At 39.1% G+C, this 50866-nt stretch overlaps 3 protein-coding genes across 3 annotated transcripts; 2 read left to right on the top strand and 1 right to left on the bottom strand.

Annotated features, from left to right (window-relative positions):
• Positions 1 to 11237: 11237 nt before the first annotated feature.
• LOC128743076 (ovarian-specific serine/threonine-protein kinase Lok) lies at positions 11238 to 19744 on the bottom strand. Its single transcript, XM_053839594.1, has 5 exons — positions 19423 to 19744; positions 18854 to 19011; positions 16369 to 16734; positions 16120 to 16300; positions 11238 to 12218 (listed from the first exon to the last, which is right to left on the bottom strand). The coding sequence occupies exons 1-5, from the start codon at positions 19550 to 19552 to the stop codon at positions 11632 to 11634; spliced, it is 1422 nt and encodes a 473-aa protein (XP_053695569.1). The 5' UTR covers positions 19553 to 19744; the 3' UTR covers positions 11238 to 11631.
• A 3625-nt stretch (positions 19745 to 23369) lies between these two features.
• Positions 23370 to 26653, top strand: LOC128743214 (ell-associated factor Eaf). Its single transcript, XM_053839744.1, has 3 exons — positions 23370 to 23554; positions 23893 to 24242; positions 25849 to 26653. Exons 1-3 carry the CDS (start codon positions 23498 to 23500, stop codon positions 26318 to 26320), a joined length of 879 nt encoding a protein of 292 aa, XP_053695719.1. The 5' UTR covers positions 23370 to 23497; the 3' UTR covers positions 26321 to 26653.
• A 12411-nt stretch (positions 26654 to 39064) lies between these two features.
• LOC128739175 (trifunctional purine biosynthetic protein adenosine-3) lies at positions 39065 to 46740 on the top strand. Its single transcript, XM_053834604.1, has 7 exons — positions 39065 to 39354; positions 40258 to 40505; positions 40637 to 41031; positions 41285 to 41539; positions 41598 to 41820; positions 42041 to 42188; positions 43894 to 46740. The coding sequence occupies exons 1-7, from the start codon at positions 39175 to 39177 to the stop codon at positions 46561 to 46563; spliced, it is 4119 nt and encodes a 1372-aa protein (XP_053690579.1). The 5' UTR covers positions 39065 to 39174; the 3' UTR covers positions 46564 to 46740.
• Positions 46741 to 50866: the final 4126 nt, after the last annotated feature.

The raw sequence follows: 50866 nt of genomic DNA, 5'->3' as shown, positions 1-50866 counted from the left end.
GTGAAAACTTTGGTCGTGACTTTGGAAGTTTGAATAATGCACATGGATATCACAATGAAAAATTAAATGATTGGATATTAGATGCACTGATGGAAACTCAAATGACGCAATTATATTTCATTCTACGGATTGCTGGTGAGATTGTTCTATTTTTGCTCATTTGTGCTCCATTTCATTTTATTTTTACGCTTATATATTTATATTATATTCATATCGTATATTATTGGGTACATGAACATCTATGAAGATTGCGTAAGTTTTTGCGCGTCCTCTTGCAATAGATGTTCGACTAACGTACCCATTTCTACAATCGTAAGGACATGACCAGGTGTATGGTGTACTTACGGGTACACCATATCAACCACCCATGGTGTGTACGGTTGTCTATGCTATGCTATGCTATGCTATGCTATGCTATGCTATGCTATGTTATGCTATAACACAGCCTTATTCTATACTAGTTCCAGTACTCAATGAATTGCAACAGACATGGAATCGGATCTAGCGACTCCTTTGGAATGTTTTAATGACAATCATATTTCTCTGAATCTTTCTAAACCGAAGTACAGCATCGATTCGTGTTTGGCAACACGCTAGAAAAATGTTTGTTGCCAAAATGGAACCGTACAAAAAACGAACGATTTTTAAATTTTTATTATCACTATTGACTGTTTAATACAAAATTCAAGTATTACAATCTATGTATATAAAAGTGGCGTGAGTGTGATTTTATGTTCCGCCAGAACACCTTGACCGTTCTTCACCAAACTTGGTACGCATGTTCCTTGACATACGGGAATCAGCACTTGGGAGTTGACAAAAGGGGTGAACGGGGGGTGAGGGTCCCCGGCAAGAGGGGAAGTCCAAATAGGAGGTTGGGTTTCGCGTGCATTTACCGATTGCAGCTGTGCAAATGACTACGAAAAGAGGGGGGGGGGGTTCCATCGACCGAGGGAATATGAAAGAAACCTTTGTTTCGTTTCCATTATAGAAATTTTCATAGAGTAAACTGATGCATAATTAATAACGTGGCAGAAGGGGGAGCTGACTGGGAAGGAACTGACACTTGGGGGGACGAGGAAGGTGAGTATGAATGTATGTGCCGGCATAGCTCCGGAACTGCTGCACTGTTCTTCATCAAACGTCGTTTGTCAAACACATGTTTTTTGGCAAAAAAGAAGTAGTCCAAGGGGGTTGACAAAAGAGGGAGACGGTCTCTTACAAGGGGAGAGAAAGGCTCAAATGGGTAAAGAGGTGCGTTTCTCTTGCATTTGGAAAGATAACAATAGTACAAGTTGCTGGATTTCCGAAATGGGGAATAAGATTACCATTAGCAAGGGGTTCAAAAAGGTAACAAAGTCTCTGTGTCGATTAATAGGGATTACCGAGAAAAAGGCAGATTTACAAGTGGCTGGGGAACAACATGAGGGGAATTGACAAAGGGAGTAGACAGTTTCAAATAAAACAAAAAGGGCTTTGTTTCTGCATCATGACAATTTTTTTTACTATAAACAGATGTACAAGTGACTGAGAGACAAAGGGGCCCCGAGTAAGATCGGGTAATCAGCTAGTCTACAGTATTGCTGAAATAAATAAAGTGACAGTTAACCTGTCACGTTGCAATGGTTTGGTTCAGGTATCAGGTATCAGCATCTTTGGCTCGAGCAGCACGTTCCTCACAATCATGTGGAAGATTTGTGCCTTGCCCATGTCATCATTTACCTGATGAGGACGGGAAGGAAAACAGGAGGAATAGGAAGGCGTGGATGAGGAATTTGGACAAAACACAAACACATACATACCGAGAGATTTTTGTACCCCCGAGGGTTTGGTTACTCCCTGACTTGCGAATTATATTAGATGAGTATATAAGAAGGAAACCTTATGTAACTTATTTGCATATTAACAAATGTTTAGTTTATTCTTAAAAAATAACGTAGGCATAACGAAACTTTAATCTAATATAACAAAACATACCTGCATTCATTTTTGTTCGTACAAAAAAATTCAAAAAGCGTTCTCTCTTCTTGTGCTTTCTAAACATATTTGATACATGCATTTTTATGTTTAACTTTAATCAAGCACTCTTTCACATTAGTTTATCCACCATTCCGTATAATCAAATAATCTTTTATTTTGGCTCAGTTCCTGTCGATGGCTTATACGATTTATTTCTATCTAGTTATTGTGAATGGAGATTTTCTTGACGGTAACAATGTGTAATTATGGTATAGGCGCGCATTGTAGTTTCAACATATTATGTATAGTGAGTCATGACAGTGGAATGCTTTCGTCGGCAAGAGCTAGAATTATTCGACATATTCAATATAAAATCCTTACTTTGGTGTACATACCATGCCATGTTAATGTTTAGTTAATGTAATGTTTAGTGCATTTTTAAACTACTGTTAACTAGTCATTTGTTCCGTGGCCGTTTTTCCGGTGGTTCAGTAAAAATATGGTTGTTATTGGTATCAGACAAAGATGTTGTAGGATTTTTATTATTTGTCGCCTCTATATTCATAAGGCGTTTTGCTCGTTTAATTACTGCGGGATCACGCATCCAAGTACTATTTAAAATTCGTTTTATGGACGGTCGGTCACTTGGGTCAACCGTTAAGATTTGACGAATTAAGCATTTAGCGTCAGGTGATACAGACTTCCACGAAGGGTCTCGAAACTTGAATTGCCCCTTTTTGATTTGATCTATCGCACGAGAGCCATAGTCGTCAGAAAATGGAACAGTACCGCTAAGCATCACGAAGAGCACAACGCCCAAACTCCAGATATCCACATTTTGTGTGTACGGCATGTTACCCGTAGAAATAAACATTTCCGGTGCCCAATATGTGAGCGTTCCGCATAAAGTTTTCATTATGGTATCTTTATGGACAAATTTACTCACACCGAAATCGGATACTTTCAGCAAAGTCATCCCATCTTCGTTTGCCAGAAGTATATTGTCTGGTTTAAGATCACGGTGCGTAATGCCTGAAAACAAATGTTTATATCACACTAAGAAACGAGCTTAATATTTAGGTGCAACTGAAAAACACTTTAAAACGATTATATTACAATTTTCTAAAAATAAATTTCACGCAAAGATATTTTTTCAAGTGAAAATCGTTTTCTCGAACTACTTTGCAGAAATATGTTTCCCCGAATATACATGGTCTAGCATTATCTGCCACAGTTCATTTCGTTCGACTGAATCGTACGCCGCCTTAAAGTCCACAAATAAATCAGTTTTTTGTTGTTTTCCTACAATTATTTCAAAAGCACAAGTGGGGTTTCTCAAACAAACGATTTAATTCACCTTTGAAATCTCACTGAAAAATAAACCTTTGACATTTATTCACAAGGTATGTGTCTTGTCTTTATTGAGTATTTTAAATGATGTTTCAAGGAAAAATATCAAAATGCATCAATTATTTATCGAAAGTAACAAAAAATTAATCGAAGGATGTGTCAGTGCACCTACCTCTGGTCATCAATATTAATTAAGGGTGATTAAGGGGACATAAACGACTAAAAACTTTGAAAAAGTTATAATTTTTTTATTTCATATTTGGATTCTGCAGTCTTTTTCGCTTATTTTGATACTAAATTTGTAATGATCCGACACCGGGAAGTGGCTGAAAGACGATCATACACATAAGCATTCCAGTGCGGCGTGGAACAACTTCGGCGAAATAAAACGCCGCTCGTGGAAAACCATGGTTTTCAAGCTTTATGTACTTTTTTCTCAGAAACTACACAACACATTGGAACAAACTTTTGTTTGTTTTGTTGGTAGTAGCTTGGCAAAGACTTAGGGAAGATTCAAATATGACGTCAGCCAAATCTCTGCTTTTTTAGACCTCCGCCACTCCCCTCTGTCCGATTGTGTCACAAAACTCAACTCCCCCCCCCCTCACCTTTGGACGTCACACAAACGCAAAATAAAAATGAAATGCGTGTTGAAAGTAAAAAGTGGTTTAACATTGACAAGTTGTGCCTGACTTTCAAGCGCCGTCAGCTCGAACAATAAGTTCGAAAATCGAAATAAATCAATGAGTGATGAATGACTGAGAAACATATTTTTGCTGCCTTTTGATGAAAATGCATTTTTTTCACAGATGTCACATTTGCCTAGACTCCCTCCCACCTTTGTCACAACCTGTCACAAAATTGACACCCACCTCCCCCCCACCCATAAGCAACGGACGTCATTATCGAATGACGCGTCTCGGCGGGACCCCCTGGCAAAGCTTGAGTTTAATTATGCCAGCAATTCCTATAGGACGTATAATAGGTTTCTTTATTCAAGATTTTTGCTGCATACCCAATCAAAGCTTAAACAAAATCCTAAAGGTTTCTGGTCATTCGTAAAAGGAAAACGAAAAGAGAACGGACTCCCAGTTAACATGTTTCTTGATAACGAACAATCAAGTACAAGAAGCGATATCTGCAACCTATTCGCGAAACACTTCTCCAGTGTGTTCAAAGTTACTTCTGCTAGCTCGTCAGACGTCGAGATCGCTCTCCGTAATGTTCCATGCGATGTACTGAACATTGGTAACATTACTTTTTCCGATGATGATATTATTGCCGCGATCGGTAAGCTGAAGTCATCAGCCTCATATGGACCTGACGGAATTCCCGCAGTAGTATTAAAAAATGCGCGACTGCCCTCTGCACTCCGTTGAGAATGATTTTCAATAAATCGTTATCGCAAGCTGTATTCCCGACATGTTGGAAATAAACTGTAATGTTTCCAGTCATCAAAAAGGGCGATAAGCAGAACATTGCAAACTACCGAGGTATAACTTCCCTGTGTGCTATCTCCAAGCTTTTCGGAATATTAGTAGGAAAAATTATGTTACATGAAGCTAAATCCTACATATCCATCGATCAACATGGCTTCTTCCCTGGTAGATCAACAACTACTAATTTGGCTCAGTTTACCTCACACTGTATTAAACATATGGAAGACGGCGCGCAAGTAGATACCATCTATACAGATATTAAAGCTGCATTTGACCGAGTCGATCATTCCATTCTGGTGGCGAAGATTGCTCGGCTGGGCGCTTCGTTTAGCTCCGTAGAATGGCTTAAATCATACCTGACTAGCCGTTCACTTACTGTAAAGATCGGAAACAATGAATCGTATAGCTTCGCCAGCACATCAGGGGTACCTAAAGGAAGCAATCTCGGGCCACTGCTATTTTCTATATTTTTCAACGATGTCTGTTTTGTCATCCCGCAAGGATGCAGGCTACTATATGCGGACGACCTCAAGTTGTTTCTTGCGATACGATCCATAGGAGACTGTATTGAACTGCAAGGATATCTCGACGATTTATTTGGATGGTGCTCTTATAATCAGCTGATCCTCAGTATAAGTAAATGCCACGTAATCTCCTTCACACGCAAAAAAACATCCATTCTATGGGACTACACTATTTCTGGTCACCCGCTAGTAAGAGTGTCAACTTTTAAAGATCTTGGGGTTCTGTTGGACTCTTGCATGTCCTTCAGAGATCATTACTCATCAATCATTGCACAGGCAAATAGAAACCTTGGTTTTATCACCAGAATTAGCAAAGAGTTCACTGACCCATATTGTTTGAGGGCACTGTATTACTCCCTTGTTCGCCCTGTTTTGGAAACTTCAGCAGTAGTTTGGAGCCCCTATGCAGATGTTTGGATTAGCAGAATTGAGGCTGTACAGTCCAGATTTTTACGTAGTGCTCTTAGATCTCTACCTTGGCGTGACCCAATGCAATTACCCCCATACGAGCAGCGTTGTCGACTACTTAACATGGATACACTTGCGCAAAGGCGTGATATTTCCAGAGCCGTTTTTATTGGAAAGCTTCTAACTAGTAAAATTGATGCTCCTCATCTTCTTGCACAAATCAATATTAATGCCCCTACTAGAAGCTTGAGATCATGGGACTTTATGAGGCTTGACTTTCAGCGCACTGAATACGGCCAAAACGAACCCGTCCGGGCGATGTGTAACGCTTTTAATAGATTTTATGTGCTTTTTGACTTTACTATTTCAATAGATGTTTTTAAAAATCGCATAAGAAGATTTATTAGTTAAATGTTTCTTGTTTAGTTGTATTACTTAGATTATAAGACCGACAATGTATGTAAATAATATTAGTGTGTAAGCAGTGATATTTATTATTATATGTAATTATTGTATGTTATGATTGTAATCCAAAGTCAAAAGATGATGGGGTTTTTACGCCCTCTTGAAGAGGCTTCACCTCAAGGGGGCTTTTCCCCATCCTACCATAAATTCATGGAGACCAGATGGTCAGATGAATCAAATAAATAAATGATAAATGATAAATAAATGATAAATGATCCCTTATTTAACTTTTGAGGTTTATAAATGAAACGCTGCCAGAGAAAAAAGAAAAAGAAGACAAAATTTTATTTTTTCAGCTATCTTTTATTCTTCTTTTACGTTTTTCTCGGGTTGTGCTTCGTTTACAAACCTCAAAAGTTATATAAGTCTTTGCCAAACTACTTCCAACAAAACAAAAAAAGTTTGTTTTAATACGTTGTGTAGTTTCTGAGAAAAAGGTACATAAAGTTTGAAAACCATGGTTTTCAAGGAGCGGCGTTTTATTCCGCCGAAGTTGTTCCACGCCGCACTGGAATGCTTATGTGTATGATCGTTTTTCGGCCACTTCCCGGAGTCCGATCATTACAAATTTAGTATCAAATCAAGCGAAAAAGACTGCAGAACCAAAATCTGAAATAAAAAAAAATATGCTTTTTTCAAAGTTTTTAGTTGTTCATGTCCCCTTAAGGGGTGATCCTAATGGCGATCACAGGTGTACCTGTGATGATGAGCTGTCAAAGCATACAACTATGGGCCCTATTATGTCAGGTCGAGTGGCGTTTTACTCCCGCATCCATCGTTGCGATCACTTAGTTTGGACGCATTGATCGGTATTAGAAATATGGAACAAGTTTGGTGTTTTTAATTCCGTCAGTTCGTTAGAATAAATACCGCATGCGAGTAAATATGCAGCAGGTGTTGATATGAAATGTTAAAACCACCCCATCGGCAGGCAACCATGTTTTCGCTGCCAACATCTCGTGTGTGCGAAAATGACATAGCATGTCAGCACTGCGTTTCACTCAACTGCCAGTAGTCTGATTTGGGCCCGCTGTCAAATTTTCAGCCCAGGACATGCTGTCGCTGACGTTCACTGCAGCTCGTTATAGAGAAGTCAATGGGGTGGTTAAAACACACTTGCATTTATTTATTATCATAAAATTTAGAAGGAATAAATGTAGTTAGTATATAATATATAGGTACAGGGATTAGATAAAATGATCGGGACAGGCAAAATTTTGACGAAATTCAAACGGTCTTAACTTCTACAAACTTTTTTAGATGAAACCTATAAGACATAAGAAATTTTTAAAAGGAAAATTTAATAATATTCATATTTTATCCCAAAACTTAATTTCATTGCCAGTCGATTGGTGTTAAGAGAAAGGAGATCCGTCGAGAAACAACCGAGATATGACCATTTCAGTGAAATCAGTTCTGGAAATGTTGCCAGTAACGTCTTACCTTTATGGCCATTTTAAAACACAAGTTAAAACATGACCGAAATCCTACCAATATGTATGTCAAATTTCAAAAATTTACGATGGTGGAAAATCCTGAAGTTTGAATTTGACCCATCATATTGACATGGTTTCGGATGTTCCCTAAAACTACCACTTCCGCCGGGGTACTTAGAACCTGCTACAAGGTTGCCATGGCAAGTTGCGAACCTGGAAATGCTTCCCAATGTCAGTGGGTCATAAAACCTTAACCCTTAAATGCGCACGCTGAAAAAAATCATTTAAAAATAAAACTTACTTATCTAAAGGCGGTAAACATAATTTACTTTAGGGATGTTTTCCACTATGTTGTTTTGAAACAACATAGCGTAAGGGTTAAAGTTTGATGCCCATATTGATATGGTTTGCGTCATGTCCTAAAATGGTCAGAGCAATAGATGTTCCAGGGTTGCCACATGCGCAGATTATTCTGTATTTAACAGATATCTGAAAGAAATCGCCTGTACAGAATCTGTATGCATAGAATACAGATTTTCGCCAAATTACACAGATTAACCCTCTATCGGGTAAGACCGTCTGTAGACGGCCTTCGCTTTTGGAGCTCCAGACGCGCATACAAAATTTGTTTTTAATTGACAATACGCAAAATGTGTTCAGAACAGATTTCTTGACATTTTGATACTAATATCATAACATTCTGACCATGCATTCAAAAGTTATCATCTTTCAAAAACAAAAATTCCGAAAAATTCGGAAAATAATTAATGCGCGAATATTCCCTTTTTTACTTTTGAAGGAAAAGGACATCTAGAACAAAATGATTGGCCTAAAAAAATTTCTATGAGTAAAGTTCATGCATTATTTTAATTTTGTAATATATCTGAATTGAAAAAACATCTGGGCGACATGAAAAAAGAAAAAGAGAAATTGAACTTTTTCTTACCTGGCGCTCCTCCAGATAATTTTTTGCATGAAAATCAGAACTTAAGGTTTTTTTGTGTGTACTCTCATGATAAAATAGTCATTAGCTTGATCGCATCGTTTTTACGGTGTTGCCCGTTAGAGGGTTAACCAGATTTTTGAGCCTATACATGAGAGTGAAAGAGACAGAAATAGTTAGCAAAATGACTATCTATCTCTTTCACTCTCATTGTTTTGCATTGGGCAGATTTTTGCACAGATATTTTTCCTCGCTGTACAGATTGTCAGATTTTTCCAACAAAAAACACAGAATTATATGTGGCATCCCTGGATGTTACTGGCACTGATTTCACGGAAATGGCCGTAACTTGGTTGTTTCTCGACGGATTTTCGTCTTCTTTTCACTAATCTACTAGAAATGAAGTCTAGTTTTGGGATAAAATATGAATATTCGCTTCAATCAGAATACAGCATATGTTATAACACACGTCAATCAAGATGTTTCTGACCCGAACGGACTCGATCGAAATGTAGAAGCGGAGCGGTTATTAAATTTTCATGACAGAAAAAGATACAAGCGATGAAAAAATCAGTTTTTGACATACCGCCGGACAATTCGGAATATATCCGATGTCCATTTGCTACTGCGAGTCTTGAAATTATTTAGAAAAAAAATTCTGTCGAATGCAGCTGGTTTCGCCTTAAAATGTCTTATTTTGTAGAAGTTATGGCCGTTTGTATTTCGTCATTCCCTTTTGCCTTTCCCGATCTGTCTAACCCTTGTTTATATAGTATAGCATATATTCAGTATAGCAGTATTCATAAAATTAAGAAGTTAGAAAATATAATGAATGATCTAAATAAATTTGGTTTATCTGCTTAGCACTTTGGCTAAGAAAATACACTTTGATGGTCATGAAACACGTAAATTCTACAAAAAAAAAATTGAGCGTATCCCGCAAAGGCTTTGTGCCGCGAGCCGAAATTTTTCGGAATAAAGACGGAGGTATCTTGTCGGATGAACGTGAGGTGATCGAAAGATGGAAGCAGCACTAAAATGAGCACCTGAATGGCGCGGCGCGGAGACGAAATAGCAACACAGCAGGAGTAATGACCACATCAGTACGGCGGATGATGCTGATGTGCCGAAGTGGTCGAAGCCATCAAGCAGCTTAAGAAGAACAAGGCAGCTGGCAAAGATGGCATCGCAGCGGAGCTTATCAAGATGGGCCCGGATAGGTTGACTTGGCTACCTGTCTGTACCGGCTGATAGTCAGGATCTGGGAAACAAAGAAGCTACTGGAAAAATGTAAGGAGAAGGTAACATGCCCAATATACAAGAAGGGCGAGAAATTGGAATATGATAACTATCGAGCGATCACCATTCTCAACGCCGCCTATAAAGTGCTTTATCTAAGGCCCTATTCTTATAATGACCTTACCTAAATTTTTTAGGTGAGAGCACAATACTGTACTATCGACCGTGAAGGAAAATTATGGACGAAAACGGCTTTCCCGGGAAGCAGACAAGACTGATTATGGCCACGATGAATGTTGTACTGTGCTGTATAAGAATCTCTGGCGCGCCCATTTGAAACACCTTGGAGACTTTGACAAGGCGATGGTATTTCGTGTCTCCTGCTCAACATTGCGTTAGAAGGTATTATGAAACGTGCGGGCTTTAATATGCGTGGCACGATCTTCAATAAATCTCTAGCCGTTTTTGAACAGCTTGTGCTTATGACCATCTTTGGCGGGGTTTGTGAGCATGGCATATGAAGCAGAAGGACGAACCACGAGCTGGCGCAACTTTTCGGCAACTCCAATATCCAAAAAAATGCTAAAGTTGGAGGGATACAATAGGCGGGACATGATATGGGAACGCCGGACAACCACCCCGCAAAAATGGTCGCCTCAAATCCGGTTGGTACCAGATGCAGAGGTGCGCAGCGTGTTAGATGATTAGACCAAATGAAGCAAGACATGGAAAGTGTGGTCATTTGAGAAATTGGAAACATCAATGTCATGCAGGTGAAATCCTAAAGGATATCGTATCGCATAAGTAAGCAAGTAGGTATCCACAAGTGAAAATTATTTATTAGTGGTTAAGGGAAATTTCACGATAGCATTATTTTTTCTTCTTGAATTATGACCGATTTTTTTTAAATTTTCCATGATTTAGAAAGGTTTTTCCGACTTTTCCATAAGGTTTCCACCACTGTAGTTAATGGCAGAAATTGTGTTCATCAGGCTATATCTTAGAACGGAAAGCCTATTGAATAAAATAATAACTTTTCTTAAGTCAAGCGCTACGTTATAATAATGGCTGTGATAATTCACTCCAGCTGAAAGAGACAGCCTCGCACTGTACAGCAACATTTTTCTGCAGTCGATCACATGTGACAAAGTTTAATTTTATTTTACGGATATACTATATCTATCGTTATAGAACAATGCCATTAGACACTGTAGCTTATGACCATTGTTCTATGTGCAGTGGGTGTTTTGTTTTGAAAGTTATTTCCCAATAAATTGTTAGACAAGCCATCTCACTGTCAATCATACTTGATCTTGCGTGAGAGTAAATTATATTTCACTGTGACCGTGAATCTCGTAATATGTATCATCAACAAATGTTTAGTTTATTCTTAAAAAATAACGCATGTATAACGAGTCTTACATCTAGAATAACAAAACATACCAGCACTATGAAATAGAAAACATTCGACACATTCTTCCTTGTATTTAATTTTAATAAAGCACTCTTCATAGTTGGTTGTCCACCTTTTTGAATATTATCAAAAATAACAAATCCATTTTTATAACTGCATTCCTGTCCTATGTCTCGTTTGATTAATTTAATCCAATAGAGATTTCCATGTCAGCAATAATGTGTGGTAATGGTAAGGGGCACTTATTGCAGTCTCAACATATTAGGTAGTGTACCATAAAAACCAAATGCAAAAATGGAATGTTTTGTTCGCAAGATTTAGAATAATATCGACAGATAGGATACAAAGCCTTATTTACTAGCAATTAAAGAATGATTTGATGTACATTCCATGTCATGTTAATTTTCTTACGTATTTTTACATTACTTCTAACTACGACCAGTTCCTCTCCTAGTCATTTATTTCGCGGCCGTTTTCTCGGTGGTTCAGTAAAAACATGGTCGTTATTGTTTTCGATATCTGACGTACTTGAACTTGGTATAGGATTCTTAACACCTGTCGAGTTTATGTTCATAAGACGCTTCGCTTGTTGAACTACTGTGGGATCACGCAACCAAGTACTACTCAAAATTTCGTTTATTGTAGGTCGGTCTTTTGGATTAACGGTTAAGATTTTTCGAATTAGACTTTTAGCATCAGGCGAAACTGACTTCCATGAAGAGTGCCGAAAAGCGAACTTGGCCTTTTTGATTTGATCTAGCGCCGGAGACCCATAGTCGTCAGAAAACGGAACTGTACCGCTGAGCATCGTGAACAGCACAACACCCAAACTCCATATGTCCACTTTCTGTGTATACGGATTTTTTTCCGCAGAAACAAACATCTCCGGTGCTAGATATATAAAAGTTCCGCATAAGGTTCGCATTATGGTATCCTTATGAACAAATTTGCTGACACCGAAATCCGTTACTTTCACCAAAGTCATCTCATCTTCGTTCGCCAGAAGAATATTGTCCGGTTTAAGGTCACGGTGCGTGATGCCTGAAAACAAACGCTATCAATTCTAAATTCTAAAAACTGGTTTTCCACGTGTATGTTTACGTGCATGTGTTGTTAACTATTCTATAAATCCTTGTGTCTACCTATATTACACTAGGTACATTCGCTTATTTGTACACAAATTATCAGGCTTCATGGCTCTAATAAGTGGTTAACGTTAAAGTCGAAACTGAAACGAAGGCGGTTGAAGCGTTGATCCTTGCCGCACTTTTTGCTACGTATCAACGACTCTGAGATTACTTGTCGCGACATGTTACCACTATGCCAGAGTCAAGTTACTGTTTGAAACGACGAAGCACATCGAGATAGTGACATTTTAGATATGGTTCAGATATAGTGGAACAAAACCCTAGCCCTTTGGGTTTGAGAGTATGGAATTGCTAAAGATATCGAATTCGACAAAAAGTATTTTCAATTACGGGCAAGGTTCGAGTTTAGTGAAAAAATCTGCCTCGGGTCAGCTTCGGGTTTAGAAAGTATAAAACTCGATTGACTAAGGTTTGAACGATTTTCTTATAAGATAATACAATGGGACGACTGATAAGATTTGTATCGAGTAAGTTTTAAAGAAATTACAGAACCGTAAGATAGTTTAGTCTTGTAATTAACTCTATCAAAACTGAATTAACGGAGAATGCCAATAAGTGAAAGAAAAGTGTTTGGAAAAACTATCTGAGCATTGCCAGCGGGTAGAATTTGTCCAAGCATCAACGACCGTAGAACGAGTTGACCATAATTCTGAGGAGGAAATGCGCCAGAAGGACATAGATTGTGACAACTATTCCGGGCTAATGACCTGCGCAAATTCTACAAGGAGAAAATCCGGCGAGCAATCAGGCAGCTAAACTGCCGAAAAGGACCGAGTACCGTGAACGTACCATATTCTGCGCAGTTAAGACATTTTTATGATTCTTCCGCTATTCTAAGTATTCTAGATTTAAATTAACAACGTGGATAGCAGCAACGTGTAGTGCTACGGTCCATCATATCTGGTAAAAAATATGAAAATATGGGAACTATAAGTCGACCAACAATTGAGTATATTTTTCGTTTTGTAAACTTATCCACGGTGCCTAATTCTGCGCACTTTCTTACCCATGTTCCTAATTCTGCGCGTGTTTGCTCCTAATTTTGCGCACCCAAAAAGTGAAAATAAATACTCCTGCCATGCTGTTTATGTCTTTATACGCTGAAAGCACACCAAAAAATCCGACATTAACCATTACCATAATTAAATCCATGATCCGGCCTCCTTGTGCTGTCTAGGTGGTAAAGGAATATTGTTATCATTTTGATTGCCTCATTTTAAATATTTTATTCTCGATAACGTGAAGGGTGAATTGATTTGGGGTTTCTGCATACTGAACATTACACTGTAAACTAATACTAAAAATTGTGTTTTCATTTAGAAACCACTTCCCCACTCTCTGACAGCTCCATGAGGTTGGACATTAAAAAACATAGAGCACATGGTTTCATGAATGGGGGCTCGTAGATCCGGACCCCGGACACAGCACAGGATTCCAATCAATGCAAGTTAAAGATTCTACTTGAATTTTCATGCCTATATACCTCAGACATTTGGGTGAGGTTGCGTATTCTTTCGCGATTTCTTCGTTGGAAACATTACTGCGCAGAATTTGGAACATGAATAAAAAATCTGTGCCTAAATCTGCGCATTATTGCATCGCATTTTTCTAAGGAAAGCAATGCATGCAATCACTCTTTTTGTCTAAAACATGATTAAAACTAATTGTTCTTTCTAATTATGCTGGCTAATTTGATCATTGCAAAGAATTTAGATCATAAATTTGTTTTTTTTTCTAGAAGGACAATCTTAGCGTTGGTGCTAACGACGATGTTTTCTGTCATATAAAATACTTTCAGTTTCACGTTAAATTATTTCGCTCTCAAATATTATGGCCCATTTGTGAATAATGGCGTAATTTTCAACAGACATTTATAAAAAATAACGCAATGATCATAGTTATGCACAATGTTAAAAAATACTTATATAAAGAAAAATGCGCAGAATTAGGAGCGGTCACGGTACCAGCGGAATTCTATAAATACGGCATTCCCTATAGCAAGAAAATTTGTAAGACAATACCCGGCAGGACTCATGGGCATCCGTGCCACTACGGATCGAATATTCATTCCGAAAAATTCTAACGTGCCCGTGTATCATATTTTCGTAAATTTCAAGGCTGCTTACGATACAGTCGAACGAATGGATCGCAACTGATCAAAACTACTCTAGAACCAGTGCGGGTTTCGGCGACACTCTCGAGTATCGTCGAATCGGGCCGAGGGTTGCCACCAACTGCATGCAATCACATCGTGCGCGATTTTGTCGTTATCAGTAGAATCTTAGTGACGATGAAAGCAGTCCACGCCAAACTAAAAGCGATGATCCTCTTCGGGCTTGAGACTGTAACTATGCTTATGGAACACATCATAGAAAAGAGAGCGGTGAGTGGCGCAGGTATATAAGCCACGAGCGAAGAGATTCAGATCATACGCACCTGGCGAAAGTTAGTGGGCCTACGGTCGGCCGGCTACGTATGAGGGCTCGCCTAGATCGAAGTCGACTTGCGAGCAGCCCAGGGCCGAGTGGAGTAAAGAGTGGTTGGAGTAGTTTTTAAGGTTCAAACACGAATCGCTGATTTATGGTATTTCAAAAGCAGTTTTTATGCTCAAAACAAAAGATATCTTCACGAAATTTTTTTATTGTGTTCTTTGCGTCTGTCAGAACACAATGATAAATTTTCGTGAACATATGTGCTGTTCTGAGCATAAAAATCGCATTTGAAATTCCAGAAATCGGCGATTCGTGTTTGAACCTTAATACAGCATAAGCCATCCCAGTTCTAAGCAGTGTAACAAAGAAGTAGTAATTTTAGAGGGAGAGAGCGAGAGAGAGAGAGAGAGAGAGATAGATAGATAGAGAGAGAGAGAGATAGAGAGAGAGAGAGAGAGAGAGAGAGAGAGAGAGAGAGAGAGAGAGAGAGAGAGAGAGAGAGAGAGAGAGAGAGAGAGAGATTAGTTAACGAACAACACACCATTTACAGTAACCTCATTCAGAACTTTAAAATAGGAACATGTCTCCCTGCTTGAGCTGGCTGCGTTTCAAATTGCGGAGAGAAAGAGATTTAGCGGGGACGGTTCAGCTTTTTTTTTTGAGATGGGATACACAGTTAGGTTAGCCAGCTACCCAATACTTAAACTTTTCGATGGCAGTTTCAATTTACTCCTCAGCAACATGAGACACATTTACACCCTGATTAGTGTGAAAAATACATCAGTTTATATCCTCTGAAGACACCACCCTTGTAGAAATACTCAATATTGCTATGGCTAACAATTTTAAAGGGCCGGTTTCATTAATAATACAAAGTTTTTTTTAACGAATCTGTGTATCGCAAACAGATTTATGCAAAATCTTCTCAAAGATTCTTTTTATAGCAGCCTGAACCACTGCGACCATTAGTTAGATCTATTGTGGTAATCTCAAAGATTAAGAATAATAATAACTGAGTACTCCCGCCGATTAGCGACTAAATTAATTAGACAATCACACAATAACAACTTTTATCATTTTTGTAGCGACTTATACTGATATTTTGTACTTTCTTATGAGGAAATAAATGTGTTTTTGTGAAGAACGGCATTTACTCCATTTACTCCCTCCTAAGAAAATACACAATAACACTTTTCTTATCATAATTTGAAAGTGATTGAATTTTTATTGCAGTTCATAGATCTAATTTGGTAAGACAAAAAGCTGTCTGACGATGTCTTCTCGGATAGGTGATTCAAGGTGATTGTTCTCAGCAATCATGAGTCTTGTGTCATTTATAAATACTGTATAAAACTTGCTTACCTTTTGCATGTAGATATCCGACCGCATAGCACATTTGTAAGAAAAACAGTTTTGCGATTTTGTCCGGTAAAAACTTGTTCCTCATAATTCTGGATAGTAAATCACCGCCCTTCATATATTCCAACACCATAAAGACAGAGTTGGGTGTGTCCACAATATCATGCATTTTGATCACACAGGGCTATTGAAGAAAAAAGTAGATAGTTTGCTATTGCAAGTTATTTTGTCTCCTATTTCAAGGCTACTTACATGCTGCAGACTTTTAATTATATTAACCTCGTTCATAACACGTTCGGGATCATTAAGCCTTGGTTTGCTACATTCATTTAGCAAATGCTTTTGAACGTGCTTCATAGCAAATGTTTGCAAGGTTTGGGCGTTGTGAACCAGATGCACAACGCCATATGCTCCGTTTCCCAGTTTTTTACCTACATAGTATGTATTGCGTATCTCCTTCGGGAATTCTCTAACGGTTTGCCCCAATACTTCATCTTTATATACAACAGCTTTATAACTAGGATGGGATAAGGAAATGACGTCATCGTGCTTGAGAATAAATTTGTTTCCTTTCCCAATCAGGGTACCATTTACGTATGTGCCATTTCGGGAATAATCCTGCGGACGGATAAAATGTCAAATAATTTACACTACTCATGTAAATATGACGACAAAACAAAGCGAATCATAGGTGCTACATTGCGATTTTGAAGCATGACCCTCTGTATTTCATTCGATAAACTTCGCAGCCTGTGGTAGGTATAGGACAATTACAGTACAGTATAAGCCTAGTGCTACAATCTTGTTGATTCTAACAGTTATCCCCAGTTAGGGGTACCCGGGGCAAGTTGAGCACCCGAGGCAAGATGGGCACCCCTCCATTTCACAGCTGCTAAAAAAAGCTTTTGGCTTAAAAATTTCCACAAACTTTTAAATTGTGCCGAAACGAAGTAGGGTATGGGAGGATATCTTCAGCGCATTAAGCGGTAGCCTGAACAATATTCAGGAATTGCGTTGAAACCATATTTATTCGAGACTAGATTTGTATACCAGTTGATAGAATAATATTTACTGAATTTACTACTACAGCCCGGACTCGATTATCCGGGTGTTCATTTTTATTTTCAGCCCGGATAATCGAATCATTATTTTTGGAACAAAATTTTTTTGGTATGTCCAGTATTTTGACTTTTAGATATCATAAATGTTTTATTTATTATTGATCCATCTTCCCAAAAGTCAGAAAATTCCTTTCTAACGGTTTTTTCCACTGATGATTTTTTTTATACAAAATTATTTTTTGTGTGTCATGATTTTCAATATTTAGGTATTATAGATGATTTTTTTATTATTGATCAATCTTCCCTAAAGTCATAAGATACCTTTTTTGCAATTTTTTATTAATGATTACGATGATGATGATGATGATGATGATGATTTTTAAGTAAAAAAAAAATTGATTTCACTATCACAGGATTTATTTTTGTTTTGTTCGCCGATAAAAGGGATATAAGAAAGGAATTTTGTAGCTTTAGGCAGGTGAATCAATACTTGTCAAGTAAGAATCATCATGTAGCATGAAAACTATAACAATAAGGTTTAAAATAAATCATCGAAAAAAAAATAATTTTTTTCACCCGGATAATCGAGTCTAAAAACCCGGATAATCGAATCCCCGGATAATCGAATCCCCGGCTAACCGAATCCCCGGATAATCGAGTCCGGCCTGTACTACTACTGCTACTGCTTCTACTACTAAAGAGCATATTCAGCAAAAAACGAGAGAAAGGGATAATCCATCACATCCTAGAAATTAAAAATGTAAGTATGGAGTGACCCTCTTGGAGCTTTGGCATTCAAGCTAGCAAAATTTAAAAATAATCCCATTCATTCAATAACAATGCAACGGTTTGCAAATAGAACAGGCTCAGCAAATTTCATAAGCAGCCATGCAACTTTAGTCCCAATCCTTTAACAAACTTCAATCCCTAAAGCCCGAGACTTAAAAGTGACTGTTGGTAAACTACTCGAGTTGCTTAAAAATATCCCACCACTGGCTTTTTTACTAACACGACGCTTTTGGAACTTATGTTTGGTAATTAAGGTTTTTCTAAAAACAAGAAATGTAACTTTAAGCAAATAATTCACTAATCAAACAGGTGCCCATCTTGCCCCGTGGGAGTGCTCGTCTTACCCCGGTATGTTTCAGACGGCATTCATGCATAAAATTATGCATTGTCATTTTCCAAATTGTTGAATACTTCACAAATACATAAAATCGCGGTATCCAACCGGTTTACATATCTTTGGGTAACTTTTGCAGCCACTTTCGTTCAAGGTTGTTTAGGAATCCAAAAACAATTTGTTACATTCATATGCATAGTACTATTCCGCCAATTCAATTTAATGACGCCTTGTTATAGTACACTTGCCTACAGTAGGCAATTTAACTTTTTGTTTGAAAAAATGAACATGCATATTTGTTTTGTAATACACTAGACTGTCTTGTTACGCTTATTCATTTTACGTTATTTTTTTTTAGTTTCTTCGCAGCGCAGTTGTTTCAATTTGACGAATAAAAATCTTGAAACTTAAAAAGAAATTCAAAAAAATGCTATTATACTAACAAATGTGTGATATTATACGTAGCATTTGCATAGATACCATAAATTTATTTTGTCGTCGTGTCGTACGGGTTTTGAGAATTCATTGAAATGTTCAGTTATATACGACTCACCGTGATGTACGTAGGACTTTGTAAATCAGCAATATTTTTAGAAATTATAAAATGAATTTGCGAAATTCCATTTAAAAGTTTTAATGGCAGGTGTTCTGCATTAATGCATAAATCGTTTGATGGATTTCGTCCGGCTTTAAATTCTTCATTGCGCAAATCTGTAAGATAGAAACATATCGTTGTAATAGAGGCTAAACAATTTTTAAATATTGTGCGGTTCATGACTCAATGTATTTGATATATTTAATATATCCTAGCAAGACTGCCAGGTATGTAATAGGAAATAACAAGCGATTGCACTCTTGTTTTCATTAGCGGTGCAACTTTTTCGAATCTTTGTTTGACGCTGATTTCCGTCCTCACGATCACTTTCATTTTCACCCGTTATTCTTCGGTTATGGCTGTTCCAGATACCCAAAATCACCAATCAGAATTTAAATTTCAGCCGGTGAACGTGAAAGTGTCGTGACCGCGTGACTGAGCTTTTCATACATTGAAGTTTTGATCAAATCATGTACCGTAGATTCTCAGATTATTACTGTCTATAAGCGGAAGCGCTTTTTTAGTACCAAGGGTAGTGATCGTGAGGTTTTTTGCGTACAGCCGGCCCCAGATAACCTTTTCCATAGGCTGACTTTCTATTTGGCTCCATATTCCGCTTTGTTGTGTTTGCGTTTGTGTAGTCGGCATTTGGGACATTTTTCAGCTTATCCGATGACAAATTTTTGAGACAAACAACAATCTTGTTGTAAATATACTCGCTTGCACTTTGAAATTTAACAAAAAAAACACACTATTCGTTCATTACACTGCCAAACAAAAATCAAACTACATAAGTGTCGTGAATAAATTCTAAGGCACTTGCACAACAAAAACTATCCAATAACACCGAGAACAGTAAAATAAGCCCATGCATTAAGCTTAACCTGTATTCTAACGATAAAACACCATTGAAGGACTTTTTGAATCGTTAATTCCTGAGCTGTGATTCTTCATGTGCAATTGTTTTGTATCGAAAACCGTTTTAGCAGCGGGAAGTTTTAGTCACTATATTTATAGTCTGGCGGACACAAAAATGGGATGCAATTTATAAGCTGCAGGGCAAAGTAGCAGTTTGACCTCATCATCTGCAGAAATAGTCTACAGTATCGCCCCGCTAATCTGACACCAAATAATCCGACGAAAGCCCGGATCTCACTAATTGGAAAAATTCGAATTAAAAAGCATCCCGAAAAAACCACATTCAATTTTGTAGTAGAAACAATGCAGCTACAACAGTTTTTATTGTGAACATTGAAACTTATGGTAAATTTATTGTAAGTGCCTCAAATTCAAATTTTATTCATATTTTTGTATCTTATTTAATGCTATAGAATTTACCATACTTCATCACGAATTTACTTCCTTTTTTAATTATATTTTGTTTTTTTTTCTCCTCAAAAAATTACCATAAAAGAACGATAACTTTTACTGTAAAAACCCCTTTGACACTCTGTCAAATCTCGACGGACAGGATCAGTACGCCCTCTACGGATGACGGTGGTAACTTTTAAGCTGTATATGTGCCATTACTCTACTTAGCATCACAACCATGCTGACATCACTGACGAACTGACAGGACACAATAGAAGAAAATCCTTTAAAAACCATCGTCCTAATACATATTTTACTTGCATCACACTAGCGCCCTCTGTTATGTGGCGGAGCAGCTTGCATTTGCAGGGTTTTATTCTGTAGGGTTTTTACATTTGTATGGTTTTATACTGAAAACTCGAAGCAACTGCCGTTTTCATTTTTGAGGTGTAGCTACACCGTTTGGTGCTACCACTTTTTGCTGGATAAACGTACGCTCCCGGTGCAGCAGCAGTGATATGGTATGGGTGTGTTGGTGTTTTCGTATCTGCACTCCCTTTTTTTCTTGTGTAGCTAGTGCAGAAAATGTCGAAAAAGTGTAGCAATAGTGTAGCACAAAAATCGAAAACAAACAGTTTTGGTGTAAAAAAAGCTACACCGGTGTAGCTACACCGCAAAAACGAAAACGACATAAGTGTGTGGCTGTTAAGATTCAGGTAAAATTTTACCGATATCGGTACGCTGAGAAAACTTTTTGTACAGTTTCTATGTGTCCCACACATAGATTTTTGCAATGTGCCCGGTAAATGATCTTTACGTGCCAAACAGTTATCATTTATGTGCAAGCGAAAAATTAACACATACTATTCATATGCGTATAGTTTTTATGTGTATAATTGCACATACTATTCATACGCGTATAATTTTTATGTGCATTTCTGGGAGAATTGTGTTTATATGCGGCTCATGATAATCATATGGGATTTCATATGGAAATTTACTATTAGTTATGTGCAGAATATTTTGAGGGTACTTTTTTAGTGTGTAGTTAGAAATTTCTTAACTCAAAAATTCGATATAGATCAAATGCCTTTTGGTTAGAGCCTGGCCCAATTAGCAAACTAGCGAACCGCCAAATTAACGAACCCTCAATTAGCAAATCATTGCTGTATTCATGAACTTATGTGAACTTGCTGTAAAACATGAACTCGCTTAATCTGTACCTAGGACAGGACGTGACATGTTGTATCGCAAAAGAGCCAATTTGCTGTCAAAAAAAGCCAGCTTCCAATTCACACCAATACCGTCCCTTCATCAATTGTAGAATCATCGTTTCAAAAAAATATTAATATATGCCTGATCGCATTTCAAGGTCATGACTAAAATCACGAGTTTGGTCAATTTCATAGGAACGGAGCCTTTCTCCTAAGACCCGCGCTGAGAAACGCGGACTAACACGCTTTCGGACGAACAACGTCACACGCAGTACCTTGCAAGTCGTAAGGGCTATGCAGGCCCTCCTAAAAGTCGTCGTCCTAAAAGTAAAAACAAGTTAGATTAAAACTTCTCGGTCGGTGGTTTCTACAGTAGGTGGAGGGAGAGGCACAATTTGTGTCTAAAAATAGCCCAACCCATGTCGCTACGGTTAATAAGGGGGGTTGTGCAGACTTCTTTTGTCCAGCGCCTCTATGGTTCAAAGGTACAAGGGGACCAGCGAGCCACACGCCCTGGCAGGTGTTGTGGGATCAAATCCGGTTATAATCTCTGATTATAGCTTGGTTCGACCCATGCACCTTCCAGCATTGGACAAAAGATAGAAGTCACAACGACAACTTGTTAAGCGTAGCTACCTATTACCCCCCCCCCCCCTTACTTTCCACTCTTTCCCTCTATTCCCAAAAAATTCTTCTTCATTACTTTCCCATACCATCCCTTCATCAATTGTAGAATCATCGTTTCAAAAAAATATTAATATAGCACTCGTTCGCTAATTGCACGAATGAGGCGATGCGATTAGCGAATTTCGTTTTTTAATTGCACGATGGTTGCCAATATTTATTGTGAAACGTGATGCGTTATCACTGTAAAGAACTCTTCACATGCATTCACACGTACGCTAAATTTTGGGAAAAACATTTAAATTTTTACAAACGAACTAAAAGCCTAATAAAAATGTGTTCAATTAATCAAAGTTTAGCCAAATTTGCTTGAATTTCTTTGTAATGTATTTACGTAATGCAGAGATAGAGAGTTTGCATTCGGCAACGCTGCATTTTTATTTATAGCAACCACCTGGGAAACCACGCGTAGTTTGACAGATAACTGCTTTTTAGTTGCACGATCGTGCAGTTAGCGGACGTGCAATTAAAAGACGGTGCGATTAGAGGACGTGCAATTAGCGCACGAGTGCTGTATATGCCTGTCCGCATTTCAAGGTCATGACTAAAGTCACGAGTTTGGTCAAAAGCATGGTTGTTTAACGTGTTTTCCATACACACTTAATAAAAAACACCGAATTCGGTAAAATTCTACCGAAATCTAAACAGCTGAACGTTCGGTAAAAATTTCGATGGTGCCAATCGACGTTTACAGATCATTAGTAATGTTTGGTGCAATAAAAAATTTTACCGAACGTTCAGCTGTTTAGATTTCGGTAAATTTTACCGAATCGTTTAAGTGTGTATGAAATATTTCATTTCACGTTAAATTGAACGGAAACACTTTTGATACCCGAATAATTGACATATGAAACAAGATTATCAATACAGCCAGAATTCGTTAATTGGGCCACGATTGCACTCCAGCTGATTCGCTAATTGGGCCGACTGACAGTTGTTAGAAATTTCTAAACTCGAAAATTCCATACAATTTTGACATTCAAGTTGTCAGATAGCCCAATTAGCGAACACCCAATTAACGAACCGCCCAATTAACGAACCACCAATTAACGAAACTTTGCTGTATTTGCACGTTGAAATTCATGTGTAAGATCTTTTGGTACGACGTGGCTATTTTTATCAGTGTACTGTGAGTATTTCTAATTATAACAGCCATTAACAACCCTGACGGAGCTTTGACAGTAAACGTCAATTATTCTCATTTTGATGTTGTTCTTGCTTCTCGCGTTTCACTTTTCCTTGGTGTGCCTATTTGGGGATTTCCTCGACGAGAAATTTTTTTGCGATTTTTTGCACTGTGAAAGTTAAATTAATTGTTATCTTTGCAAAAATTAAACAATAGGAATAAAATTAAATTGATAGCGTAGCGTAGTTTACAACGGAGGCCAACAAAATGTCTATCAAAGGGCAGGACACCGTCGACAGCTGGGAAGAAATCGACGAAGATCGAGTAAGTAGGAGAACAGCGTAATCACTGCGCTGTCAACCAAGAATCCATTAGGATCAAGGGACCAGCAAATTATGTTTCACGTAAAACTATACTTTTGCTTATTTTATAAAACTGTTTAAAAAAACATCGGAGCGGTTTGACACATTTCGAAGTGCGACCTTGCTCTGCGTGAATTTTTTATTTAACTAAAATGCTGTTACTAATTGGTACGTTGGTACAGTTACAGCATACTTCCAGCAAATGCACGCTATCAATAAATACAAATTGGTTCCAGAACATTGATTTAACTTGATTTTAATGAATTACAAACTGATATCTAAATGCATATTTATTTACAGCTGGCTTCTCGGTTGAACAAATTATCAAGTGAAGATTCCGTGCAGGCAGGTGCTACATCAAGAAATGTTGGTGCTGGTGGCTGCGCAAAACCAGGATCGTCCACAAACAGCTTATCTGGAATACTAGATGAAGAACTTCGCCCGCGAATGATTTTGCAAAGACCCCAGATGCAAATATTAAAGCGGCCACAATCCAATGTGCAGGAGGAAAATGCAACCAGTGACTCTAAGCCTAAAGCTCAGATTAAATCGCTGGATCAAAGAAAACAGGAGTACGCAAAAGCACGTTTGCGAATTCTTGGTTCAGCTCACGATGAAGAAGAGCAGCAACAAAAGCAGCTGGTAGAAGTGTGAGTAATCAGTACAACAGATAACAGGGGTTTAAGGGATAAATCATACACCTAAATATTAATCAATTTTTATTTATTTATATAGTGTCTTTCATATTAATAAGCTCATACAATAAGATCTTTCATATTAACAAATCTTAACCCTCTAACGGGTAAGGCCGTGTGTAAAATGTGTTCAGAACAAATTTCTTGACATTTCGATATTATTATCACAATATTTTAACCATGCATTCAAAAGTTATCGTCTTTCAAAAACAAAAATTCAGGAAAATTCCGAATAAAATTATTGCGCGAAAAGGGAATTTTACTTTAAAAAAAAAGGACATCTAGAACAAAATGATTGACCTCAAAATTTTCAAAAATGTATAGTTTTCATGCTTTATTTAAATTTTGTAATATATCTGAATTCAAAAAATTTCACAATAAAGCGTTAGACATGGGGAAATACAAAGAGAAATTAGACTTTTTTGACCTGGCGCTCCTCCAGACAATTATTTTTGCACGAAAATCAACACTTGAGCTTCTTTTCAATGCACTTCCATGGAAAAATAGTCATTAGCTTGATTGCATCATTTTTACGCTGTTGCCCGTTAGAGGGTTATGCCGTTCCAAAAATTAGAGCAGGTCAAAAAAAATTCAGAGCGTAATTTTTTGGGCGGGAAAATTATATTTTGCTCTCGGAACTTAACGTGCTGTTTTTTATTCACTACTGTTTAACTGACTCACTGCGAATATTCGTATTATTGAAATAAAACGTAACCATACGTTTTATTCGTTTATAACGCATATGCAGTTAATATCGATAACAAACGATTTTTTATAAGTTGTGCTTTTGTTATTGCATTTAATTTGTAAAAAGTTGCATAAATAACAATTCAGTTTCACAATACAATTATTGCGTATTACTGGCACATGAAATATAACGTTTAAGTACGTTATTTTTAGTGATCAAAATTAACGACATTTTCGATACAAGGGCGATATTTTTCGAAACCTATCGAACCAACACGATCCCGCGAATACAACGCATTTCGCAGTGAGTCAGGTAACATAGTAGACATCGCACCTTTGCAGCCAGCTGTTAGAGTACAGGACAGTTCTGGGCTAATGTTGTTATTCTATTCACTTTTTATTAGGCACAAATTTTTGGAATCAATTAGGAATACAGGTCATTTTTGGCTTCACTCTGGCGTCATAAGGGTTGCTAGTCTGTGACTGTATTGATGGTTGGTGTGCTTCGCGAAACGATTTCGCTATGAAAAAAAAATCCCGCTGAATACGCGGCGAAGTGTGTGTAAGACAAATGTCGGCAATCTCTATTGTGAAGTAAAGCAGAATTTGATTTCAATGTTTTCTCGACGTACTCTTTGTTTATGGCGATATCAAGCAAAAAACGTGCAGAGATAATTAAAATGTAATTTTTGAGCCTCTTATAAAAGAAACTATCTTTTCAATTGTACCGATAACAGTTGTAGCTTTAAACGAAAAAATCTTACTCGTGCAGAAATAGCCGAGCAATCCCGGTAGTAGCATGGGCATTATAATATTATTTCCTATTCCATAATAGCGTTATTACACAATTTTTATCAAACTTTGTTATTTTCAGACCTAAAAAAAGCACAAATACGAATGGCTATCGAATAAATAACAACATCTCTTGTAATAACATCGGTGGACCTACGAGATCCGATCGACCGCCAAACCCGTTCCGACCTGCATCAGGAAACTTCCATATGCCACTGCATGCCGGGCCATACTATCCGACTTCTTCTGCTAATCGGTGCCATCCTCCTGAGCCACCTAGTAATCATCACTATTACCAGCATCAAGGGCCACCTCCACAGCCTGGTGGATATGGTTTTCCACACCATCACCAGCAACTACAACAGCAAGCTCATCAGCACCAGAAGCAATTGATGCCATTTGTTAGCATGTCCCCTCAATCCTCTACTGCGGCAAATAGCTATCATCAACATATACCTGGATACAATGCGCTTGGGGGAGTCAGTAGCAATAACAATGTTTTGAGAATGCCAGCTGGGCCTGACGGTTCTCATGGGTTTACTATGCGACGGTAGCTAGGTTACTAGAATGGGATGATTATAAATAAAATATACCTTTACTGCGGACTTTGCTTCAAGTCATCTTTTATTATTGTTTATTAAATTTTGTTGTATAAAAATATCTTGCGTAACTATTCGTGCAAACAAAACGTATTCGGGTGCGGGTAATTCGTAATAAACCTCCGAAAAAAGCGTCAGCATACATATTCATTTTTAGATTTTTACACCATGTCATCCTGCGTACAATACTTTAAAATGGTTGAATTCGTTTCATTGAACATTTGTGAAGAAAATTTATTTTATGATATTTCTAAACTATTTGATTAAGATGCAAGTAAACACAACATTACGGACTGTACCACATTTGAAGTTTTTTTTTTTTTTGAAATGGCAAAAGATATAACGAAAACTGAGCTAGTATTTTGTTAATTCCGAATGTGTGCTACTTATTTGATCTACTCAACTTCGAAAAAATAGGTGCACATTCTGCATTTCGCCGCATCTTAATTTCGTTCTACTTATTTCGAACAATTTATTTTGCTCATTTGATTTCGCTGGAGGAATGGAGAATATCAACTACTTTCGTTCGACAAACCGATCCGTCGGAATACAGAATATGACTGATGATATCGAACTAAACTGGAAGTCGTTTTAGTTTCACACAGTGATTAAAACGATGAACACATGTTTCTGCAGTTCTTTCTCATCTTACGTGCACTCGGTCAAGCAAAAACTATTACTATCATCGTACAATCGCATTTCTTTTAAACTGTTTAAACGTAATTTACAATAATTGTAAATTACGTTTAAACAGTTATTTTAGCAGCACTATTTTTTGAGGAATATTTACACGATTTGAATCACATTTTTCATCATCCTAAAGTGGTATTTAGAATACTATAGGCCATCAATTTTTTTTAAATTGAGAGCAGCTAGGTAACTCTGGCCAGCCAAGTTATTTAAAAATTGCATTATACTTATAATTACTGTGAGGCTAATTAGGATGATTTTTTTATCTATTGTCAAAAAAAATTTGACAATATTATCTATTAATGAAAGAAACGAACGCACAGAATCACGAAAGTCTTCTTATAAAAACATGCAATGTGACGTTAAAATAAAAAATACTGTAAAAAGTTGCGTTGATGTATAACTCTCTCTGAAGCATATAGAAGTAAAGCTGCCAGAGTAGTTCAGGCGAATCGACTTCCGAATTGATCTTACCGGCAAAGATAGTTTGTGCAATGAATCTTATCTGTTCTAGAGTATGGTATGGACACCATACCACACTACTAAACTCAAGAACTGCGCGGACTATAGAGAGCCATACAATACCCGTAAGCACAGCGGGTCGTGGTCAAGTGTAAATTCTCAAGCCTGTGTCCAGCAATTGAATAAGCAAACATAATCGATTTCTGTCTGCGATGAAAGGTTATCACATTGCGTTACTTGATGCTAAGTGCAAAAAAATGCTGGTAGCACCAACTCTGCATACGATCAACACATAGTTGCAAGTTGTCACAATCATTAGTACTGTTGATAATGTTATTTATTTTGATGTCGTCGGCAGCATCCTGATGGCTGTATAACAGAAAGTTCGTTGATAAATAGCGAGAACAAAAGAGGTCCGAGATTACTCGCCTGGGGGACGCCTGAAAGATTCGTCAACACTTCAGAGCAACAAAGTGATCAACTTATCAAGTAGGATCTGAACCAGGCGATTAAGGATATGTAGACGCCAAGTTTCTCTAATTTGCCTAACAGAATTTCATCATCCACTCGATCAAATGCTGCCGTGAGATCAGTCAGCATTGATTTGAACACCGTTGTCCATTGAGTAAACGCATAGTGCTGCAAATGCGGTCATAAATTTGCTCTCTTGAAGTGACCTGGACGAAAGTCAAAGGCATTACTTGAACAAATTTATAAAGTGTTGGACGGCTGAATAATGCGTACCGTCGGTGTCTCGTGCACCTGTAGGCATAAAATAGACCCTACAGTGGTTCATAACCTCTTATTCAGCAACTCCTATCCCTACCTCCTCGTGATAATAGCCGGTATACGAGCAACTTTGATGGAGGTCAGTTAACCAACCCCGGTGGAAGCCAAGGTCGTATGCCGACAGGAAAGGAGGGCCCTTTCGAGCTTCGTTGGCCCTTCGGCGAAACAGGGGTTGGTGTAGCAGGCTTTGCAAGCCGTCACCACGAAAAATACTAAAGCACGGAACAAAGAACAAATATATTCTTACTGGAACAATCGGAATAGACCCACGCGACGAAAAAGGACTATGGATTGCAAACTCGGGACGAGGAATTGCGGATCTCTCAACTTCCAAGGGAGCACTCGAGTGCTCTCCGACCTATTGAAGAACCGCAAGTTCGACGAGCTGCAGGAGGTGTGCTGGAAGAGCTCAACGGACGTACGTTCAGAGATGGACATACGATCTACCAGAGCTACGGCAACACACACGAGCTGGGTACAGCTTTCATAGTAACGGGCGAGATGCGGAAACGGGTGATTGGGTGGTGGCCAATCAATCCTCGAATGTGCAGGTTGAGAATCAAGGGCCGATTCTTCAAAATAAGCATCATCGACGTGCACAGTCCTCACCTCAGAAGTACCGATGACAAGGATGAACTCTACGCGCTGTTGGAGAGTGAATACGACCGCTACCCAAAACATGATATCAAGATCGTTATCGGGGATTGCAAAGCTCAGGTCGGCCAGGAGAAGGAATACAAACCGATGATTGGAAGGTTCAGCGCACACCAGCGGAGCAATGAAATGGGCTTAAGACTTATTGACTTTCCCGCCTCTAAGAACATGGCCGTACGTAGTACCTTTTTCCAGTACAGAATCCATCACAAGTACACCTGGAGGTCACCAAATCAAACAGAATCACAGATTGACCACGTTTTGATCGACAGTCGGCACTTCTCAGACATTATCGACGTCAGATCCTATCGAAGCGCTAACGTTGATTCGGATCACTGCCTAGTGATGGTTAAGATGCGCCCAAGACTTGCCGTTGTGAACAACATTCGGTACCGACGCCAGCCTCGGTTAGATCTCGCGCGGCCGAAGCAGCCAGATGTCGCCGCAAACTACGCGTATTCACTCGAAGCTGCGCTGCCTGGAAGAGGACGAGCTGGACGAAGCCCCTCTCGAGGACTGTTGGAACAATATCAAAACCGCCATCAGCAGTGTAGTGGAGAGCTCCATCGGGCATGTGGCCCGGAATATGCGGAACGATTCGTTTGACGTAAATGTAGGAGGGTGATGGATGAGGAGAACGCAGCACGGGCGGCCAAGATGCGCAGTGCCACACGTTAGAACGTGGAAAGACACAAACAGAAGAATATGCAGCGAAACCAAATCTTTCGAGAGAAAAGGCGTTACCTGGAAGAGCAAGAATATGCAGAGTTGGAGCGGCTGCATCGTTCTCAGGAAACGCGAAAGTTCTACCCGAAACTGAACTCAATCCCGCAAAGGCTTTGTGCCGCGAGCCGAAATATGTCGGGATAAGACTGGCAGTATTCTGTCGAACGATCGTGAGGTGACCGATAGATGGAAGCAGCACTTCGACGAACACCTGAATGACGCCCAGGCGGAGAACCATAGCGGCGGGGAATGCGATTTCGACGGTGCAACAAACGGGGAAGAGGTCCCAGCCCCAATGATAGCCGAAGTTAAGGAGGTCATCATGCAGCTAAACAACAACAAGTCAGTTGGAAAAGATGGCATCGGAGCGGGGCTTATTAAAATGGGACTAGAAAAGTTGGTCGTTTGTATGCACCGGTTAATTGTTAGAATTCAGGATACGGAACAGCTACCGGAGGAGTGGAAAGATGGGGTTATCTGCCCGATCTATCAAAAAGGAGACAAGTTGGACTGTGAGAACTATCGAGCGATCACCGTTCTCAATGCCGCCTATAAAGTGCTATCCCAAATCATTTTCCGCCGACTATAACCAACTGCGAACAGATTTGTGGGAACTTGAACAGCTTCCCCAGGAAACTCATCAAACTGATTAAATCTACGATAGATGGTACATAGTGCTGTGTTCGGATTTCGGATGGATCATCAAGTTCATTCGAATCACACAGAGGGCTTCGTCAAGGCGATGGTCTTTCATACCTGCTGTTCAACACAGCGCTACAAGGTGTTATGAACCGAGCGGATATCAACACGCGGGGCACGATATTCATCAAATCAAGTCAATTCATCTGCTTTGCTGATGACATGGATATTATCGGCAGAACATCTGTGGCGGTGACTGAACAGTACACCAGACTAAAGCACGAAGCAAAAAGATTGGGTTAAAGATAAATACGTCTAAAACAAAGTACATGCTGGCCAGCGGAACCGAGGCCGAACGACACCGCTTGGGCAGTAGTATATTGATCGACGGCGATGAGTTTGAGGTAATCGACAAATGTGTCTACCCTGGCTCACTGATAATGGCGGACAATGATACCAGCCGTGAGATTCGGAGGCGTATTATTAGCGGAATTCTTGCTTACTATGGGCTTCACAAGCAATTGCGGTCGAGCAGACTCAGTCCCCGTACAAAGTGCAACCTACACAAGACGCTTATTAAACCGGTTGTTCTCTACGGGCATGAAATATGGACAATGCTCGAGGAGGACCTCGCAGTTTTCGAACGACGAGAGCTAAGAACGATCTTTGGCGGCGTACAAGAGAACGGAGTATGGAGGCTGAGGATGAACCATGAACTCGCACAGCTCTATGGCTAAAGCTGGACGGATACGATGGACAGGACATGTTGCAAGAACGCCGGACAACTATCCTGCAAAGATGGGGTTTGCTTCAAATCCGGTATGAACAAAACGACCACGAGCGCAGCGAGCAAGATCGTTAGACAAGGCGGAGAGTACTTGGTGTCCGGGGAATTGGAGAGCGATAGCCCTCAACCGAGTTGGAGAAACATGGAGAAACTATGTTCAACAGGCTTTGTCTTAGGACGGCAAGTTAGGTGGTTAGTAAGTAAAGTTTTGGACAAAAAAATCGCTTTTCTAAAGTTCAAAATTGGCAGACCAGCATCTTTCTTTTTGAAATCTACGAAATACCAAAATCGCTTTAGATTCACGCACAGAGATTGTAAAAAACTGCCATTATAAAAAAAATATTTCGAATGTTTAGCGACACATTGTACTTTTATTCAAAACTAGCCGACCCGGCAAACTTTGTACTGCCACAAATTAAAGGGTTATATACAGTTAGAATTTTCGAAAAATCGATTTTTTGTTTATTTCATGATCGTAGTGTACATATATTTAAGTATGCACACAGAAAATTTCATGCCAATCCGGCAAATATTAACGAAGTTATACGCATATTTGTAACGACGTGTCAGAGTGATTGAAGAAGGAATGCGAAACTTTGAACGCGTGTTTCTCAAAACCGTGTTTTCAAAGTCGGTGAGCAGGATTCCTCGAAAACGGCTGAACCGAATTACTTCAAATTTTGACACAAGTATTCTAAGAATACATTCTACAGATTAATCGAAGGTTTTTACTCACCGATTAATATTTCTTATTTTATGGACAATTTAAGAGCAAAATTTATGCCAAAACTCGATTTTTGATGTTTAACCATTCGCCATTTCGTCAAAAATGAATATATTGCTAAATCTGTTAGTTATAAAGCACGAGGCAGTGAGAATAGATGTTCAACGCGTAGTAAATGACTGAAGCATAGTAAGTCGAAACGTCCGCTGAAAACATTTTAGTTCTTATTTCTCACCGAAAAAGTCAACAAGAGTAATATATAAACCATGCATTTCTGTTTTGTTAAATTTTACATAAGAAAAAAACAGACAGGGACGAACAGGGAGGGGGTGGGGGTTGAGTCAATTTCCACGGAGGGGTTGAAAATTGGTATTTTTCTGTCCAAGTGGTATCTGGATTACCCCAAAATAGGTACCATTTCACGGAAAACCTTTTTGCAGGCGGAAAGTACCAAGTTCGCGGGGGTGATTCCCTCTTTACTCGCGGTCGTTCGTTCGGACAACTGAAGGAAAGTAATAGAGGTCAGTAGACCTAGGAAAACAAAAAAAAACAGACAGAGATGATTTCTGCAGGGGGACTGTCCCCCGCAGTGGCCGGCGCTTCCAACGGCGAGTTCAACAAAGCTACTAGTGCTTTTTGGGCATGTAAAAGAATGTTCGGAAAAAAATGGGGTCTAAGGCAAAAAATGATCTCAGACGAACCAAAAATCTTTTCAGTGGTGATCTAAAAGGCCACCTAAGTATCCTAAAGGAATTTGAAATTAATCCTCTTATTTTTCAAGCTGAAGATCTAATGGAAAAAAAATCGATTTTGGCCATTTATTTAGCATCCATGAACCAGCTCGTAGTGAATGGGAACGAGGGGCCCCTATGTCAGAGATGGCTCAATAACTTTTTACACTGATGGTTCGAAATTGGCAGACCGAGTGGAGGCTGGCATTACTGGTCCTGGACTGAATAGGTCAGTGGCAATGGGCAAATGGCCAACGGTCTTTCAAGCCGAAATATATGCTATTCTAGAATGTACTTCGATCTGCTTGAAGAGAAAATATAGGTATGCAAATATTTGTATTTTCTCAGACAGTCAAGAAGCTCTGAGAGCTCTAAAATCTGTTGCTTGCACTTCCAAATTAGTCTGGGACTGTGTAAAACTGGTTCAACAGCTATCTACACACAACAGGGTAAACCTCTTTTGGGTTCCCGGGCACTGTGGTATAGAAGGTAATGAAAGAGCAGACAAGTTAGCCAGATCTGGATCTGCAATGGAATTTATAGGTCCCGAATATTTCTGTGGGATATCCAATAGTACGTGCAAGATGGAACTGAAAAAATGGGAAGAGAATCAGGTCATATTGAACTGGAATAATACTCTATCAGCCCGTCATGCAAAACGGTTTATTAAGCCAAATGCCTCAATCACGCAAAAGCTATTGAATCTTTCAAAAAAAGATCAGAGTACTTTTAGCGGAGTGGTTACTGGTCATTGACCAAGCAAATATCATCTGAAGGTAATAGGAAAGCTTAATGATGATAGATGTCGTTTCTGCAATCTAGAGTGTGAAAGTGCTCATCCAGGGATGCCACATATAATTCTGTGTTTTTGTTGGAAAAATCTGACAATCTGTACGGCGAGGAAAAATATCTGTGCAAAAATCTGTCCAATGCAAAACAATGAGAGTGAAAGAGATAGAGAGTCATTTTGCTGAATATTTCCGTCTCTTTCAGTCTCATGTACAAGCTCAAAAATCTGTTTAATCTGTGTAATTTGACGAAAATCTGTAATCTATGCATACAGATTCTGTACCGGCGATTTCTTTCAAATATCTGTTAAACACAGAATAATCTGTGCATGTGGCAACCCTGCTCATCATATACTGTGCGAATGCACGGCATTATTCAATAAAAGGCGCAAATTTCTTGATAAAGGACTGTTGGAGCCTTCGGAAATATGGGCTAGTTCTCCTCAGAAAGTAGTACAATCTATTCTCAACATATTACCGTGTTGGGATGATGCCTTCAATTAAATTCAATTACTAAACAACATAGTAGCTGTTCATAAGTAAAGGCATACAGCAAAAGAGGACACACCACAATAGATCAAAGAACTGGTCGCAGTGGTCCAAGGTTCCCAACACGGAAAAAACGGCGAGTTGCCGGCAACACTCGCAGCCTGCGGCCGTTTAGCCACGAATAATCTAGTGTTACTGTTTGGTAGTATTGTTATTGACTAATATTTGATGGATGAGTCTAAAATTTCTCGAGTTCGCTTAGTTCTCGACTCATACAAAAAATTGTGTTTCATTTATATGGGAGCGTTCATTTTTATAGGTATTGATTAAAATTGCTAAATATGCATTGTTTGCTGACAGTTTGCATTGAAGTAATATACTAATCAGCGTTCAAACTTGGAAGCGTGAAGTAATGTGACTTGCAGTAGAAATATAAAAAATAAAATAGAAATAAAATATGGAACATGGAACGTACATGGCCAACCATCTACCTGCGTTTCGTTGGGCATTTTACCGACATTGCTTTACCTATCAGCATCTCACTAGGTAGCTTTTAGTACCTAGTGCTCAAGCATAGTTTGAGAAAATTATATTGATGTTAATCGCTCAGTTCTAATATGCACACGTGCAAATGAATGCTGTTTTTAATTATCGTTGTCATTTTGATTATTGGTCAGTGCAATTTAAAATTCGCAAGTAAAACATGAGTTCCACTCTGAACAATGTGCTTGTCGTAGGTAGCGGTGGCCGTGAGCATGCGATTTGTTGGAAGCTGGTTCAAAGTGTAAAAGTAGCTAATGTATATGCCCTTCCTGGTAGCCCAGGTATCGCTCAGCTGGACAAAATTACTGTGATCACCGGTATAGGCGTGAAGGATTCCGACGTAAGTAGACTTTTGAGAGTAAATGGTTTGTAACAACGAAACAAGCGGAGCCACCTAGGGAGCCACTTATTTTGCGCGTTACTCGAAAGGGTAAAATATATTAGAAAAATATGTACCAACTTTCATAACTCTTTCATAAAACATTAGTCAATAACAAGACCACCAGAAACTATCAATAGTAACATTAGATGATTCAGGGCGAGACGGACACAGACCGCGAGTGTTTCCGGCGACATGCCGTCGGAAGCACCGGCCACTGCGGGGGCAGCCCCCCGTAGAGATCACTTATATCTAGGTTTATTTATTTTCCTAGATCTACTGACCTTCAGTTGGGTCATCCCTGCGAAATGGTATTTTCTACGAAAAGAGCTTCCGTGAAATGGTACATTCCGCGTAAGGTTTTTCGCAAAATGGTGTTCTGCGCAGCTCTATATATTTCGCGTTATGGTCAACCGAGAATTGGTGTTCCGCAAAATTGTATTCGGCGAAATGGTTTGTAATGATGGCGAATATTTAAATGCTATCCGCTTTATTTTATCAGGCTAAGCAATGGGGAATTGTTTTCTATTTTATTGTGAGGAAAATTTGTATCAGAAACTTGCAAAACTCGAGATGGTGGTAAAGGTCATCCGAGAATCAGGATGTATGTACAACACAGTTTAATTTGTGGTGATACGAAGTTTGTCGGGTCAGCTAGTACTATATAAGAATGTTAAGACGGTCAATCAAACATTGGCGTCACTACGGATCGCTGTATTGTATTGACCATTACTTTCGAAAGAAATGGATCTAAACTTATATAATTGGTCAAGCCCGTTGCCAAAAAAAAAACTTAATATTAACACAATGAATACAAATGAATACAATGATTAAAAGAAATGCAGTTGTCCCCTTAAATATAAACTAAGCCTATTTTTAATGGTAGTTGGTGGCATAGTAATTTCCACTACATGCTGTAGCTCATTGAAAGCTCTCATAAAACGGAGCGTTGGTTCATGAATAGAATAATTCCTATTTCTATGAGGCGGGTTGAAAACACGTCTGTTACGGAGCACGACCTGACTTTGATTAAAGTGCAACCGTGCGGCAAGTGTTTGACTATCGGTTCGTCCAGATAAAATGTTTACGAAGAACACTATATCAGCTATTCTATGTCTGCAGTGAATCGTGTCCATGTTGACTAGAGAACAGAGATCTTGAGACAGAGAACTTACTGCTTGATGTTCAAAAAATACTATATTTACAAACAAAGTTTGATTTCGAATTTGGCATGATTCGATTTTGGCATGCCTCCATTTTTGGCAACAAAAGTATTCGTTTTTGGCAACACAAGATATTTCACTTCCAAAAAATCAGAGGGGTTGTGTACAAGACACGACCGCATATATAGGTGACGCAGGACTACGTAAGTATCTTTATAATGATAGTAGCATGTATTCATGCTTGTAATCATTCGATTCTTCATGTATACATGCTATATGCAACATATATACATGCTACATGCGTTGCATGTAACGTTTATCAAAGTAGTAACATTGCATACGTTCAATTCTCAAAAGATTGTGCATTTGAAAACAGTTTAACAAAATCAAGAACACAAACTATTGCTTTCCTGCTACCTTACTAAAATTAAAGATTGTTTCTATTACCCATGGTTCCCACGTTGAAGAGATTTTACCAATTCAATCCTATTTTATCAACAGCACATCTTTTCACTGCACTTCTAATGAAACGACAACCATGCGTATTCACAGAGTCGTATTATAACCGAACACTACAGCTGTAGCACATTTTTCCAACACAGATATCAAATTCGCCGAGGTTTAATCGTCTCGCAGTAAAGAATTTGCGTTCTGTTGGAACAACGAACCTGTGTCATCTTTTCTGGCACACTTCCCTAACACAGACATCAAATTGGACTAGGTTTAATCGCGTTCGTAAGAAATCTGTTGGCACGAGGGGGCTTTGTCACTCTTTCTGGCGTATTTCCCAAGCAAGGACATCAAAATGGTCTAGGTTTAACCGCGGTGTTAAGAAATCTTGTTCAAATGAGGAAACTTGCTCACTTGTTTTGGCTTACTTCCCAAGCACAGATATCAAATTGGTATGGGTTTAGATCATCACAAAGAATTTTCCAACCAATCACGAAGCGAGAATTCTGGTAAAACATAAGTTCATTATTTTCAATTTTTCAATAGTTCAACATCAAGAATCCATACTTTTCATCATTTGGGTCAATTCTTAGAAGATTTTCCGATCGATTGGTGTAAGAATATTGAAAATCGATCGGAAAACCGCTGAGCTATTAGCGCTCAAAACCTTTCATTTTTCGTGACGCTCGCATTTTTCGATTTTTTGGAATGACACCCTATCTCAAAACTTGCCGTAAGACGTAGTCCTACGTCAAAAATGCTTAAATATCAATCAGTTTCCGCATACATGCTTTAAATGACGAAAAAATTATGCCCTGAATATGTTAATGAAAAAAAGTTATGTGGTTTCGAACAATATTTTTATTGCCGTAGGTCTTACCGCAGGGTGGCAATAACTTATTTGCACCAGACGGATAGCTCTTGTCGGACTTTTTAAACATAAAATGGTTGCAATCGTTGATTAATAATATTTAGTCATTTTCTAAAGCATTTACATTAATTTTTTTCATATCGAAAAAGGGTTTCGATTTTGGCACGGTTTAAATTTTGGCAACATAGGCGACACGCATTTATTGCCAAATTCGAAATCCTACTGTAAAATGAATTTGGTTTTCATTATTGTAAGAAAAAAAAAAAAGAAAAAAAACATTTTTTCTACGCGAATTTTGAGGACCTTCATGGAAATAACAATAATTTCAAAATCAAATATTATGCATTTTTCTGTATTAGACCTGATGTATAACACTCATTCACTCAAGTTTAATGAACCGAAAACAAAATTGGTCTCAACCTGCAGTAGTCTCCCCCATGGTGAATAGAGCTCACCATGGTCTCCCCTACATGTTTAAGAAAACCGAGCTTTCCGGCTAAGAACAACAAAAACCGCTATCGCTAAACTTTTAGCACTAAAAGATAATGATTTGACGAATAAGAAAAGTATATTTGCAGATTTTATGGCTTTTCCTTAAAGTCTACCGCCGTGAACAAAATTGTGACTAACTTTTTACAGGTAATATTGTTTCCGGAGTACTTGAAATAAATTCCAGTCAACTCACAAAAAAGAGGGCTTTAAGGGGTACAAATTTAAGCATGCACAAAGCACAATAAAGGTACATATATTTGACACTTCCCGTTAAATGTCAGATACCTGATAGAGTTCTGTTATGATTTCAATATGCTTTGCTTGGATTCACATACTGATATGTGTACCCATTCACATACACAGTCATACAGATTTGCAAGCCACATTATCGAATTCAACATTACTTGCGAGGAAAAGATACCGGCCGGAAGACCACATCTTTGGAAAAAGTGTATAGCAAACATCAAAATCACACAAGAATGTGCTTGATTTTGACAATGTTATACACATACATGAGCTAGATAAAAATTAATGTTTATTATTATGACGTGAAAAATGAATAATTTCGTCCTTTATATATCCTTTAATTATCCTTTTTTATTTAGACGATCTTTTATGTCTACCGAACAGCTGACTTTATCACTGAAAATATTACTCTTGAACAATTGGTTATTATCATCGAATATGTATGTATTTCTTGAATGTAACCCTTCTCCATAACTACAGAGCCAGTTAAGTGTTCATACAAAGCCTATACTGCCGGTGGACGTATATTTTTCCCATGTAACATCTTAAGAATTTATTTCCTACAGAAATGATTTACTACATTTTTTATTTTCTTTTATATTTTTATTAAAACTTGATTTTAAAAAAATCGTAAAAATGTGATGTAAGTTGGTATAGAAATCAGACGCATGTTTGTATTGTATTAGTTGTTTATGAAATTTATGAAAAATGAGGTTTTTATGTTTATGAAATTTATAAAACTCGTTTCTTTTGGTCGGAACATTATAAATTAGTATCAAGGGAATCTACAAGAAGTCTACAAATTCGAAATTTGACATAAAATAAGATACTGCAAAATAATTTTCAGTACACACTTTTCAACGTGGCAGAGAAATTTAAGACATAAGATAATATATTTGTACAGTTTTGTGAGGTGGGACTGCGAAATTTCAAGTTATCAACAAAAATGTTAATTGGTTGTATAAGACATAAGACATAAGACAGTTATGCTATCACTGGCAGTATAACGAAAGCATAGTTTAAAGAGCGCATCGCGCTATTCCACTCATATCAGTTTAATCACCCAAGTAGTGCGCACACGCTTAGGGAATTGAGCCCTGTTTTTTTGTTAACCTCTGTCATTGAAGTCTATTGGCAGATTAAAACTCAGTGTAATTCAAACCTGTTTTTGATTTGACTGTGAAACATGAGTGCTGCGCTGAAAAATGTGCTTGTCGTAGGCAGTGGCGGCCGTGAGCATGCAATTTGCTGGAAGCTAATTCAGAGTGTCAAAGTGGCTAATGTATATGCCCTTCCCGGTAGTCCAGGTATCGCACAGCTGGAAAAAGTTACAGTGGTCACCGATGTAAGCGTGAAGGATTTCGATGTGAGTATTTTTGGGAGTGTGCTCTCTATAAAAACCGGTCGTCGTGCATTTGTAATTGGCACAATAAGCCGTAGATAGATGGACCGATAAACAAGAAAATATAATTTATCGAAGAATTATTTGGTGTTATTTTCATGCCAGAAGAAGAAATATTGTATTAGTTTTTATATAAGATTTATATAAAATGTTCTTGTATCTGGCATTCATTATAAAACATTTAAACATTGCACGATGGAACGAAGCAATCAATATTAGGGTATTTTGCCTATCATTGAACGATTCCAATGATTGGACAGCGTCCAATAAAACGCTAATTCTAGAATACATATACGTTTTTGCCTATTTGTAATAATTTGTTTAGAAAATATCGTTAAAACTCAAAACTTAGGGACTTGGCTGTGCGATCATTGGCAAATTACCCTACACGTTTTTTTCATAGCGCGATAATGAGTAATTTCAAATGCATCGGAAAATTTTAAAACAAAATGTTTTTTTTACACCATTCGGATGATCATAGATTCATTATGAGTATGACATTATGATGGAGTAACATTTATTTCATTTCGAATGTGTACGAACATATTTGCAGTCTTCAAAAAAGTTGTAGAACACAATAGAATTAGCACCTTTGTAGAATACAGCTACTCTTTATCTCTCATCATTGTCGAAATATTATGATTTGTAAAAGAAGAGGACTTTAAGATCAGGTTACATTACCAACTTTACATACGATTATTTAAATGATTTCAAACGATTTATAAAGTTTATCGCTAGGGTACATATCTGAGCAGTTACGAAATATTTTAACAAAAATTCATGTGCGTTGGTTGTCCAAAGAAATTTCATTCCTTCCTTGTTTATAGTTTAACTTTGTATTCTAATTTACTCTACATTTAATACTAGGCCATAGTGTCATGGTGCAAGGAGCACTCAATACACCTGGTTGCTGTCGGCCCGGAGGATCCACTCGCTAATGGTTTGGCCGATAAGCTATTAGCCGCTAACATAAAATGTTTCGGACCCACACAGAAGGGCGCCCGTATCGAGTCGGACAAAAAGTGGTCCAAGGACTTTATGCACCGACATGGAATTCCAACTGCAAGGTATTCATCGTTTAATGAAGCAGCGGACGCTAAAGCGTTTATTCGAAGGTAAGCAATACTAATCACAATAGATCTAAATGCTGGTCGTAGTGGTCTCGTCTCCTATAAACAAGCAGTACTAAACGCTTTCTAACGGTTTAAGATTCAATTTGTAATCTCTGGAAACATAATATTTACAGCGCATCTTATGATGCATTGGTAGTGAAAGCAAGTGGTCTTGCGGCAGGAAAAGGTGTCATAGTGGCCGAAAATCAGGACCAAGCATGTGCCGCCGTGGATGAAATTCTGAGCGACAGGAAATTTGGTTCCGCAGGTGATGTCGTCGTGGTAGAGGAAAAGCTGTCCGGCGAAGAGGTGTCTGTACTGGCGTTTGTCGATTCTAAGACAGTGCGTGTTATGCTTCCAGCACAAGATCATAAGCGGCTATGTAACGATGATCGCGGGCCGAACACTGGAGGAATGGGTGCCTACTGTCCTTGTCCGATCATCAAACCTCATGATCTGGAGATTGTCAGAAGAGAAGTGTTGCAGCGAGCCGTCGATGGAATGCGCAAGGAAGGCATCAAATACAATGGTCAGTAACTAACTATACGATAGTATGAAGATAATCTACAATCATAGTTTCATAGTGTATTCTACTTGATAAGGTATCTGTCGAGTCGATAGAGCTAAGGTCAGAAGGAGTAGGTCAACTATTGCATCTAGTGGCGTAAACAAGCGTCACTGTTGCTAATAAACATTGACACTGCACTCTCCCTTTTCTTTCCACTTCAAAACTGATAAGCTTTCACAAATATTTTGCTATACATATACGATGTGTTTTATAGGAATATTGTATGCTGGTATGATGCTTACCCCTAATGGACCAAAAACATTGGAATTTAACTGCCGTTTTGGTGATCCAGAAACACAAGTGATCCTTCCTTTATTGGAAAGCGATCTATTTGATTTGATGGAGGCTACTTGTGATGATCGACTAGATAGCACTCTACTTAGCTTCCGTGATGGTGTTAGTGCTGTGGGAGTTGTAATGGCTAGTAAAGGCTATCCTGAAACGTCGACCAAGGGATGTGTTATAAAAGGTATATTGTTGTTTTTCATTGCTGTTATTGGGCTAGTCACTAACGGGGTTGTTTACAGGTCTTGATTCGATTGCGGATAGAAGAGATCATCTTGTTTTTCATAGCGGAGTAGGAAGAAATGCTGACGGTGATTTCGTTACGAATGGAGGGCGTGTATTGATCAACGTAGTTCTACAGACAAGCCTGCGAACAGCGGCAGCATTAGCTACGGCCGCATGTTCCGATGTGAATTTCGATGGCTCACAATACCGGAATGACATTGCTCAGAAGGCATTTAAACAGTAATGTGAACTTTTTTTCTTTTATATAAAAAATCATATCTAAATTTCATTGTTCCACTTCGTGTTCGGTGACACGCAATGCCAGTTAAATGTTCAAATAAACAGTCTCAATTTTCCATTCCTTATACGCACTAGTTACATGCTTTAGATATTCATTTTGTAGATGATCATCACATGATTGTTCGATGAGGTTGGTTTCACTGTTTTCTTTGCTCAACAGTTTGAGTCTATCATACAAAGCAAGCGGAGTCGACATAGATGCTGGTGATGCGCTGGTTCAACGAATCAAACCGTTGGCTAGAGGAACTAATCGTCCTGGAGTTATAGGAGGTCTAGGTGGATTCGGTGGATTGTTTCGATTGAACGAGGTTAGTAATACCTTAATGATAACCCAACTGTGGGATCATACCCTAAACTGATTCTCATGTAAACGAAATAGTTATTTAGATTGAACATCGAATTCGTAAGCGAAACATCAAAATTATTATATAAAATGGGCCGAAGGGTTCTAGAATGTCATGAAATTTTCTTCACGGGTACAACAAAAGGACTTACGAACGAAAACAATGTTTTAAAAATTATTTAAACAAAGTTGAGAGCTTTGGTCATTTATCCTTTATTACAAAGAAGCAATGCGCTTCTTTGACAATTCTTTGAAGTTTTCCACCACAGTGAAAAATTTTGTGTAAGGTTTTGTTTTTCTCCAAATATTCTTCCAAAAATGTACCTACTTACATTTAAAATAAATGTATATTTGCTTTACGATGCTTGGTTATTGAGATACCGAAGTTTTCGACGCAGCAGAATGTTCAGAAAAATCGATTCTTTTTAAAAGGCCTATCATCAGACCCTTTTTATTCTTCAGCTTGAAAAGCGTTGATTTCGAATTATTTGCTGTGGAGGCTTTTGGTACAGATCTATTCTTTTCCCCACCTTTAATAGAAATGCCATCTTACTTTGAAAGAAGTGGGAAAATCAAGATTTAAGAGCTCTGTCTATTCAAAAAGCTAAGTACCTAGTTGATAGAAGCTTCTTTAACTCATCGACAGACAAATCGAGAAGAGTCGTTTGGTCCAATGTGCCCTCCTACTAAATGCAGTGATAGCACTGTCTATTAGTTGACTAGGATTCTTCCATGCTCTGAAGCTCAATGTCAAAAATTATATGTCTGAAATTCAATTAACTAGTTTCATCGGAAAGATATAAATTTTCTCAGTTTTCGGAACGCAGCATAGGGTAAGGCTTGCCTATAACTTCTTACCTGAACCCGATTATTAAATTGTCGATCTTTACGTTCAATATATTGACATCGTTAGAAAAAAGATATTTAAGTAGGTACTCACTCCATTATTGAAATCCAGGCTGCTCCAGATCATGTGGTGAGCGTCGGCATCAAAGTCCATTAGAAATAATTTGTTGACTGGCTGCTCTTGTACTGGCACGAGCGCAACAACCTCGAATGATGGAATCTCGTCATGGTTACCTCCTGTCATCTGGAGAATGAATGAAGGAAAAGACATGTTACAGGGACAAATTCATAAAAGGTTACAATAGTTGCTAAGGAGAAAAAACATAAAAAATGCTTGCTTACCATTTTCACGTTTCGTTTCGTGCCGGTGCTTTGCCTTTGTATGTTTTGTCCGATTTTCGTTATATGATATCGAAAAGACGAAATGGGTAGCAAATTTTCATTGTTCCTCATCGGATTTATGGAGCGAAATAATTCATAAAGTCCCCACCGTTGGTTAGCTTCTTCTTGTTTTATTTCCGAATAATTTCTATTTGCCTACTTATTGTGACCAATTACCGACGAACAATCGGGAGAAGATATAAGGCTTAGCACGAGTAATACTTGAACAAAGTCGTGTGGGTCAGTTGTTTTCCAGCTCAAAACCACACAGCATCGTACCTTCTAGCTTGGTTACTCAACTTCCAAGTTGGAGCAAGAGTTTAGGCACGTAGGTTGGTCAGAGCTATGTGAAGCGCTTCTTTTCAGTTGTCATCAACATTTCCTAGCCATATTGTCTGCACATAAAGTGTAATAAATAAAATAATCAAATCATATATTTCCAGGTGACTTACGAAAACAGCTGTGGACAACGCGTTCCCTACCAGGATCCTGTCCTAGTCCAGGGGACGGATGGAGTCGGTACCAAACTTAAGATTGCCGAAGCAATGAACATGTGGGATACGATTGGTATAGATCTGGTGGCCATGTGTGCGAATGATGTTCTCTGTGAAGGCGCTGAACCGTTGGCCTTTCTAGACTACATTGCTTGTGGGAAACTGGACGTACCGATCGCTGCACAGATAGTTAAAGGCATTTCCGAGGGCTGTAGAGATTCCAACTGTGCCCTCCTAGGAGGAGAAACAGCTGAAATGCCATCCATGTATGAATGTGGTAAATACGACATTGCTGGATATTGTGTTGGTGTTGTAGAACACGAAGCCATGTTGCCGCGCATCACGGCTATACGGGAAGGCGATTTAGTTATCGGGTTGCCGTCTAGTGGGATCCATAGTAATGGGTTTAGCCTGGTTAATAAAATTTTGAAGACTTGTGGATTCGATCTTGAAGACGTGGCTTCATTTAGCGAGAATGGATTTTCATTCGGTCGCGAATTGCTGACACCCACGCAACTTTATGTGAAACCAGTATTGCCGGTGCTACGAAAAGGCAAAGTGAAAGCTCTAGCTCATATAACGGGAGGTGGTTTAATAGAGAACATTCCCAGAGTTCTGCCTAGTGACCTGGCGGTACAGATTGATGCGAACAGCTTCACAATTTTACCAGTATTCGGATGGCTAGCAGCAAACGGTAACGTTTCTGACTTGGAGATGCTGAGGACATTTAATTGTGGTATAGGAATGATACTGGTGGTACCTGCCGAAGATAAAACGTGGGAGTCGTTGAAGTCTTTTGATGGTTCCGTAATTGGTCATGTTATACGTCGAAAATCGGCATCATCCGATCAAGTGATTGTGAACAACTTTAGTAATGCTATTACTACAGCGTCGGAACCGTATAGGTCAAAAAGTCAGAGAACTTCCATTTCATACAAAGACAGTGGTGTAGATATCAATGCCGGTGATGATCTGGTCTCAAAAATTAAACCGATGGCCAAAGCAACGGTTAGAAATGGATGTATTCGGGGCTTGGGTAGCTTTGGTGGTCTTTTCCGATTGAGAGATGCGAGCCAATTCAAGGACCCTATCTTAGTTATGGGTACGGATGGAGTCGGAACAAAACTTAAAATAGCGCAACAGAGCAACCTACACGAATCGATTGGTATTGATCTCGTAGCAATGTGTGTCAATGATATTCTCTGCAATGGTGCCGATCCTGTGAGTTTTCTAGATTACTACGCGTGTGGTCGCCTGGATGTAGACGTTGCGGAAAAGGTGATTTCAGGGATTGCAGACGGATGCTTGCAAAGCGGCAGCGCTTTAGTTGGTGGAGAAACAGCTGAAATGCCTGGGATGTATGAAGAAGGAAAATATGATCTGGCCGGTTTCGCATTGGGTATTGTTGAGCGAGAAAAAATGCTCCCCCAGATAAACACCATTGAAGAAGATGACATAGTAATAGGGATCCCGTCGTCAGGGGTCCACAGCAATGGATTCAGTTTGGTGCACAAAATTTTAGAACACGCTGATATTACATACCAAGATATTGCACCTTTCAGTGCAACAGATAAAACTTTTGGAGAAGAGTTACTTGTGCCGACAAAGATCTATGTCAAAGAATTATTACCGCTGCTTAAACATAACGTTGTAAAAGCGCTGGCTCACATTACTGGCGGTGGTCTTTCAGAAAACATACCAAGGATTCTGCCACAAAATTTCGCAGTAGAAATCGATGCCAAAAACTTTCATATTCTACCAATTTTTGGTTGGCTTTCAAAAATAGGAAATGTTACTGAACGAGAAATGCTTCGCACATTCAACTGCGGTCTCGGCATGATTTTGATCATATCCAGCCGGAACGCACCGTTTGTGCTAGAGAAATTACAAGGAACCCAAGCCACGATCGTTGGTCGCGTTGTGCCATATAATCCGAAGCAAGATAAGGTGCAAGTTTTGAATTTCCCAGAGTCTCTTCGACTATCACAAATCACATGTTGCCAACCTAAAAAACGTATTGCTGTATTGATTTCTGGATCCGGCAGCAATCTGCAAGCATTAATTGATGCTACTAGAAGCACCGCATTCGGAGTGCGTGGAGAGATTGTCTATGTCATTTCCAACAAAAGTGGTGTTTTCGGTTTAGAGCGAGCAGCAAAAGCCGGTATAGCATCCACGGTGATTCTCCACAGAAAGTACCCTACCAGAGAGTTATTTGATGCCGCCGTGTCCGAGGAATTGGAAAAACAACGCATAGATTTGGTATGTCTAGCTGGTTTTATGAGAATTTTATCGGAAGGATTTGTAAAAAAATGGAAAGGTCGACTAATTAATATTCACCCAGCATTGTTGCCGAAACACAAAGGAATCCATGCGCAGCGACAGGCTTTGGAAGCAGGTGACTCCGAATCTGGATGCACGGTGCATTATGTGGATGAAGGAGTAGATACCGGAGCAATTATTCTGCAGGAGAGGGTACCGGTTGTACCCGGAGACACTGAAGAGACTTTAACGGATAGAATTCACCGGGCAGAACATACAGCATTCCCAATAGCATTGCGATTAGTTGCTAACGGGTTGGTCAATTTAGGCAATGATGGAAAGGTTAAGTGGTTGTAATTTCTACCGACTAAAATGCATTTTCATGACATACTAATTGTTGTACAAAACAAGTGCAATAAGAGTACGAAATATCTAAGAACTAAGAATTGTCACCAAAAGACCTTCAAAAGACTGCTACCTACCAAGAATGTTTTACCGTTTTACTTTATAACGGGCAACTAACTTTTTTTTAATAAATACAGTAAAAAAAATTAAGTTTTAATTTCCCTACAAAAAAAACATATTCGATAAAACTCCAAGTGAGAAGCTTGCAGACTTTCTTCAATTTTTTACAAACAACCAGAGATATCACACTTTTTGTGCTTCGATTTCACTTATTTGATTGTACCGCGAGTCAAGCATAATTTAAAAAAATATGTATGGGACACTTACAGAGTCAATTATAATCTACCATATAGCTCTATTGATAGCTATTTTTGAATCTACTTAATCCATTTCACCAGAAAACCATATTCAAGCATATTAGCCAGAACTAACTTCATTCAAGGTTCAAATAGACGTCATAGATTTTTGAGCTTTCGAAAGAAATTATATACAAAACAAAAATTCTGTTCATGAACAGTTCTCACCTCATTCTTCCCGTCTATCATATTTAGGAACTTATCCGCTTTCAGAGTGATGACAACAGAGCCGGAATTGGCTCCTCCGCAGCAACTCCGATCCCAACGTCCTCGTGGTACCAGGCGGAATACGAGCAACCTTAGCGGAAATCGGGTAACCAACCCATGTGGAAATTAAGGTCATATACTAACCGGGAAGGAGGCGTAATGAGTCTCGGCACTATGAAGTGGCAGCCCCATCGCGAGACTCGGTAGTGTTGCCCCAGTACGGCTACACACCTAAATTAAATCACTAACAAAATTCCAGCAAATTCGGAGCGGAATATTCGGCATCGACCTAGGCGACGGAACAAGGACGACGAATGGAGACTCGGTAGTTGGAACTGCAGATCGCTAAATTTCGCAGGTTGCGAGCGGGTACTGATTGAACAGCTTGAACCCCGTAAACTCGGCATCGTAGCTCTGCAGGAAATCTGTCGCAAAGGACAGAAGGTAGCCAAGATCCGTGGCGGAAAGGCCCAGTTTTACCAGAGCGGTGGTGGTACCAACGAACAGGGAACGGGCTTTGTAGTGTTGGGCGGAATGCAGGATCGCGTGATAGATTGGAAGGCGATCAACGAGAGAATGTGTGTATTGAGGTTGAAGGGCCGTTTTTTCAATTATAGCATCATTAACGTGCACTGCCCACACGAAGGTAGACCCGACGATGAGAAAGAAGCGTTCTACGCGAAGCTGGAGGCAACGTACGACAGCTGCTCGTCACGGGAGATGGGACATCAAGATCGTCATCGGGAATATGAACGCCCAGGTCGGTAGGGAAGAAATGTATAGACCGGTGGTAGGACCCCATAGCCTGCACACCGACACGAATAATAACGGCCAACGATGTATAAACTTCGCAGCTTCCCGAGGCCTGGTGATCCGAAGCATCTTTTTCTCGCGCAACGATATTCACAAAGCCACCTGGAGATCACCTGACCAACGTACAATGAACCAAATTGACCACGTTCTCATAGAGGGCTGGTTTTTCTCTAACATCACGAACGTACGCTCTCGACAGGGTGCGGATATTGATTCTGACCATTACCTAGTAGCAGTACATGTGCGCTCAAAACTGTCCACCGTATACCGGACACGGACTCCTCGGCTGAACATCAGGCAGGTAGATAACCCGCAAGGTGCCGAGAACTACGCGCGAGTACTGAACGAGGGACTGCCTTCTTCCGAGGAGTTAGGTGCTTCAAACCTCGAAGACGGTTGGGGCAAAATACGCTCGACCATCGGAGAGCTATTAAAGGCACTAGCTATTAAACCTCGGAGTACTTAAAATGATTGGTTTGATGGGGTATACCAACAAGCGGCGGAGGGGAAAAAACTACATGGAAAAATTATCTAATTATTGCCACTAGAGAGAACCTGGTCAAATACCGACGAACTAGGAACCAGTTGACCACGATCCTGAGGAGGAAAAAGCGCAAAAAGGAGGACAGAAACCGTGAAGAATTAGAGCAACTATTCCGAGCTAATGACACGCGCAAGTTTTATGAGAAGGTGAACCAAACTCGGAAGGGCTACACACCGAAACCTGACATGTGTAGGGACGAAGGAGGGAATCTAATTACAAACGAGCGCGAGGTGGTCGCCAGATGGAAGCAGTTCTTCGATGAACACCTCAATGGCGAAGTCGCAGAAGGAGGCGGAACGGAAATTAACCTAGGAGCCCATGGAAGATAGTAATGTCCTAGCACCTGATTTCCAAGAAGTCAAACGAGAAATAGGGCTGCTGAAGACCAATAAAGCCGCTGGGAAGGACCGCCTACCGGCAGAACTTTATAAACATGGCGGAGAAACGCTAGCAAAGGGTTATTTAGAGGATTTGGGAGGAAAAGCTACCGGAGGAATGGATGGAAGAAGTGGTTTGTCCCATCTACAAAAAGGGTGATCGATTAGACTGCTGCAACTATCGCGGTATTACGCTGGTAAACGCCGCCTACAAGGTACTCTCCCAGATTTTGTTGCACCGGTTGTCACCGATAGCACAAGGTTACGTAGGGAATTATCAGGCGGAAACAAACGCGGGTCTCCCACGGACGGTAACCGTTGACGGCGACGAACTAGAAGTGGTAGAGGAGTTCGTGTATTTGGGATCGCTGGTGACCGCGGACAACCAGTGGCGCATCCAAGCGGGAAATCGGGCCTCCTTTGCCCTTCGTAAAACGCTACGATCAGGAAGCGTAAGCCGCCGCACAAAGCTAACAATGTACAAAACTCTTATTAGAGCGGTAGTTCTTTATGGACTTGAAACCGTGACGCTGCTGACGGAGGACATACGCGCCCTTGCCGTGTTCGAGCGAAAAGTGCTACAGACGATATTTGGCGGAGTACAAACTGAAAGCGGAGTACAAACCGAAATTACTCCGAAAGGTAATTTTTAATTCATTAGAGACAATGTATTGTTTTTTCCTTGTGGTCATTCTGTAACAGGTTCCCGTTGGGCCCCGTTTGACCATTTAAGTGTTCGGATAGCAACACCGGCAATGTGGATATCAAAATTCATGAAATTGCACCAGAAGGTCGTTCTTCTTCGTTTTGAAATTATTTGATAATTTGTTCCCGGCATGGCCATTGCGGAACATATTCCTATGGGGCTTTCATCAGCTGTATGTTCAGACATCATTAAAATGTCTCAAAACAACGGAAAATGGCCATCTGAAATATTTTCATGAGTTTTGATACAATATAGCCCATATTGATGAATAATCAAGCACTTCTATGGTTACACGGGGCCCCGCGGACACCTGTTGCAGAATGGCCATTTCGAGGACCATTCATCAAATTGTCTAAAAGCAATGTAAAATGACCTTCCGGAGTAATTTAAAAAAAATGTGATGTCTATATTACTATCATTATATCCAAAAATATAAACAAAGTATCACTTCCAGAACACTTTTCCGGAATACCGGATATACAGAAACCAGATGAATCGATTACGACTCTGTAGTCAACACAGTGCACTGTGTTGTTTCTGAATCTTTGGTTTCTGAATCTTTGGGTACCTAAACAATGCAAATCGTTCAAAAACGGCCGAAGTTACAAGTATTTTATTTTTGTCGAGCACTTAAAGGTGTTTTTTTGGTCGAACACATAACGGTTTAGCATAAAAATTGCTTTCGAAATCTCAAAAATCATGCTTGAACCTACAATCGTAACTGAGTCTGCACAATCGACAACTAAGGTTTCTTACAACGGCCTAAGTCTATGTAACGGGAGAGAAATTTAAGAATAGTTATGATCCGATGAATGCTGTATTTGAGTCAATGACCCGTTTTGTAGATAGGACTTATGAGACCTTCCAATTTTCTAAAGCCTAGCGGGATGCCGTTCTTTGCAGCTGCTTTAGCTGCTAGCTGATCCACAGTTTGCGCACTATCCTCAATCATTATCCTGTTTTTGGCGACGGCTCCATCTTGTTCACCATGCAACAGTACATCGAAATGTTGTTTTCAATGCCTGGACGTTCTTTCGCTAATCAAGTTCGTCTCCTCATAATTACACATAATTGTAGTTGGAACAGTCCGATTTCAGTATCCACTGATTTTTCTAATAGTAATGTTTATTTAAATTACTTATTTTACTTAGTGACCTTCCCGTCATAACTTATGACTCATAAAACACGGCCTGATGAACAAAGTTTCTCCAATTTACTAGGTTGTGGGTTATTGCTCTCCAATACGTTGGAC

This window comes from Sabethes cyaneus, chromosome 3 (genome assembly GCF_943734655.1).
Source record: "Sabethes cyaneus chromosome 3, idSabCyanKW18_F2, whole genome shotgun sequence".
NCBI classification, from domain to species: Eukaryota; Metazoa; Arthropoda; class Insecta; order Diptera; family Culicidae; genus Sabethes; species Sabethes cyaneus.
Note: the sequence above shows the minus strand (reverse complement) of the source record. Positions and strands in the feature narration are given on the sequence as shown.

Bases quoted from the DNA above. Each gene is read 5' to 3' on its own strand.
- LOC128743076 (XM_053839594.1), bottom strand. From the start codon at position 19,552: ATGTCCCAAATGCCGACTACACAAACGCAAACACAACAAAGCGGAATA. The intron at 19,012-19,422 runs GTACTAAAAAAG...TCTATCTTACAG, and splicing joins CCTCACGATCACTACCCTTG to ATTTGCGCAATGAAGAATTT. The intron at 12,219-16,119 runs GTAAGCAAGTTT...GTTTGTTTTCAG, and splicing joins CGGATATCTACATGCAAAAG to GCATCACGCACCGTGACCTT.
- LOC128743214 (XM_053839744.1), top strand. From the start codon at position 23,498: ATGTCTATCAAAGGGCAGGACACCGTCGACAGCTGGGAAGAAATCGAC. The intron at 23,555-23,892 runs GTAAGTAGGAGA...ATTTATTTACAG, and splicing joins AAGAAATCGACGAAGATCGA to CTGGCTTCTCGGTTGAACAA. The intron at 24,243-25,848 runs GTGAGTAATCAG...TGTTATTTTCAG, and splicing joins CAAAAGCAGCTGGTAGAAGT to ACCTAAAAAAAGCACAAATA.
- LOC128739175 (XM_053834604.1), top strand. From the start codon at position 39,175: ATGAGTGCTGCGCTGAAAAATGTGCTTGTCGTAGGCAGTGGCGGCCGT. The intron at 40,506-40,636 runs GTAAGCAATACT...TAATATTTACAG, and splicing joins GCTAAAGCGTTTATTCGAAG to CGCATCTTATGATGCATTGG. The intron at 41,032-41,284 runs GTCAGTAACTAA...TGTGTTTTATAG, and splicing joins GGAAGGCATCAAATACAATG to GAATATTGTATGCTGGTATG.